This window comes from Sceloporus occidentalis, unplaced genomic scaffold, assembly GCF_023333645.1.
Source record: "Sceloporus occidentalis isolate IW3139 unplaced genomic scaffold, rSceOcc1.0.p SCAF_3, whole genome shotgun sequence".
Taxonomy (NCBI): Eukaryota; Metazoa; Chordata; class Lepidosauria; order Squamata; family Phrynosomatidae; genus Sceloporus; species Sceloporus occidentalis.
Window position 1 is genome coordinate 29,649,425 of NW_028316983.1, and position 60,948 is coordinate 29,710,372.

The window sequence follows — 60,948 nt, forward strand, 5'->3', positions numbered from 1 at the left end:
ATTATTGGTTTTTACAGACTTTGGCTAAGATCTGATTTGTTGCTGTTGTGTGCCTTCAAGTCATGTCCAACTTTTGGTGATCCTAAGGTGAACCTATCATGGCATTTTCTTGGCAAGATTTGTTCAGAGGATTGGAATTGCATTGGTGGATTATTCCATTAATGCAAAATGAAGGGCAAGGATGGGACAATTGTACTTCACTGACAGGACAATAACAAGATCAGCACAATATCATTCGAAAGTCTTTCACATGATCGCTGTCATTTGTGCTTCCTGGATGGGACAATGACAGGATAAGCTCAATGCCATCTGAAAGTCCTTCCAATGATTATGTGGGAAGGATGGGAAAAGGACAGGACAAGGACATCCCATCCCCCGTCCCATAATCTCCAATGACTCTGCAGACCAGGATTCAAATCCCAGCTCAGCCATGTAAACCCGCTGGGTGACCTTGGGCATGTTATACTGTTTCACCCTTAGAAAGAAGCAATGGCAAACCCCCTCTGAAGAAACCTGCCCCAAAAAAACCCATGATAGGTTCACCTTAGGGTCACCATAAGTTAGAAACAACTTGAAAGCACATGACGACAACGACAACAACAACAACAGTATCCTTGTGCAATACCAATGATGATGCTAATGTCATCATAACCCCTTAGTTATGCTTGCATATTTTACCAGGAGGGTTCTGCTGTTGGGTTTTGCATTTGAATGACATGCTCTGAGCTACTGTGATTGATGCTTAATGACATCACCAGGCCCTGCTCTCTATGATATCTCTCATGGGTTCCAGGCTTTGCCTTGAAATCTCAGCATCTGGGGATGCTCCTAACCTGGCAATCCTACAAAGGGAGAAAGTGGTTAGTCTTGATCTTTTAAAAATATTTTCTGGTTACTTAAATACAGTACAATGTCAATTTCCTGCATTTTAAGGTAGGGCCTGAAACTCCTTTCCCACTACCTTCATACTACATGTTTAGACTGAGCCTATGGCTATTTTCTACACAGGACAAGTAGAATAAGGTGACCATTTGCCAATGCAAAGCAATTAGTGGCTGCTATAGGCTGCTATTTCATGCCCTCCAACACTTCTTAGATCAGTGGTTCCCAACCTTTGGGTTGGGACCCCTTTGGGGGTCGAATGACTCTTTCATGGGGGTCGCCTAAGACCAATGGAAAACACCTATTTAATTAGTTATGAAGTAGCATCAAAAATAATTTCATGGGTTTGGGTCACCACAACATGAGGAACTGTATTAAAGGGTCATGGCATTAGGAAGGTTGGGAACCACTGTCTTAGATGAAAACAGGGACACATGTGGCCAAGCAACATCAGAGTGTGGTGAAGACATCAAAAGTTATTGATGAAGGAGAAGACAAAAGGTAGGAAAGGCTAAAGCAGTTTTCTCTTGCCTGAGCCAACTGGGAAGTAAAAGATTTTGCCCCTTCCCTCCTCTCTACAGTTCTGAATTAATTGAATGCAAACTACTTTTGCATTCTGAATTCATTTTGCAACAGTTAAAGTAAGATGAGAACAAACGGGGAAGAGGGAGGAGAGAGAAACTGAAACATTTTTTAAAAAGCTGAAAAAGTGGGACAAAATAGGTATATGGATGATTTTAATGCTATGCTATTTACAGATAAATTGGGATGGGGGGTTGGATTCCAGGCAGTTTGCAATTGCTCCAAAACCAGTTTGCTGGGTCTGAATGAGTTGTTTGTGACTGATGGTGATGGATATAAATCCAAAAGGTGAACCTTTTAAATTTTTTTCTTGCTCTGTTCACTTGTCAAGTCTTTATAAAGTATAGCTCACCGTACTGGGCTATACATCAGTCTCTCTGGGGCATATGGAAAAATTGTCCTCTAAATGAATGGCAGCTGGAGCTGGTTTGTATTTAATTATCTTCACTTTGTATGTCAAATTCTATGCCTTGAAAAATTATGGCAGGTTTTCTTCTCTTCCCTTTCAAAAATGGCTTCTCCATCATCAGCAGTAAATTTTTGACAATCCCAGGATGTGGATGGTTTGAATAATGCTGCCAAACTGGGGACTACTTCAAATAGTTCTGGGTGTAGAAAAAGGTTACTGAACTGAACAAACATAACAGTCAGGCAATAAAAATAATTCAAATACATTGCTCAGAGATCAGAGGCCTGGCTAAGATCCCAAGACAAGCAGAGCAAGACCCAGAACTGCCCTGGGTATCGGAGCTTGGGAAATTTATTTATTGCACTACAGCTACCAGAATCCCCAGGCCAGATTGGCCTTGTTAGTTGGGAAATTCCAGGAGCTGTCGTCCCACAAACTAAGTTTACCATGGTCTGCTAGATAGGCTTCATGCTGAGCAGGAAATGCTATAGTTTATCTAGGGTTTTCCTTGTAATGTTATCTAAGAGGATTCTTTATTCTAAGGTCATGGCCTCTATTCTGCATCGCACTGGCAGGGTCTAAAGCTTTTGCTGTTTGAAAGGATGTTATATTGAAGATGGAGCAAGTTTGTTTTCTGCAATTCTAGAGAACAGGACCAGGAGCAATGGATTCAGACTACAGGAAAAAAGATTCTACATCAACACAAAAAAGAGACAGTACGAGCTGTTCGACAGTGGAACACATTCCCTTAGCGTGTGGTGGAGTCTCCTTCTTTGGAGTTTTTCAACAGAGGCTGGATGGCCATCTGTCGGGGGTGCTTTTAATGTGTATTCCTGCATGGCAGGTGGTTGGTCTCTATTATTCAATTCTTCTAGTTATGGATTTCCCGCCCTCCCTGTGTAAACCTAGCTGTTTTCAGACAGGTGCCCCCTTCCCACAACCATTCAATGGTTAGGATGGAGAAAGGGGGCCAGAAGCAGCCAGGTGGGTTCCTGCAGCGAACTGCAACAAGAAGATGTCATCCTGTCAGACCTCTGGAGGACCTCTGGGTAGTCCAAGAGAATATCTATTCTGTCCTGCAATGTCTTCCCATAGCCTTTGAATAGCTAGGAGGCACTTCCAGGCTGAAAACGGGTAGATTGTACAAGGAGGGAGTCATGGAAGATGAAGTTCCTGAATTCCTCCATCCACCATGATTTTAAAAAAAATGCATATGCAGGTGTAATGTTCAATTATGCCTGTGAAAGTCACCAATATGAATCTAGGCCCTTGTCTTGTTCTGTATCTTAAGTTTATTTTAACTCTTAATTCTGAGTAAACACAAGCATAAAATTGGTGCTGTACAGCTGTCTTGGTGGTCTTGTAAGCGATCATTAAAAGGGGGAGAGAGGCCTGGCCTGGAAGACAAAGAGCCCTCCTCCAACCACCATCTTGAGGGGGAGAGAGGCCAGGCCTGGAAGAAAAAGAGCCCTCCTCCAACCACCATCTTGAGGGGGAGAGAGGCCTGGCCTGGAAGACAAAGAGCACTCCTCCAACCACCATCTTGAGGGGGAGAGAGGCCTGGCCTGGAAGACAAAGAGCCCTCCTCCAACCACCATCTTGAGGGGGAGAGAGGCCAGGCCTGGAAGAAAAAGAGCCCTCCTCCAACCACCATCTTGAGGGGGAGAGAGGCCTGGCCTGGAAGACAAAGAGCCCTCCTCCAACCACCATCTTGAGGGGGAGAGAGGCCAGGCCTGGAAGACAGAGCCCTCCTCCAACCACCATCTTGAGGGGGAGAGAGGCCTGGCCTGGAAGAAAAAGAGCCCTCCTCCAACCACCATCTTGAGGGGGAGAGAGGCCAGGCCTGGAAGACAAAGAGCCCTCCTCCAACCACCATCTTGAGGGGGAGAGAGGCCAGGCCTGGAAGAAAAAGAGCCCTCCTCCAACCACCATCTTGAGGGGGAGAGAGGCCTGGCCTGGAAGACAAAGAGCACTCCTCCAACCACCATCTTGAGGGGGAGAGAGGCCTGGCCTGGAAGACAAAGAGCCCTCCTCCAACCACCATCTTGAGGGGGAGAGAGGCCAGGCCTGGAAGAAAAAGAGCCCTCCTCCAACCACCATCTTGAGGGGGAGAGAGGCCTGGCCTGGAAGACAAAGAGCCCTCCTCCAACCACCATCTTGAGGGGGAGAGAGGCCAGGCCTGGAAGAAAAAGAGCCCTCCTCCAACCACCATCTTGAGGGGGAGAGAGGCCTGGCCTGGAAGACAAAGAGCCCTCCTCCAACCACCATCTTGAGGGGGAGAGAGGCCAGGCCTGGAAGACAGAGCCCTCCTCCAACCACCATCTTGAGGGGGAGAGAGGCCTGGCCTGGAAGAAAAAGAGCCCTCCTCCAACCACCATCTTGAGGGGGAGAGAGGCCTGGCCTGGAAGACAAAGAGCCCTCCTCCAACCACCATCTTGAGGGGGAGAGAGGCCAGGCCTGGAAGAAAAAGAGCCCTCCTCCAACCACCATCTTGAGGGGGAGAGAGGCCTGGCCTGGAAGACAAAGAGCCCTCCTCCAACGACCATCTTGAGGGGGAGAGAGGCCAGGCCTGGAAGACAGAGCCCTCCTCCAACCACCATCTTGAGGGGGAGAGAGGCCTGGCCTGGAAGAAAAAGAGCCCTCCTCCAACCACCATCTTGAGGGGGAGAGAGGCCTGGCCTGGAAGAAAAAGAGCCCTCCTCCAACCACCATCTTGAGGGGGAGAGAGGCCTGGCCTGGAAGACAAAGAGCCCTCCTCCAACCACCATCTTGAGGGGGAGAGAGGCCTGGCCTGGAAGAAAAAGAGCCCTCCTCCAACCACCATCTTGAGGGGGAGAGAGGCCTGGCCTGGAAGACAAAGAGCCCTCCTCCAACCACCATCTTGAGGGGGAGAGAGGCCAGGCCTGGAAGAAAAAGAGCCCTCCTCCAACCACCATCTTGAGGGGGAGAGAGGCCTGGCCTGGAAGAAAAAGAGCCCTCCTCCAACCACCATCTTGAGGGGGAGAGAGGCCTGGCCTGGAAGACAAAGAGCCCTCCTCCAACCACCATCTTGAGGGGGAGAGAGGCCAGGCCTGGAAGAAAAAGAGCCCTCCTCCAACCACCATCTTGAGGGGGAGAGAGGCCTGGCCTGGAAGAAAAAGAGCCCTCCTCCAACCACCATCTTGAGGGGGAGAGAGGCCAGGCCTGGAAGACAGAGCCCTCCTCCAACCACCATCTTGAGGGGGAGAGAGGCCTGGCCTGGAAGAAAAAGAGCCCTCCTCCAACCACCATCTTGAGGGGGAGAGAGGCCAGGCCTGGAAGACAAAGAGCCCTCCTCCAACCACCATCTTGAGGGGGAGAGAGGCCTGGCCTGGAAGACAAAGAGCCCTCCTCCAACCACCATCTTGAGGGGGAGAGAGGCCTGGCCTGGAAGAAAAAGAGCCCTCCTCCAACCACCATCTTGAGGGGGAGAGAGGCCTGGCCTGGAAGACAAAGAGCCCTCCTCCAACCACCATCTTGAGGGGGAGAGAGGCCTGGCCTGGAAGAAAAAGAGCCCTCCTCCAACCACCATCTTGAGGGGGAGAGAGGCCAGGCCTGGAAGACAAAGAGCCCTCCTCCAACCACCATCTTGAGGGGGAGAGAGGCCTGGCCTGGAAGACAAAGAGCCCTCCTCCAACCACCATCTTGAGGGGGAGAGAGGCCTGGCCTGGAAGAAAAAGAGCCCTCCTCCAACCACCATCTTGAGGGGGAGAGAGGCCTGGCCTGGAAGACAAAGAGCCCTCCTCCAACCACCATCTTGAGGGGGAGAGAGGCCAGGCCTGGAAGAAAAAGAGCCCTCCTCCAACCACCATCTTGAGGGGGAGAGAGGCCTGGCCTGGAAGACAAAGAGCCCTCCTCCAACGACCATCTTGAGGGGGAGAGAGGCCAGGCCTGGAAGACAGAGCCCTCCTCCAACCACCATCTTGAGGGGGAGAGAGGCCTGGCCTGGAAGAAAAAGAGCCCTCCTCCAACCACCATCTTGAGGGGGAGAGAGGCCTGGCCTGGAAGAAAAAGAGCCCTCCTCCAACCACCATCTTGAGGGGGAGAGAGGCCTGGCCTGGAAGAAAAAGAGCCCTCCTCCAACCACCATCTTGAGGGGGAGAGAGGCCTGGCCTGGAAGACAAAGAGCCCTCCTCCAACCACCATCTTGAGGGGGAGAGAGGCCAGGCCTGGAAGACAAAGAGCCCTCCTCCAACCACCATCTTGAGGGGGAGAGAGGCCAGGCCTGGAAGACAAAGAGCACTCCTCCAACCACCATCTTGAGGGGGAGAGAGGCCTGGCCTGGAAGACAAAGAGCCCTCCTCCAACCACCATCTTGAGGGGGAGAGAGGCCAGGCCTGGAAGACAAAGAGCCCTCCTCCAACCACCATCTTGAGGGGGAGAGAGGCCAGGCCTGGAAGACAAAGAGCCCTCCTCCAACCACCATCTTGAGGGGGAGAGAGGCCTGGCCTGGAAGACAAAGAGCCCTCCTCCAACCACCATCTTGAGGGGGAGAGAGGCCTGGCCTGGAAGACAAAGAGCCCTCCTCCAACCACCATCTTGAGGGGGAGAGAGGCCAGGCCTGGAAGACAGAGCCCTCCTCCAACCACCATCTTGAGGGGGAGAGAGGCCAGGCCTGGAAGACAAAGAGCCCTCCTCCAACCACCATCTTTAGGGGGAGAGAGGCCTTGCAATTTTTTGTATTATACTGCAATTTTACTGTACACCGCTATGATCATTGCGGAATAGCGGTCTATAAATAAAAATTATTATTATTATTATTATTATTATTATTATTATTATCATCATCATCATCATCATAATTTGGATAGTGCAAGACTCCAAAAACTCAAGACTCCATTGATACAAGATTTCCACACAGTATAATCCTATGCATGTAAGAATCACTTGAGTCCAGCAAGACTTATCCCAAAGTAAGTAAGCATTGGACACAGTTTTAGAAAGTAGAATTGCTATTTTAATGATGCAAGAAAGATCATTAGTTAATAATAATAATAATAATAATAGGATTTATTTATATACCGCCCAATCAATGGGAATCCGAGCGGTTTACAACAGAGGGGATAATAGACAGTTCCCTGACCTCAGGCCTTACAATCTAAAAAGACACAACACAAAAGGAGAAGGGAATGGTGAGGGGGGGAGGGGATCAGGTCCAGCATTCTTCTCTCCCTCTGAGGCCTGGACCAAGGCAGATGGACCGGAGGGAGGGCTCTCTATCTTCAGGCTGGCCCTGATGGAGCTGAGCCAGCCTATTTTCTCCCTCACAGGCCGAAAGATGACAGTTATGGAGGGAGGGCTAGTTGGCTAGTTGTATCAGTGAAAATGTTATGTAAGTTTAGAAATTCAGAAAACTTTTTGCCAGACAAAATGGGGAAATGGCCAGTTCTTCACCCAATGAAAGACTTTTTTATTTTGGGATACCTAAGGGCATGTCTACCCAGCAAATGCCAATTGGTTTGGAAGTAATACAATTGTTCTGGCCTGCAGTTACTCCCAGGAGCCTTGGGAATTGCAACTCTGTGTATTAGACTATGCATCTCCATCAAATGATTCTCAGTGCCCTCAAGAACAAACCTTAAAGCTCCTTGTCACAGTTACTTTGAGGAAGAACCATGGTGGTTAATGCCAGTTTTAATGTCAGTTTTGATCACGTTTTGTGTTTGAAGAGTTTCAAATCTGCTTCAGTCTGCAAGGGACCTGGGACTGGGGTGGAGGTTCATCTTCCAACAGGACAATGATGCTATCCACACAACCAAAGTAACAACGGAGTGGTTTAAAAATAAAGTCCTGAATATTTCAGGACATCTTTGTCAAATACCAAAAATTTCTGGCAAGACTTGAAAGTTGTGGTACAGCAGTCTGACTGCAAAGGAACTTAACTGGATTTCAAGAAGGCCATTGATCAGTTCACCAAAAGACCTGATTAAAAATAGGCCTTCCTTGACATGGTTTTCTGCTGGTATACACTTTTGATCACTGTTCAGCTTTTCTGATGTACAAGAACGATGTGCTAGTGGTCTATAAGCCTGACTGCTACCTAGATTCTTTGATCTATAAGAAGAGCTATTGATTAGTGTTACAGTCACAGATTTGAACTGTGAAACTTCTCCTAATCCTTCTAGTTGTGTGCAATTGAACAGGGGATCGTTGACACATTCCATACATGATTTGAATATCATCAAGTGTGCTAATCACCATGCTGGACTCTTAATAGTCCATCTTCCGCCACCACCCAAACGCATCGTTTTTCAAGGCCCACTGATTTCAGTGGTCTATCAACTTAATGAACTGTTTCTTGGTTGAGACTTTTGAATCTCTCTCTTTCTTTTTCTAGTTCATTTTTAAATAAACAAATCAATAACCAACCAAAGGGTTTTCAAGGTGCCGCAAACTCTGTTGCTAGGAAATGATAAGTATGGTGTGCTGCTTGTTGCAGGGGGCATTGAGACAGGCAGCTTGGAGGTCCTGCCACAACTGTTTTTCTCAATGCACCCTGCAACTATAAGAGGACAGCCATCATAATTTCCCTCTATCCCAATCTGCAGTGCCTTGGAAACCCTATGGTTAAGGTGCTGCTTAAGAGACAGTTTTTTAGGGTCACATTTAGTCATTAATGACCATAAACATGAATCCCCAAAGTTACAAGACTGTAAATCTTTTTGGATCTCTTTTGGTGACATAAAAAATGAGAAAGAAAACAGAACAGTTAAATTACTTTAGGTATTTTTATAGGATGTTCTCATTGGTGGAATAAAAATGTGGTTGCTATGTGACTCGCAGATGAGTACACAAGTATATTTGCAAAGATATTTGAAGAAATTATGTGTTGTTTTTTAAGCACAGCATGGTGCCAAAAAAGGACCCTCTAAGAAAAGCTAAAACATCTGTGAGTTTGTTTGAGGTGACTCAGAATACCCCATTAAAAGATCTTGATTATTTAAAGGGAGGAGGCAGGGCTGCCACCAAGTCAAGTCTTGGATCAATGTGGCACTCAAAAAACCTTTCTGTGGTCAATAAATGAGTCTGCTGGTTGCTGCTGTCATGTTTTGGAAAAGTTTGGAGTTCTCTTGGGTTTCCAGGGCAGTGTCCCAGGGCCATAAGAACCCAGCGTACCACACCAAAGGATGCTGGGCAGCTGCTGACTCAGAACATTAACAAGTCAATATGTGACTAGCAAAAGACTATCTTTCCCTCTCCTTTGGGAACCTGAGGAAAATTTCCAAGAGTATTCTCCTTCACTCTATTAACCCTGTTAACCTATCCCCCAAATGAGGACCACCTAATTGACTATTTGGGGCAACACTCAAATGCTTGCATATTTTTATTTCAGCACCACAGAACTCACACAACCCAGAATAGGACCCCACCCATGTAGGGTTGCCATTGGTCCAGACCTCCAAACCGGGACAAATGTAGGACAAAATTTTCAAATGTAGGACCTTTTTTTTGGTCCTACATTTGAAAAAGAGCCTCGCTGAGGGGAGGATTCCTTCTCCGCCTGGGCTCCGTTGGAAGCAGCCCAGGCGGAGAAGGAATCCACCCCCAGGGAGGCTTTCTTTCCCCCCTGGGCTCCGTTTTTGCCAGCAGAGATCAGGCGGGGAAAGAAGTCTGGCCTCGGCAGGCGAGGCTTCTTTCCCTCCCTCAGCTCCAGCGGAGCCAAAGAGGGGAGGGATGCCCCCCCCACCAAAGGAGAGAGGCCTACAGAGGCCTCTCTCTCTTTCCCCCGCCACCGCTGTTGCAGACTTTGCAACAAAGCCCGGGGGCGGGGGAAATCCCGGGGGCGGGGCCAACCCGGGGCGGGACCGTGCGGACCCGCCCAAAACCAGGAAAGTCCCGCCCACAGGATATGGCAAGCCTACATCCATGTGCAACCTCCCAGGAAGTCCAGTCACTTGCATAATGTCACCCTGCACTTCCCTTTATACTAGAACTGCGGGACATCCGCAAACTGAGATACATTTTACTGGAAGGTGGGTTTGCACTATAGAAATAATGTGCTTTGACACCACTTTATGTGCTGTAGCTCTGTCCTATGGAATCCTGGGGCTCATAGTTTTACAAGGTCTTTAGCCTTCTCTGCCAAAGATAGCTGGTGCCTCACCAAAGTAAAAATCCCAAGATTCCTTGTGATGGAGCCACGGCAGTTAAAGTGGTGTCAAACTACATTATTTCTACAGTATAGAAACATCCAAAGGCAAGCACTTCTTCCCCCTGTGAATAATTAGATCACAAAATTCACATCAGCAAGATGAAATGGGAATAATCACATTCATGGAGAGGAAGGCACTCTAGCAACAGCTATTAGCCATAATAGTCAAAAGAACATGCTACAAAGGAGTGTATCACAATTCCAGGGCCTGGAGAAGGGGATACAAAGGATAGAGTAAGGATGGTCAACCTAGAGCATGAGGGACCCACGTGGCCCTTGGTCTAATTTCATGTAGTAGGTGGGATAACCCAAAGGGAGAGAAGAAAGATCGAAGCCAGAGGGGGATAAACAGCAGAGGGCAGCAGAAATGAACAGAATAATGGAATGAGCAAAAATCCTATGATAGGATTGCGTTGTGTGCCTTCAAGTCATTTCCAACTTATGGCAACCCTATCACAGGGCTTTCTTGGCAAGGTTTGTTCCAAGGAGGTTTGCCATTGTGTTCACCTGAGGCTGAGAGTGCAACTTGCTTCATGGACAACTAGGGATTCGAACCCTGGTCTCCAGAGTCGTGGTACAACACCAGGGACATAGCCAAGGGGGGGGGGGGGTTCTTGGGGTCCGGACCCCCCCCTCCATTAGAAAAATGAATGGTGTGTGCCACTGCGCCCAAGCCCCATTATAATGGTGGCACTTAGTCTGGACCCCCCCCCCTCCTAAAATCCTGGCTACGTCCCTGACAACACTCCAAGCACAACGCCTCGATTGCCTCAGGGTCACCTTAAGTGAGAAATTACTTGAAGGCACATAACAAGAAATGTTCTTGTGGCCCTTATTTTTCTTTCTAACTTGACATTATGACTGTATGCATTCAGCATTTTTGGATGAACTTACAAAACCTTAAGGCCTAAAAGTGAGCTGAAATCTATCCTATTGGAGACTTGTGTTTAAGATTATTGGGGGGGGGGGGGGTGCTTTAATTTGAAAGTGTATTTGGCTCCCTCTCCTGACAAGATACTTGAAGTGCATGGACAGATCAATCACCAATCTTCATCCATTCATCCCTACTGAGAGAAAATAAGCCATTATAGTTTTAATAATTTCAGTTGCAATGGAAAGATCAGAGGAATTATTCGAGGTGTTTTTTATGTGTCCTCATAAAAACACCTTTGAGTTCAAGCATATTATGCTAAATCTTAAATTAGTTCAACCACTCAGACATATTTTTATCAGTGAGAGATGATTTGTCATGTAGAATGAGATCAGATTCCAAGATTCTTGTAATAATTTGGTTTTAATTGGAACCTTTTGATCAGTTGCCTGCGTAACAAGATGCTTCAAGCTTCTATATTTTCTGTAACCTTTCTGATTTTGATAGCAATTTTCACACTTTCTATTGTTTGAAAAGGTCAGCTACACTGCTATTAAAAATTCACGTCTACATTTTCAAGTATCTTGTAACTGTTCCGTTACTTACAAATTTCAACAAGCATAAAATTGGAAAGAGTCACCATTGTAGGCATAACATTTCTGGCGGAACTAAAGGGCAAAATTCTGTACTCTTTGAGCAAATGGCTGCTTGTACAACAGGAATTCCTTTAATGCAGACACATTCCTCCCACATCTGCTTCTGGAAATTCTCCAGCTTTCTAGAAAAGATTGTGGGCTGTAGGTGGGCTGCAAGTTGCTTCTCTTCTTTCTCTATTTTTTTAAAAAGTCTGTTCAATGGTAAGAAAAGCTGTTGTTGTTGTTGTTGTTAACTGCCCTCAAGTCGATCTCGACCCATGGAGACCCTGCGGATGAGACATCTCCAAGACTCCCTGTCCTCCACCGCTCTGCTTAGTTCCTGCAAATTCTTACCCATGACCTCCTTAATAGAGTCCATCCATCTAGCATCTGGCCTTCCTCTCTACTTCCCTCCACCTTTCCCAGCATTATTGGGTTTTTTCCAATGAGTCTTTCCTTTGTCATGATGTGTTCAAAGTACAACAGCCTCAATTTTGTCATGTTGGCTTCCAGGGAGATTTCCAGCTTGATTCGTTCGAGGACCCATTTGTTTGTCTTTTTGGCTATCCATGATATCCTCAGCACGGCTGCACCACACCTCAAATGAATTGATTTTCTTCCTATCTACTTTCTTAACTATCCAGCTCCAACATCTATACATGGTAAAACAGAATACAATGGTTTGTATGAGTCTAACTTTCATGCTCAATTGTAATATCTTCACTTTGGCATATTTTCTAGTTCTTTCATAGCTGCTCTCCCCAATCTTAGTCTTCTTCTGGTTTCTTGATTGCAATCCCTTTTCTGATCAGTGTTTGATCCTAGATGTGAGAACTCTTCTACTATTTCTGTTTCCTCATTGTCTAGGTTGAATTTGTGCAGATTCTCTACAATTTTTATTTTCTTTATGTTCTACAGTATGCCTGCCTTTGCACTTTTCCACCTTGATCTTCCTTAGCAGTTGTTCAGGTCTGTGATGTTTTCTGCTAATAGCATGGTGAGAAGAAAAGCTGCAGGTCCGTTTCTGGATACAGTTCAAAACTGTGCTTATAAAGCCTTATATAGCTAAGATCAAAACTATCTGAAAGTCATGTTTTGCCATATGTGCCTCTATGAATCTCAGAATGGAGGTTTCTCTCCATCCTGTCACCCTTCCAGGCTTGTTTGGTGACAACAGGGGAGAAAGCCTTCCTGGCAGCAGTTTCTAAGGTAGGAAACTCCCTCTCAAGAAAGGCCCAGTTGGCCTCCTCTCTGCTTCTTTTGGGTGAGGAGAGTATAGGCAAAGACCTTCTTACTTATACAGTTGTTCCTCCATATTCTCTAGGGTTAGGGGAACAAGACCCCCGTGAATTCTTGCAACAGATGGGTTGCATCTCACGCCAGTTGGAAGAAATGTTTTTGCCAACAGTCTCAAGAACTTGATCAGGAGGGCTTTAAACTGAGTTCCGTGGGGAAGGGAGACAATATTAAGGAAGGTGAAAGGGATGGTGAAAATAGTCAAACTGACATAGAGAAAACAAGAAAAAAAGTGCAAGGAACCAACAGTTGGAGGCAAAAAAACTTGCACAAGCAGCAAGTAAATGGGGCCCGTGATCTGCGATGTCTCTACACTAATGCACAGAGCATGGGAAATAAGCAAGATGAACTCGAATTCCTAGTACAACAAAGCAAATATGATATAATAGGCATCACCGAAACCTGGTGGGATGAGTCTTAAAAGCGGTTGCCCGGCTCGGCGGGCTGACCGCTTTGCCGCTAGACGCAGCGAACGACTACAAGCCCCAGAGTGCTCTGGGGCTTGCCCCAGCTCCCTATTGGTGCGCGGGGCGAAAGGGAGGCCCTTCCGCCCCGCGATGCTCTGGGAGCTGGGCTCGGTGACCGGGAGTTCCGGTCCTCCAGGGCAGATGATTGGTTCAGCTGCCCTGGAGGAGGAGTCTCCTGGTCAGGTGGTACTGAGGGCGGGGCTTAGGCCTATATAGGCCATGCTGCCAGCCCCGGCCCTCAGTCGGCGCTTGGCTCCGGATGGTTAGGAGCCAAGCAGGAAGGGAGGAGGAGCTGAGCCTTCTCCCACCCACCCACCGCTTGGGTTTGGGTTTTTTGTCACAACTTTGGGGCGGCAGCATAGGCCAGGATCTGCACGGTGTGGTACCAGGGCTACGGAGCTCTGGTTTGGGAGTCAGTCGGGACCCGGGGGCGAATAGGGCAGGCGTATGGCCATTGCAGGGGCCATAACGCGAGAGCGCCTCCCGGTGACTAGGGGCTTAGCAAATATGTGAACGCATGGCAGAGATGCGGTCATACGGTGTTCATTAGCCCCTAGGTCATCCCAATGCCTGGTGGGTGCCAGGTTGTGGTTAATCAGACAAACGTGGGGTTGTTTGATTTCGCAGATCCTGACCTCATGCTTTGTGCCAACCCTACCAATGGTTTGCTTAATAAAGTTGTGGCCTTTCCTCCAACACGGTCTCCTGTGGTTATTCGGCAGCAGCATCTGAGGCAATAATTGGAATGTGGAAATAGAGAGGTATAACCTTTTTAAGAGAAATAGGCCAAACAGGAAAGGAGGAGGAATAGCACTATATGTCAGAGATATTTACACCAGTGAAGAGATCCAGGACATCAATACTGGCAGCCAGGTGGAGAGCATCTGGATAAAAATTAAAGTGGAGGGAAACAACAAGGATATTATTGTGGGAGTCTACTACAGACCCCCAAGTCAGACTGAGGAATTGGATGATACCGTTCTAGAACAGATGACCACACACTCAGAAAGGAGAGATGTAGTAGTGATGGGCGACTTCAACTATCCTGATATTTGCTGGAAGTCAAACTCAGCAAAATCCTCAAGGTCTAGCAAATTCCTCACATGCCTGGAAGACAATTTCATGGTCCAAAAGGTGGAAGAGGCAACAAGAGGGTCAGCTATTTTAGATCTGATCCTAACCAACAAGGATGACTTGGTTAATGGGGTGCAAGTGATGGGATCATTAGGTGGAAGTGACCATGTTCTCCTGGAGTTTGTTATACAATAGAAAGGAGAAGCCAGGCATAGTCAAACACACATTCTAGACTTTAGGAGAGTGGATTTCAGTAAACTTAGAGAAGTATTGAGGGCGATTCCATGGTCAGAAGTACTAAAAGATAAAGGAATTCAGGACGGATGGGAATTTCTCAAAAGGGAGATACTGAAGGCACAATTTCAAACAGTTCCAGTGAGAAAGAAAAACGGGAGAAGTCTCAAGAAACCAGGATGGATGACTAAGGAACTTTTAACCGAGCTAAGTTTGAAACGGAACATGTATAAGAAATGGAAAAAGGGGGAAATCACGAAAAAGGAATTCAAAGAAATAGCAGGCATGTGTAGGGGTATAGTCAGAAAAGCTAAAGCACAGAATGAACTTGCTAGAGAGGTTAAAGACAACAAAAAGGGCTTTTTTGGATATGTCCGCAGCAAAAGGAAGAAGAAGGGAAATGGTAGGGCCACTGCGTGGAGAAGATGGCAAAATGCTAACAGGAGATAGAGAAAAGGCAGAATTACTCAACACCTTCTTTGCCTCAGTCTTCTCAGAAAAAGCAAAGGGTGCTCAACCTGAGGATAATGGAGCAGAGGACAGAATAGGGGAATTTCAGCACAGAATAAGTAAAGAGATAGTAGAGGAACACCTTGTTAATCTAAATGAATTTAAGTCTCCGGGACCAGATGAACTCCATCCAAGGGTATTAAAAGAACTGGCAAAAGTAATATCGGAGCCATTGGCAATCATATTTGAAAACTCCTGGAGAACAGGAGAGATCCCAGCAGACTGGCGAAGGGCAAACGTCCCCATCTTCAAAAAGGGGGAAAAAAGAGGATCCCAACAATTATCGTCCAGTTAGTCTGACATCAGTTCTAGGAAAGATTCTGGAGCAGATCATTAAACAGAGAGTCTGTGAACATCTAGAAGGCAATGCCATAATCACAAAAAGTCAACATGGGTTTCAGAGAAACAAGTCATGCCAGACAAATCTAATCTCTTTCTTTGATAAAATTACCAGCTTGGTAGATGAAGGGAATGCTGTGGATATAGTATATCTTGATTTCAGTAAGGCCTTTGACAAGGTTTCCCATGACATTCTTGCAAACAAGCTTGTAAAATGTGGGCTAGACAAGGTAACTGTTACATGGATTTGTAATTGGTTGACCGACCGAAAGCAAAGGGTGCTCAACAATGGCTCCTTTTCATCCTGGAGAGAAGTGACCAGTGGGGTCCCACAGGGCTCTGTCCTGGGCCCAGTGCTATTCAACATCTTTATCAATGACCTGGATGACAGAATTGGGAGCATACTTATCAAATTTGCAGATGACACCAAATTAGGGGGAATAGCTAATACCCCAGAGGACAGGATCAAGATTCAAAATGACCTGAATAGACTAGAAAGCTGGGCCAAAGCTAACAAAATGAAATTCAACACGGAGAAATGTAAGGTATTGCACTTAGGGCGGAAAAATAAAATGCACAGATATAGGATGGGTGATACCTGGCTGAATGAAACTACGTGTGAAAGGGATCTAGGAGTCCAAGTGGACCACAAGTTGAACATGAGTGAACAGTGTGATGCGGCAGCTAAAAAGGCCAATGCTATTTTAGGCTGCATCAATAGAAGTATAGTGTCTAGATCAAGAGAAGTAATAGTGCCACTGTATTCTGCTTTAGTCAGGCTCCACCTAGAATATTGTGTCCAGTTCTGGGCGCCACAATTCAGAAAGGACATTGAGAAACTGGAGCGTGTCCAAAGGAGGGTGACAAAAATGGTGAAGGGTCTGGAAACCATGCCCTATGAGGAACGACTTAGGGAGCTGGGGATGTTTAGCCTGGAGAAGAGAAGGTTAAGAGGTGATATGATAGCCCTGTTTAAATATTTGAAAGGATGTCATATTGAGGAGGGAGCAAGCTTGTTTTCTGCTGCTCCAGAGAACAGGACCCGGAACAATGGATGCAAGCTACAGGAAAAGAGATTCCACCTCAACATTAGGAGGAACTTCCTGACAGTAAGGGCTGTTCGGCAGTGGAATGCACTTCCTCGGAAGGTGATAGAGTCTCCTTCCTTGGAGGTCTTTAAACAGAGGCTGGATGGCCATCTGTCAGGGATGCTTTGATTTGGATTTCCTGCATGGCAGGGGGTTGGACTGGATGGCCCTTGCGGTCTCTTCCAACTCTATGATTCTATGAATATGGAAAAACCGCAAATAACAAAAACACTGTTTTTACCTGAGAGGACACCTCTCTAGGAATCTCTAGGTCCTCCAGTGCAACTCTGTGGTCAATGTCCAACATACACTGACCATAGAATGGCACTGGAGTAGCTACAAATGGTCTTTCAGTGCAACTTTTAGTTAAAATTGACCACAGAGGTGCACTGGAGGACCTAGACAGTCCTAGAGAGAACATATTAATGAAATCTGTAAATAATCAAATCCGCAAATATGGAAGGATGACTGTAGTAGCTTTTAGCCTTTAGCTGGTTGCGGGTAAAAAGATGTGCAGTGAGTGTGCTCTTTTTTTTAGACACAGGATATTACTGCACTACATTCTTCTAGTGCTGCTATTCTATATTTACTGCTCTGGCTGCCTTCTGTTGCATTCTGGAGTTTGTAGTTGGCTGAGAGTTCAAAACGCCCTTCCCTCAACTGCAAATCCCAGAATGCCACAGGAGGCAGCCAGAGCACGAAAACTGGAATATCAGCGCTATAAGACTATAGTGGTAATGTCTGCAATAGGTGTTTAATGGCTATGTCCTTGTACTGGTTGAGTGTTGGACTACAGACTCTGCAGACCAGGATTCGAATCCTGGGTCAGCCATATAAACACACCATGTAAACCTTAGGCAAGTCACACTCTCTCAGCCTCAGAGGATACAATTATATATATATATATATATATATATATATACATACTGTAATATAACTTCCATTCTATATATTACATTACAAACAGATTTCAACAACAGGAGAAAGGACTTGTGCAGAGCCTTTGCTTTTTTGGTGAAGAGAAGCATCTTTCCACCTTTCCTTCCATCGGGGAGCCGGAATTATCGCTTCAGAACTACAGAGACTGCATCCCTTTGACGTCGCTGCCTCCTGTTGCATTGTGGGATTTGTAGTCCAGTGAGGCCTGCGTGCTCTTTGGCTGAGAATTCTAAACGCCCCTCCCCTCGACTGCAAATCCCACAATGCAACAGGAATTAAAGTAAGAATGAGTGTCTTCCGTTTGGGGGGATTCTTGCGCATGCTCAGTTAGATCCGTCGGGTGAAGCGGGCGCTTAGCAACGCGAGGCAGTGCTTCCGGGTCGCGGGGTCATGACGGTTTTTTTAAATCTTTCCTCCTCCTCCTTCCTCTGGAAACGTTTCCTTCGAGTGTAGCGGCGGCGGCGGCGGCGGCGGCGGAGGGACTGCGGTGAGTAGAGGAAGAGGCTGCGTCCACACTGGAGAAGTCGCCCGGTTTGGCCCCGCTTCTGGGAACTGTAGTTTTGTGAGTCATTTAGCCTCCTCTGTCAGAGAGCTCTGGTGCCACAACGAACTACATTTCCCAGAATCCCATAGCATTGGACCATGGCAGTTAAAGTGATGTCAGACTGGATTCCTTCTTTCTTTTTTATTAGTTATCTTTATTAATTAAAAACAACAACAAACAAAACCAGAACAAAAACATCTAATCATAACACAGTCCTGAGTCAGATCATGGCATGCATCATCTCCTCATAGCATACACCCCTCTCACTTATTCTTGTACCTAAAATCCTCCAACCAATACATCTCATTCTTAATTCTTAACTCACACCAATTTCACAGCCGCACATGGCGAAGACAGAGGATGCAGTGCTTGTATGGTTCTAGCTTTTGTGCTCAGTTGCCTATAGAGTGCTAAAAACAGCTGCTGGACAGCAACAGCAGTGGAAGAGACACTAGCAGGAGATCAGCTATTCCTGAAGACTTCTGCCTTGAGAACTCTTACGATGGGACATAAATGATATCTATGTGTCTGCATGGGATACATATGAAGAGCTGTAGCTCTGAAAGGAAAAAGGAAGGTGCCTGCCGTAGTCGGGTGGAACTTTGTTTACCCAAAGGAAATTGTTAGTGACTTCAGGTGAACAGCCTACTGTCATATCCAGAACTATAATTATGTTGTACAAAGCATAAAACATTGCTCTGAGTCAGCTAAGGAATCTTTCAAACTGATTGTTAAGGCCAGATTGAATCAGTATTAGTGGGGATCAGTCAGTCTGTGTGCACTGCTCTTCTCAAATCTGCCCAACTGTCTAGTGACTCTCTTGTTTAACAGAGTGAAGTGATCCATAGAAATAGATAGGTTTTATCCACATTCTCTGGGTTTAGGGGCACTGGACCCCCGTGAATGTGGAAACACTGCAAATAACAAAAGCACTAAGAGAACACCTCTCTGGGAATCTCTAGGTCCTCCAGTGCAACTCTGTGGTCAACATCTGCCAGATATTGACCATAGAACTGCACTGGAGGAGCTCCAAATGCCCAGTGGAGTGTTCTCTCTAGGAAGCTCTAGGTCCTTCAGGGTGATGCTTGGTTAAAGTTGACCACAGAGTTGCATTGGAGGACCTAGGTATTCCTCAAGAGAACATATTAAGTCAAAGCCACAAACATGGAGGGATGAGTGTATTTATACCCCACTGTTCAGCCACAAAGGCTCTTATGAGCAGTTTACAGATTGCTAGTTTCACAGTTCCCTGCCCTCAGGCTTACAATCTAAAAAGACATGGGACAAAAAGAGAAGGGAATAGTAATTAGGGAAGGAGATCAGGTCCAGCAGATACTGCCAATTCTCCTCTCCCTCCAAGGCCAAGACAGTGGCAGCCGGAATGGAGGGAGGGCCCTTCATCTGCCTCTGGGACTAGGCATGGTGAAGCTGTGCCTGTCTCTTATTCTCTTTTGAGAAAGGGCTCAGTCCATTTTCCCTTGTTCCCAGTTGGTCAAGCTATTTCTGGTAAGTGAGAGGTGATGGAAATTAAAAGGAGAAGGAATGAGACTGAGAGTGAATATAGCAAGCAGAAAAACAGCAAGAAGCAAGGTGACTTCTGCATACACTGCTGTTGATAGAGATAAAGCTAGCTTCCCAACAGGGATGGCCAGTTGAAGGTAAAAAAACAAGTGAAATCTCCTCAGTTTTATTCCTTATAATGGGAGGAGACACTGACAAATTGAAGGGATTTCTCAAGTCAGGAGCTGGCAAAGAATATTTTGTGTACATCTTGCATAGGTAGATGATAGCTAGTTAGAGCTTATCACTTCCCAATACAAGAAGGAAAGGTGAGAACGGAGTAGACATTTTCCTTCTGCAATTTGTCAACAGAAAGATTTATAGACAGTTTAGTGAAAAAAGTGATAGATGTTGTCTATCTAGTGGTTGTTGTGAATGCTTTTGTCAGCTATGATGTGTCTGGGAAGTTAACATATGGCCCCATACAGACAGGCCAAAATAAAGCTGCATTGGGTCACTTTGGAGGTATGCTGTTTAAATGATGCATATGTCCTAAGAGTCCAGAAGCCTCGTCAAAGCCACGCTCTAGTCCTAAGGACTGGAGCTTAGTTTTGGCGCAGCTTCTAGCATCCTAAGGTGTGTGTCATTTAAACAGCATACCTTCAAAGTGATCTGAAGCAGCTTTATTTTGGCAGTCTGTATGGGGTCATATATTATATATTTAGTCTAGCACAACAATATTGTCTGTTTCAGATCTCTAAAGTCATAGCTGTAAAATTGGATGGGTGTTTCCAGCCCCCATGCTGTCTTACCTACTACAGTTTTTCGCAGAATTTTCTTTTTTGTCTTTCTTGACAGATTTTTCCATTAACCAATGTCAGGAGATGGTGATGGCATCGTTAGAAGTCCCTCTGGGGAATCGTTATCAGGAATTGAAATCCTGCCAGATCAACCAAAATACGTGTGCACGCTGTCTGCCGAGCTTGTTGCCAAGGCACGGGAAGAGCTGCAGGAAAAACCTGAATGGCGGCTTCGTGATGTTCAGGCCCTCAGAGACATGGTGTGCAAAGACTATCCTAACTTGGGAACCTGTCTAGATGATGCTTTCTTGCTCAGGTTCCTTAGAGCCAGAAAGTTTGATTACGATCGGGCACTTCAGCTTCTTGTGAACTACCACTGCTGTAGAAGGAGTTGGCCTGAGGTCTTTACAAACTTGAAACCATCTGCTATAAAGCCAGTCTTAGAATCTGGTTTTGTCACTGTGCTTTCTCACTTAGATGATGAAGGGCGCCATGTCGTTTGCATTCGTCCAGGTATGATTAACTGTTTAACATGGATTTGGTTCTCCTTTTCTGTCTTGCAAGTGTCTCCTTTTACCCTTTACAGTTATAAATTTTTCATATTATGCTTATGCACTCTTTTGTCTCAATCTATTACAAATTCTGTGTTCTGTAGTGTGATCTCTAACCAAATTAGGCTGGATGTTTCACTAGAGAATATCATCAGCAAAAATTAGTCAATAAAATCTTCCTTCCACATACCTACCTACTCACCCACCCACTTAAGATTTAATCTTTCCCCCTCTCACTTCTTTTCCTGCCTTGTAGAATTAACCAGCATGTATTAATATTTTTAAGAAATTGTGTTTTTATCTATTTATATTTCATATGTTAAATAATTATTTAATCGGTTGTATATTGTCTTGAGCTCCTTGATGTGCTGAGACAAGATAAGTGCAACAAATAGGTGTAATCCTTAGCTTTCATCTCCTCAAAGATGTGCCCTCTGTTTGGCTTCAGAAGACCAAGCATATGGAATATGAAAACATTCAGTATATTGACAATTTATTCTTTTTAAAGCAGTAGGCTTTTTCCATGGACAAGAACTAATGTTAACAAGGGCAGACATGATTAAAGGATGGCTAGTGTTTATAAGGCAGATAGAACATTCAGTCTGGGAATGTACTGTAGGTTTTCTGTTCAGCTTTGTAATTTACCATCTCTGTCTTATAACCATAGACAGATGGACACCAAGTAACTACCCGATTACTGAAAACATTCGTGCCATATACTTAACATTAGAAAAGCTCATACAGTCTGAGGAGACCCAGGTGAATGGAATTGTAATCCTTGCAGACTACAAAGGAGTCAGCTTATCTAAGGCGTCTCATTTTGGTCCCTTTATAGCCAAAAAAGTGATTGGAATTCTTCAGGTAAGATCTGAATTGCTAGAGGGGGAAATACGTGTGTAGTATTAACAATTGCATCTTCCTACTTGTTGTCTCAGTGGTCCAGATGCTGGGTTCTTTCTCTGGAAGACAGTTTCTCTGAAGGAAGATTCCTCCAAAAATTAGAATATGTTTGCAAGGAAAAGGTTAATATAATATTTGTGCTTCATACTACATTTAACAAGTGCCACCTCCTATCAGTCTTAAATATAACCAAAATTAAGTCTGATTGAATTCAACAAGGCTTCATTACAAAGAACTAGGGTAGTGTTGCAGCCCCATTATGAGGGAAAACAGATTCTTGTTGCCTGAAGAAAAGTTGAGTAAAGGAAATGGTGGCGTTATGTGAGAGAAACGCTGCATGAACTGTAGATAAGTATAGGTATGCTGAAGATTTATTGGAACAGGACTCAGGGATAGAGATAGAAAGGGTATACTTGATATTTCAGTGAAAGGTATTTGATAGTTGTAATGATGAAAGAGCTGGTAATGTTATCTTTAGCATTTGAAATTACTGGGCATCACAAGGGAAAAATAGGCAAGTACTCCCCTCCCTCCTTTCACTAAGCTGTTACAGTGGACTCTTTGTTTCAGTAGGCTGGCACTCCTCAGATTTGACTGCCTGGGGATTACCACACCCATATTATTCAGTGATGGTGCATACACACTGATGCTTCCATGCTCACATCACTGCCATTGAATAATATGGGGCACAGCTGCCCATGTTTTTTTTACTTCCATGGAGGCCCTCAGAACTGAACCCCAGCAGACGGGAAGAGTCTACTGTATTTTATTCTGAATGGTGTAAATGTTGATTATAATCTCCCTAGGAATGAAGCCCAGCTACGTCAATATGCAGTCAGCTGTCTAATATTATACAGTAATTTGAGCTGAACAGTGTTGAATACATCTATTTTGTATAAAAAATACTTTTCATGCAGTTTAAAACATTTCTCCCTCATTTACAATGTAAAGCAAAGTGCTCTAGAAGTATGCAGGGCTTCAACCAAGTAATCATCTTAGAGCATGTCATCAATAGTAAAATACATCACATGTGTGTGAGCCTATTCTTTTTCTCATTTAAAAAACCTTGTAAGTTTCTAGATTTCAGTATCACATAGAAAGTGGAAAAGATCTACATGGGAAGTCTGTGATCGGAGAAAAATCTAAAGTACAGTATGTAAAGGGTAAATTCTGGGATTTACTTCCAGTTTTTAAGCAAGAAAATTACAGTACATACCTACACATTAATGAACATTCTGAGGAATATTTAGTGGCTTCGGAAATAGGCTAATACTAATATAGGCCAGAATTCAGGTAGGGACATCCACATGTGTGCATGGCCCTTACATGTGTGGATATTATTTTTGGGGGCACTGCAAGGCTTGGTATGCCTGTCCTCTTCATGCAGTGTCCCAAGCCCCCTTCCTGACTTACTTTAATGCCTCCAGCAGGCATTTCATGCTTCAACGTGAACAGGCAGGATTGCAGAAGCGTCTGGCAATCCCTCCCCTACCCCAAGCCAGATGCACAATGACTACAGAACTGTGGAGACCTGGAGGACACCCATAGATCTCAGTGCTGATATTGTGGTGTGTCTGGTTTAGTGGGGCCAGCCAGACCTCTGATCCTGCCTGCTCATTTTGTAACACTGAATGCCTGTAGGAGGTGGCTTCAGGGCTTAAAGTTAGGTGTGGGGTGGAATATATGGATCAGCTTGGTCTAAGGTCCACGTGCAGATCTTTACAGTGCACTGAGAGGATGTCTGTTTAACAAAAGAAAATAATAGCCCCCAATTAAAATGACAGCAGCATGCTGATACTGGCTTTGATACTGCAAACAAAAGATCCAGTAAATGTACTGCCAAAGATGCTTTATAGTGGCTCCAGCTGAAGTTCTATAGCTATAGTTCATTTGCTGATGGACATGGGCAGGTTATTGTCCTTTAAAAAAAACCTGATGACTTTCATAGAGTCCTAGCCCATTGTGAACTACCTTCTGCTAGGCAGAGGTTACAGCTGAAATGTGATTTTTCACCTACGGTGACTTCATGAATTTCATAAGGTTTTCTTAGTCAAGGACCGCTCTGAAATAGAGCCTAAAAGACCTGGTATTCATCTTGTACCCACCCAAATACTAACCAGGGCTGGCCCTGCCTAACTTCTAAGATCAGATGGAGTCTGGTGCCTTTAGGATATTTAGACTATGGGTGAGACACAGAAGACTGAATCAGGAGGGTGGGCAACTGCAGGGTGTGCAATTAGCTGTGAATTAACTGTAAATTAAAATGTAAGGGATGTTTTTCCCTTGGAGCATCTTTCGAAATCTAAGTAAACATATTTATTTTATGGAAACATTTCAGTAGGTTGACTTTATAATTTGAGAAAACATTAAAAACACAAAGAAATCAATAAAACTTTGATTTATTTTTTAAAGGAAGAAATTACATTAAAATAATAAATTCCCTTGTGTAGGTTTCTGGAGGTACTGTTTTGGTTCCCCTCAAAGCAAGTTTGATTTTTGTGGGGGAATCAAAGGGGGAATACTACCCCGCAGAAGTCTGGGGGAGAACAACAATTACCCTCAAAGCTTGCCAACTTCATCTTAAAAAGCATCACCCATCTGACCTGGAAGCTTATAGAATTGGCCAAGAACATATACACAATGCCAGCACAGGAGCCAGTGTGGCATGGGGTTGGAATATCAGACTATGGCTCTGGAGGCCATGTGTTCAATTCCTCACTCAGCCATGAAGCCCACTGGGTGACCTTGGACAAATCACATGCTGTCAGCCTCGGGAAGGCAATGGCAAACCTCCTTTGAACAAAACATGCCAAGAAAACCCCATGATAGGTAATCATATGTCCAAAATGACACAACACACACATACACACACACACACACACACACACAATGTTAGATAACACTTTGTGTATTTGATGAAGTGAATACTAGTACATGAATGCCAATATGTATGTTAACTCTTGAAGAGACCACATGCCTTTTTTTGTTTGTTTCCAGGAGGCTGCCTCATATTGAGTCAGATTATTGATCAAGTTAGGCTCCTGCCACAATTAATACAGTTTGACACTGCTTTAACTGTAATGGCTACATCCTATAGAATCCTGGGATTTGTAGTTTCTTGTGGCACCAGAACTTTCTGACAGAGAAGGCTAAATATCTCACAAAACTCTAAATCCCAGAATTTGATTGCTTTGAGACATGGCATTTAAAGTGGTGTGGAACTGCATTATTTCTGCAGTGTAGATGTAGTCTTATTGTCAATGATGGCTGGCAACAATGGCTGCCTACAGTTGCAGGCATGATTCTTTCCGCACCTAATTGAAACTTTCTGTATGCAAGGCATGTGTTCTGCCACTGAGTGATGGCTTCTCCCTGCTTTCTGCAGCAGAACAATATAGCTGCCCATCTGGTAACAAAGGAGAAACAGCTCATCTTTAAAATATTCCTTCAGATTACATATTTTTTAAAAAGTTGACCTTAATTATAATTAAAGCATATGAAGTGCCATATAATCAGTATCTTGTCTTAAAATATTAACAATACTATTTTACTCTTAGGTGCTCCCAGTGGTCTCCCTGCCAGTTTATGATCTGTTATGTTCATCTTATATCATAAATGTGTGTACTTTTAATTTTAAACCTTTGTCTTCTCTCTGTTAAAAGAAAGGCTTTTTGGGACAACATGACTTGTGCTAAAATTTTGAGGTACTTTTTAAGAATACACATTTTTATTTTTATTTTTATTAATAGCAAACTGCTTTTGGCCCATCATGAACTCCTATGACAGTAGCAGTGGTGAGACTTCTTATGGGCTTGTTTTGAGATGATAATTTATAAAGTGTCCTGTTTTTATGGAAGTTACTGGCATTCTCTTTTCTTTTTTTAGGATGGTTTTCCTATTCGAATAAAAGCTGTCAATATCATAAATGAACCTCGCATATTCAAAGGCATTTTTGCCATCATCAAACCTTTCCTGAAGGAGAAAATAGCAAACCGGGTAAGTGATCTTCATGTTATCTGGAACAATACCAGTGACATGCTAGGGGATACAGCAAGGTAGGGAGAGCTCTTGTCTGTAAATCTGTGTTGTGGGCAGTGTTTTTTTCATACAGTTCCCTTGCTGTTTTTAGCTATTAGTTCTTAGCATTATGATATTGAAGAAGCAAAGAGAGTAACCTTAGCCTGTGAGCTGTGTATTTCCCACTCCTGTTGTGAATTCATTCCCTGCCATGTTTCACTATCCCAGTCCATTGATGGAGTGCACAAAAATATATAGAGGTGCTTGCCTAAATGTTTGGATCCACTCCCACATCACACCTCCAGCTAAAATTAACCACCAGGGACTGCCAAATGCCGTAAGAACTTACTAGATGATATACATGAATTTCAGAACTCCTGGCTTCTTTGCACCTGTTCTCACCTCCAGGTGTTTCTTTTCCGAAAATGGCGTGCCATAGTTTTGCTGGGGTGGCTAGCTGTGCATCCTCTGCCTTTATGGCCTGTATCCCCCAACCCTTTTTTGTCTTTCTGTCCTCATTCTGGCCCCTTGTGCTGGCAAATCTGGACATTTTGAAAGTCCTGTTTCTACCCTTTCCTTAAAGTCTCTGGATTTGTTGAGACCTGAACCAGCTCTCACCCAATAGAAATAATCCATCTGTTTATCCATACATATCACAGCTGTGTTCAGGGACAGGATATGTAACTACTTTAAGGTTTATATGGGCTGTTTAAAAAAAGCATAGGAACAACAACAGAGGAACAACAACATTGTTGTTTAATGACTGTTGTAATGCTCCAATGGGCTTGCCCTCTGAGCGCACCATCTAGGATCTCAACATGTAGATTTCATTTCAGAGTTGAAATGTCTCTTCTTTTTTCTCAGTTTTTTCTTCATGGGTCGAATTTGAGTTCGCTCCATCGTAACCTTTCACCAAGGATCCTTCCAGAAGAATATGGCGGCATGGCAGGGAAGCTGGATATCTCTACCTGGAATGAGCTACTGTTTGCCTCAGAAGATGATTTCCTGTATGACGTGTCTCACCTGGCTCTCCCCAATGATTATTCACCTCATGACCCATTAATGGGTGGGGAGATTGATGAGAAGCAATGTGATGACTCTTTGCGAAGCTTGAAAACCCAGCTTTATTCCTGCTATTAACATAGTAGTAAAAGCTTCCAGAAGGTCACTCTGTTGTCTGCAAAGGGATTATGAATTCTGCCTTGTTCCTTAAGCTGTAGCCAGATGTAGACTTCTGAAACACTTTACATTGGAACCAAAGCATATTTTTAAAAAAGAGAAGCCATGGAGGAAGGGTGGCATTCTGTGGCAATCAGGCAAAAGGGTACATTAGGAGGCAATGTCAGTGTTTTTGTGGTTTGTTGGCCCTTTGCAGATGAGCCTCTCTCTGAGTGAATTGCCCCAACGACTGGCTAATTAGGTAATATTGGTATCATCAAGGTTCTAAGCACAATTACTTGAAAGTAACACTAAAATCAATGGAATATGTTTTCAAATAACAATGTTAGGATTAAAGAGCTAGATACTCTCAAGGTTAAAGGGATAGAAATGGCAGTAATATTATAGGGCTGTGCCACTGTCTGAGATGTTTTGATCTACCATCCGCATCAGCAGCAGACAAGCCAATGGCAAGGGATTAAAGGCACATCAGACGAAAAAAAGCTGGGGGATTACAATTGCTCTCCCCTGTCATTATGTCATGTTGCCCCTCTCTGTATAGAAGGGCACAAATGTAGTAGAAAAGGATAGTTGGTTATTTTAGGTCAGATAAATTTCTAACCCGGGATGCACATTTTGCACAGCCACCCTTTCTTATTGGTTGTAATAAGTATTTCCTGGTTATTACCATCCCTAACATTCCCTCTGCACACAAACATAGTAGGTTTTTGTTTCCCTTAGGGAATATCACTAGTGAGGTGGAATGCTTTTCATTGAATCCTTGAGTTGGCAGATGCCATGGTTATTGTTATAGTTCAGTGAAAGCACATGGTGTTTCAGCACATTCGAAAGCATCAGTCTGTAAACCTGTTTGATACCCATACTTGAACTTATTAAATAGATAGGACCAATTAAAAGGAAAAGATAATTTTGCATAATTGTTCAGCTGCCAGTTTGTAGCCCACTTAGTTAAATTACATCTTGGCGGCAGGATAAAGAATTTTGTTGTAGAGAGTTCCAGATATCTATCTAAGTAAGGGGAGGGATGGTTGTTTAGATATCTTTATTTTTTAAGATGTTTTTTTTAAATAGTCTCTGTGTGAACCAAATGTAGACAGGGTGTTTTACAAGCACAATATGCAATTTGTAAATTGCAATGTTTTCCATACACTGTGCAGTAATTTGTCAATCTTGTTTCAATGCATCTTTCATCCAGGGCACTTTTTAGTCTTGTCTCTAAAGTTCTTTGCATCAGTGTTTCAGATTTTCCTTTATTGCTGGTTTATCTTTAAAATATGTTCTGTCTTCACAGCAGAATATTCAACTTCATACTCTCAAATTATCAGCAAAATTTTTGACCCCTGTCTTCACATACCTCCAGTGCTACAGGATGAAACCTCAGTGGGGACTAGAACCCTGCATACGTTGTATGCTATTCCATGCCAATATGGTAGTGGGTCAGCACTTAACACGATGTGATTTTATAGCACTTTTTAAATAGTTGGAGCTATTTGCGGAGGTTTAACTTAGTGCCAACTAAGACCAGAAACTGGTGCTTACTGTAAATATGAACTATGGTCTTCAAAAAATGTACCATTGTAGTATCGGTGCCAAATTTGTAATTTTGTTTTTTATTCACACAACCACCTGCGTCTGTATTGCCAAAACCTGAAGCAATTTTGAGGACTGCCATATTGAAGTACATTTCCATTCTGAGTAGGTATGGTGTGGAGATAGTAACTATCCAAATGGCCACGAAACCTCTTTGTAATTCCTACTGCAGGTCTCTATTGTATTGGTAGAATAGGAACAATAGGTGTCCATCCTTCATAGAACTATATGGACATACTTAGGAAAAAGTGTTTCACGTTTTGTCAGTTAAGAGAGACATATGGTTCTTGCCATCTGTACATATAGAAAAAGGTTTCTTAGGTATGCATAATATAGAAATAGAAAATATGTCAGATGGTGGTCAGGCCATAGTTTTGAAGAATTCTCAGCCACCATAGTGGCCCAATGAGGGATAAGGGTTACAGTCCAAGACTGGAATAGTGAGGTAAGGTATGCTAGTGTAATCCTTGGTAATGCCATTATATATACTTTGTGGGTATTGCACATGAAGATATCTAGTACTTTCTTGGCCAACACCCCTTGCTCCAACTGTGCAGTGAGGGGCTCCTTGTATAGCTCCACACCCACTCTGCATGTGGACTGCAGGTATGTGCTGGGGCATGGTTCACTTGGCTTTATCTTCCCTGGGAATACTAAATATATGCAGGAGCATCCCCACAGCTGCTTAGTAGTTGAGATGATGGAACTGTACTCAGGAGCCCCCATCCATTGTTGCACAGCTAGGGAGGAAGCGTGGATAAAGAAATATCCTCCACTCACCCTCAGCAAAAGTACTTTGCCAATGTGTTTATCTAGGATTAACACAGCTGGGGAGCACCACATTGTTTTCTATCTAGGTATTATTTTCAGTTGATGAGATGTTTTAGAACACAGATCACATAATCTGGAAGCAGACTGATGGCAGTTGTAGTCAATAATCTGAAGGGCTATAAGTTGCCTAACCTGCCATATATCCTTTTTTTAGTGAAGCAGTACCAATGTAGGAAAGGCTTCATGGCTGTAGTTGAAGTGTTGTCTTTAAAAGAGCTGTCCTGAATCACATTTTTGTGAATTAATTTACTATTCTATGAGGTTACACCAGTCAGAAACTCCAAAAATCAGGCTGAGCTCTAGCCTGTCTCAGTGATAAGCTTTCCCTATTCCTTCCTAAATTCTGTAGATGTTTAAAACACACTTCATTTTTTCTATTAAGCTATTTTTCTTGGGAATGAGAAAGCTCCAAATATTACTGAATGGCAAATGTTTCTGATGGGTTTCATTCCTGCTTTGTTACCAGTTATAAGATTTTACACTTCTTGCACCTTCCCCGAACATGGGTGGAATAATAGTTTGTATGCAGTAGGCTCTTTTCAGCAATAAATACCCTCCTAATTCGTCTGACATAAGTCAGAAATCTTTACTCACTTTAGTAGTATCTGCTTAACATGTTGCTCTTGAGAATATTCAGGAGCTTAGACATGTTAGGATGAGGTTACAAAACAAATGCTTAGGTGTTTTAAGTTAAGGCACATACTTGTTTTAGAAGTGTACAGGAAAACTGAACATATCGTATGCATCCTCTGAATCCTTGCTTTAAGGGTTTTTTTTTGGTAATATTTAAGTCTTAAAAAAAAATTCAAACAGAGCATGGTTGTTGAAGGATTACCAGGCCTTAAGCAAGAGACATTGGTAATTAACCATAATTGTCAAATTGCCTTTTTAGTGCATCTACATAGGAAATATAAACATGACTACTATATAAATAAAATACTTGAATTTGTACTATGGGCTGGACAAGCATCTGAAAGCCTAAAGTTTTTCCAGAAGTGGTCATGGTCTTTGTTTCTACCGTTCAGTCAACATGTTGCTCAGTAATTGTTCCATATGAATTTATCTTGCCTTTTGTAGTATGTAGAATTCAGATGTTTGGTTGAGCCATACACCCTTTGAAAATTTATTTTTCTATTGCACTTTATAAAATGGTTAGTCTTAAGTGTAACTTTATGCATGTCTGGATTAAAAAAATGTACTTTAAAAGCCTCTAGTGATTTGAAAGGAACATTTGATACTCCTGCATTTCATAAAGTTTATGTTCAAAAGATGTAATCCTGTATTGTATGGGCAATGGTTGACCTGCAGAGTTGGGTTTGGCCCTTCCCACCCCCTGCCAATTGGCAGTTTCAGAGGGCTGGCATATGTTTGTAGTTGCTGGAGATCCAGGACAGCATATCAGTTGTCATCTGTCAGCTGCAAATTTGCAGCCAAATAATTCCTGGGCACCTCCTATCCTCCTACAACCACTAAATGGAAGGGAATACACATCAGGCCTGGAAGCTGCCTTCCCATGGGAGGAAATAACATTGTGGGATGAGTTATCAAATACCCCTTTCCTCAATACCTGAAAACACACCCTCACATGATCCTAATGTGACTCTGGTGAAAATATTTCATTAAGTGTGATTTAAGACATCACATTACGGAGAGGACCGGTAAGTTGACATAATAATGCAGGAAAGGGTAGCTGACAACTACCAAAATTAGTTTATATTTTTAAATAAGCAATCATGTAGTTCCAGCTCAGCCCATATTTAAAAGAGTGTGCTAAAAGAAGGACCATAATTCAGCATAGAGGTGCATACCGGTTAACATATTCACCTGCAAGAGCTTGACAAAACATAAGTAGTACTCAGGGGTAGAAGGCAAGGACAGAGTTGAATATCAGGTGTAGAGCTGTTTAAAGAAAAACTATACTGAACACTTACCTTTAATCAAACATGTTTATAGTGCAAATAATTAAATGTCAAAATGAACAAGCTGTTGCACTGGCTTTTACAGACATTGGTCATATTAGAAAACAGCACTTCAGTAAACTCTACATTTCAGTAATTTGTTCTTTAAAGTATACTGAATACAATGAAATTAACTGGCAAATAGGACAATTTCCTACAGTGATCTAAAATTCCTAATTCTAACTTACAACATTGAACACACTGTTCTCTGTTGAGAAAAGCAAATTCCACCCATTAAAAAGAACACAATTGGACACACTTCCTGAAGCGGAATGTACACTTGCAGTATGTCTTTCACTTCCATATATTGAAGCATTAGAACTTTAAAATATATTACTTTTAGCTCAGTTAAGCTTTCTTCCAATAATATCTGTGTGATGTTTACACTATAGGCATTTACAAAACTCCAAACAGCAAAGCTGTAATAGATTAATAACAAAGGCTAGCTTTGAATTAAACATATCAAGATGTACACATTTTAGATCTTGCATCAAGCATGATAAAAGTTAGCAGCTTTCTATTCATCTGTATGTTGCAGAGGAGACACAGCTGGAGCCTTAGCTCCAAGAAGCAATACAGAACATTTGGCTTTCAGCAGAGCGTAACATCACGTTTCCATGCTTTCAGAGAAGTTGTCATTTAATTGAAGTCCCGATTGGTTAGGACAAGAGGTACTACTAAGGTCCAGAGGTAAAGGAGGAGGCAGACCCAGCTTGAAGAGATCTTCACCCAGACAGCTGGCCACTTACTTGTCAGAGTTTTCGTTTCAGCATCAGGACTGCATAATGAATAAAAGTAGTCAGTGCATGAAGGTATAGCTGGATACCTCATTAAAAACTTGCCAGTTTTGTTTTTGAACAGTCCATGAAAAAGTAAAATGAAGTCAAGCTGTTTTGATTTTGGGGTCATTATTTACAAGGCACTAGGGCTCTACATAGAAAAAAAAATCTCCTTGGAAACTTTGGTGGCATCCTGTTACTTATGATATCATTACTTGGACTTCTATCCTTGTAATTGTTTCCTATTTATATTTACAATCATGGTACCACTGTAACAACTGTAATTGTCCCCAACTCACCTTAAAATTGGCATGGTGTTTTGCAGCACTGGTGAGAACAAGGCACTAAAGGATGATGCATCCAGTTGTCTCACCAGTGAATGCAAGTACACCAATGACTTGTGATGGAAGCCCACAAAGGTCCCTTCTGGTCAGCAAAACACTACTCAGTAGTGACAGGAGGGCTGCATGTGTCATCCTTCACTGTCCCACACAGCAGCTTCAGAATTCCATCTCTCAGTGCAGCTGGTTAGATTTTAAGGTGGGATTCAAGGGTCAGACTGAGAAATGGAGCATAGCCACAAGAGAATGGTGACATTTCTGCTGCAGGATCTCAGCCTATGTCTTTAATTTGGAAAGGCCTAGGACTTTACTGCTAATCTGAAGCAAAGGCTTGCTTTGTCTTTTGAAAGTCAAAAGTCTCCCCTATAATCTATAATGGGAAAGGGGGAGAAACAAAACTAATACTATTTTTTAACTGAACTGGATGAAACTGATAGGCACAAAAACTCCCTCTGACAAGATGATACCTGCCACATTTGAGATACATAATTGCTGGAGGTTTATGCTGCACTTGGCAACTTTTTTTTTAAAAAAAACAGATCAATTCACTTACAAAGGAGAAAAAAAGGCTGGAGACAGCCTCCCTTCAGGCTGCCCTGCAGGAATCACCAAATCACGCAAAACAGCCTTCAATCAATTCAGTTCTACCTTGTGCATTTTTGTCTCTGCCTAGTTCAGTCCAATAATGACTTGTTTAAAAAAGAAAACTACTCATGAGTATTCCTCAGAGTGGTACCACTCATGAATTGTTTCTTTAAATAAAAAAGTCAGCAGTAGAACTGGGCAGAGATAAGAATGGCTATGCTCATAATGAGCACATGGAGTGACGCCCGTGGCCAGGGGTTCGTGGCACTCCTTCAGGCTATGACACCCAACACACCACTCAAAAATGGTGTGTTAGATGAAAAAGTGGAGTTCATGTAAAATCATTTTCTGTTGATCACAGAATGAAACCACCTTACAGAAGGCATTTTAACAGCTGTAGAGAAATCCTGAAGTGTATCTAACAATTATTTTTAAAAACCTTTCTGAAACAGATCACGTTTTGCACTGAGGTTACTTTGCCTCAGAGATTCCAGTGTCATTCGGGTATCTCCAAAGTGGGAATATTTTGCCCTTGATATGTGGCTTGGTTGTGGCAATTACATAGTCTTACACATCTGAGGAAATAGACTTTAGTCTACAAAAGCTCATGCTGCCAACTTCTGTCTTTCAGTTAGTCACAAAGGTGCTACAAGATCTCCACATACTGATTCTACAGAGTAACACAGCTATATTTTTAAATAGTCTTATACAGTACAGTATATATAAAACCTCAAAGGAACCCCTCTGTCTGCAGCTCATCAAGCTTAACAGAAAACACCCAAACTAAAGTCATATACTAACACAAATCCTTTACTTTTCGACAGCAGGAGTGGGAATCATGCAGCCCACAGATACTGATTGCAACACCCCTCAGTCCTAGTCAACTGACAGTTCTAGAAGTTGCAGTCCAACAACTTCTGGAGAACTGCATGATTCGACCACAGCTCTATAGCATTACTTTGAAAATCCATAATATATTTAACTAAATAAAATTTGGCAAATTATTGCAATGTCATAGATCTATTATTCACTGAAGGGGAGGGGACCAAATTCCCTAAATTTGTTCTAAAGTTCTAAAAAAAAAGCCAGGCTAGTGAGCTACAGAATGGACTAGAAGCAAGGATCAAGGCAAGAAAGACACTCCTCATTTGAGCCATGGGGAAAAGGAAAAATGCCATGGAGAGTATGAATACAGAACTAATAGGCTTAAGGGACTTCTGTAACTCTGAACTTGTTATCAAAAGTGGTTTGCAGGGAAAGAGATTCAACTTGTAAGTCACCTCACTCCAAGGATTAAATGGAAACTTTTCAGGAGTTGTGCTAAAACATATCGTCGTTTTTAATGGTATTTTAAGGTGGGAGGGAGATAGGGAATTGGATTTTATATGTTTTGCTATGTTTTTACTTGTGGCTTGTTGTGTTCTATTTTTATTGTTCTTATATTTGTTGTTGCCCGCCTCAATCCAATACAGGAAGAGGCAGGATACAAATTATTATTATTATCATCATCATCATCATCATCATCATGGCATTGTCAAATAATCAAGAAGTATATTGCGCCTGCTGAAGTATTGACTATGCCACTAGCTTTCATTCAAAAGTTGCTCTGGTTATGTGTGAGACTCTCCTTTTTCACTCCAACTACACAGATCATCAACATGAACCACTAGATATATAAGGATTGTCATGACAATCTGATAATTATCTCAACCACACTAAATTTCCTAGCTGAGACAAAAATTATAATTCTGATATATAAATAGAAGCAATTCCAATTCAACTTGGGAACTCAGCATACCAGTCAAAATGGGAAAAATACTGCCCTTCCTTAGCACATATGTGAAGCAGTTTGCATATTTAGAAAAAAAAAACAGCAATATTAATAATCTTCAGTAATACAAAAGGGCCAGAGACAACTTCCTTTGTTTCTCTAGATAGGGCTGAGAAGGATGCCTGTCTAGACCCCTACAGAGCCATTAGTTGTCAGTTTAAACTGGGGAAGACAATTGTGGCCCTCTGGATGCTGTGCTGAAAATTCCATCGTCCCCCATCACTGGCTATGCCGGAACTGATGGGAGCTGCAATCCAAAAACATGGAGGGCCACAGTTGCTCATAGTTATATAGGCCTCATAAAGCATTTTCTTAAGTTCCTTAATTTTTTCAATAGGGTAAACTTAAAAAGAACTTAGTATGACACACACTTCCACCATAAGTTAATGATGCCACAGAACACCACACTGGTGACAAGACAAGAATCTCCACTTGAAATCCCCACTGCAGCATTCTTACCTATACCAATTGGTAAGAGTCATCATGATATAAAGGGAGGCAAGAAACAGCATGAGGTGGAAGAAGCTATAGCTGTACTGGACGCCATCCTTCTCATTGTCCAAGACCCGCTGAGGTTCGCCATCTTCTACATCACCACCTGGAGTGTCATCCAGAATGACACTGTCACTTGCAGACAGGGTCAGCTTGTTTACTTGGCTATTGTTAGAAGATCGGATGCTGCAAAACAGTCAAAAGAGATTTCACAATGTCAGCTTAATGAACAGCAAGGTTGTAATTAACCATACAGTTGTTTATCTTGATTAAGATTCAAGAACACACTAACCCTCCATTTTTATGCTAAACTAGTCTTGGTCATGTAAGCTGCTAGTCTTGGTCATGTAAGCTGCTTGGCAGGAGAGCACGCTGATCCAAGGTTGTTTCTACAGCCCTCACTTCCTCCAGACTCCCTGAACCACTCTTTTCTGGGCCAAGGAGAGTGCTCTTTGCACTTGTTGGAAAACGCCAGAGCAGAGTTTTTGCTTTTTGAATAGGCTGCAGGTCTTGTGGCCACTTTCTCAGGTGTTCTCTGCATTTGGGGTGGGATGGGGACACTTCCAGCAGTCCATGTGGGTCCGGTTGAATCCCAGGGACAGAAAATTGGGCCTTAGTCCTGGCACAATTGCTTACTCTGACTTCAACCTTCAATCTATTTAATACACATAAATTTATGATACCATTTTCCAAGCCACAATAAAAGGGTTAGTTCCTTGCAGTTTAGTAAATATGAATCTTGGGTCTTACCTGGAATACAGGAGACAAAGTACAAAGATAATGAGCCCAACAATGCTCTGTGCATCCCACCACTGTGGGCTTTTTAGTGGTGAAGATGTCGGAATGACAGGTATAGCAGTGGCATTCACTGGAAGGGAAGTAGGTGCAGCTATTTGGCTGATGATGTTCAGAAGACTTGGATTACAGTGGCGATCTGGAAAATAAATTCCAGAAAACATATATAACAAAACTATCGCTCACTAAGTGTCAAGAGAGCTTGTTATCTAGAAATATTTTAAGGATCACTATGTTTGCTATAGCAAAGGCCCTCTAATAATGCCACTGTTGGAACAGAATCTATAGGCGAGGTGTCCAGTGACTCCGTCAATGAAGTTATTCTGGATCAGCTCCAATCAGTGAGTACCGAGGACGTGGACAAGCTGCTTGGCAAGGTGAGGAAAACAACCTGCCCTCTCGACCCTTGCCCATCATGGCTGGCCATCCAGGTGGGGGATGCATTGAGGAGATTCCTCACGGATATCATCAATGCATCCTTTAGGGAAGGGCATGTTCCATCTTGTCTGAAGGAAGCGGCTGTTAAGCCGCTTCTGAAAAAACCTTCCCTGGACCCCCTGGATATGAACAACTACAGGCCTGTTTCTTTGCTGCCATTTTTGGGCAAGGTAATCGAGAGGGTGGTTGCTCTTCAGCTCCAAGCTGTCTTGGATGAAACCGATTATCTAGACCCATTTCAAACTGGCTTCAGGACAGGCTTTGGGGTTGAGACTGCCATGGTTGCCTTGACTGACGATCTGCATCTGAGCATCGACAGGGGTAGTGTGACCCAGTTGGTGCTCTTAGACCTCTCAGCGGCTTTCGATACGATAGATCACAGCATCCTCCTGGACCGCTTGGGGGGATTAGGTATCGGAGGCACTGCATTGCAGTGGTTCCGGTCCTACCTCTCAGGCAGGTCCCAGAGGGTGCTGTTTGGGGACAGTAGCTCCAGAAAGAGGGAGCTCCTTTGTGGAGTCCCTCAGGGAGCTATTTTGTCCCCTATGTTGTTTAACATCTATATGAAGCCGCTGGGTGAGATCATACGGAGTTATGGTGCTGGGTGCTATCAGTACGCTGATGACACCCAAATCTATTTCTCCATGTCTCGTTCGTCGGCCTCGAATTCTAATGGCATCTCTTCTCTCAATGAATGTCTTCGGGCGGTAATGGGCTGGATGAGGAAAAACAGATTGAAGCTGAATCCGAACAAGACGGAGGTGCTCACGGTAGCGGCCCCGAAACCAAGAATTGGGTTGCAACCACCAGTCCTGGACGGGGTCACACTCTCCTCTAGTGACTGCGTTCGCAGTCTGGGGGTGCTCCTTGACTCGTCGCTCCTGATGATAGATCAGGTTAATGCGACGGTCAGGAGCGCCTGTTATCAGCTTCGGCTGATACGCCAGCTGCGCCCTTTTCTGGAAGTAAGGGATCTCGAGACAGTTGTGCACGCGCTGGTAACCTCACGCCTTGACTTCTGTAATGCGCTCTACATGGGGCTACCCTTGTGCCTGGTTCGGAAACTACAGCTGGTTCAAAACATGGCAGCCAGGCTTGTGTCAGGAACATCCAGAAGGGACCATATCACTCCGGTTTTGAGGTCCCTCCACTGGCTGCCTATTGGTTTCCGGGCCCAGTACAAGGTGTTGGTTATTACCTTTAAAGCCCTAAATGGCTTGGGTCCAAGCTATCTCAGAGACCGCCTCTTCCCATACAATCCTCCCCGCGCTCTCCGGTCCTCTGGGAGGAACTTGTTGCAGCCTCAAAAATCGAGGCTTGCGGCGACCTCCCGGAGGGCTTTCTCTGTTGTCGCCCCTAGGCTCTGGAACGGCCTGCCGGATGAGATCCGTCAATTAACATCTTTGGACAGCTTCAAAAAGGCTGTCAAGACGGATCTCTTCAGGCAGGCCTTCCCAGACTGAAATATCCCGGCCTCAGGATCTTAGGATTTCCCCCTCCTCAGTAATGTCTCCAAAGCCCCCTTTTCTTTAGAACTGAAGTTGCAGTGGTTTATTGGTTGGTATTATTTTGTTTAATTTATTGTTATTTTAATTAGTTATTGTGGTTTTAAATTAGATATGTTGTTTAATTACTTTTTAAGGGGGGAGGGAAATAAACTGTTTTTATGCTGTATGTTATTTTAATGCTGTAAACCGCCCGGATTGGTTCGCCACAGGGCGGTATATAAATAAAAATTTATTATTATTATTATAATAACACGGAAGAAAAACTCTTTTTGAGCTAGGGACCAAATTCTCATTTGAGAAGGGCCGCAGAAGGATATACTGTAGTGCTAAGGGGGGAAATAAAGTAAATCAGGCCAAAGCAAGGTGGGTGGGGCAAGACTGCAATTCTTACCACTCTGAAATTTTCCCCACCAAGCATACAAAGCATTACAATTTGTGTTAGAGAACCAGCATAGCGTGGTTGTTTGAGCACTGGACAATAACTCTGGAGACCACGGTTCCAATCACCACTCAGCCATGGAAACCTACCGGGTGATCTTGGGAAAGTCATATTCTCTCAGCCTCAGAGGAGGGCAATGGCAAACCACAGGCCAAAAAGAAAAAAAAGCCTGTGATAGGATCACCTTAATGTCAAGATAAACAAGAAATGACTCAAATATAGCCTACTCAGGGAAAAGGCTAAGTGCAACAGCTTGCTGATCTGCAAAGCACAGACCAGTTTTATGCAGTGTTTTTAAGCCAGAATATTTTTTAAAATATAGTCTCACACAGTGATGAATATAGAAAAAAGTAAAAGAAGCTCACATCAAGATGAGAAACCCTGTGGGCACAGGCAAAGTTTCCCCATCTCTGCTCTACAAATATGTCCTTCCAAGCTAACTAGTTCAAGTTCATTCTCCAGCAGTAACTTAGAAGGAGTTTGTAATTTTCTATAGAAGTACACACTAGCCTCATACTTTGCTATGAATTGTAAATCTCTGTGAAGCATACCTTGTGCTAGTCCTCCAAACATTCTAAAAGCTCATTTTTAATTCTTCAGCAGTTATCTCCATTGCAACTACCATTTTGAATATATATCAGCTTTCACATCTGGGAAACTTACCAGGCTCATTGGACATGGCTGACCAAGTGAGGTACATGGTGTAGAGAGTAATTGCAGAAGACTGGAGAAGGCCAGAATGAGGCTGATGTTCCTGTTGAGACAATCAATTTTAGGTAGCAGAATAAGTGGCTTAATCTGAACTACATAAATTCCTTGATGGTTTAACATCTATAAACCATCTGATTTGAAATATTTCAGTTGCACTATTACTTTAGTGCTGAGTTTAAAAGGTGCAATTTCAAAACCCCGATCAAAGGCACAAATACAGCTTAGGGAATTTATGCAAAGTAGTAGTATTTTCATCCATGCTGTAACCAAAAATATTAAATACTATATATTTTAATACTAACAGAAAATGGATAATTTAAGATCCCAAGATCTGCTTCCCTTTCACTTAATAATTCTCAGTCTAGCCACATTGACAAGAACAGCTATCTATCCACTGGTTTCTTTTGTTCCCTGCCCTTCCTCCACAAATGATTTCAACACCCGCTGTTATGCTACATCTGAACACTAACAACTTTAGTAGACATATTCTGTTAAAAACTGTACTGAATTTCAGCTATTCATATTTCAATGGTAGTGAAATAGTGTATTACATGAGTACTAAATCCTTCAGAAATGTCTTACTGAAAAAAGTAGTTTACAGCCTATTTCACCATAACAGGCCATAGACTGTGTAATCCATTCATGTATTTGGAGGATAAGTATCACATCTTTCTAAACAAATTAGTCATCCAATGATTCCCAACCTTTGGTCCTCTATTTGTTCTGGATGTCAGCTCTTAGAAACCACAGCCAGTTTGGCCAACAGTGGGAAATTAAGTGAGCTGAAGTCCAAATCATCTGGAAGACCAAAAGCTGGGAACCACTGTGTCATCTACAAGCCTGAGTGAGTCAGTTCTCTCCTTATGTCCCATACAAGAACCCCATGAAGAAATCTTCATACCTGGACTTTGGGAAGGATCGATGTGATAGACACAGCAATGCACAAAATCATATTAAAGCTGATGAAAAACTTGTTCTCAATACAACCCTCAGGCTTTGTGTAGAAGATATAGAAGAGCACAATGGCAATGAATGACAGGACATAGTTCAAGCAAGTGCACGACAGAAGAGCTGAAGAAAAAGCACATCAGAGTCATCCAGCATTTCACTTTAGTACAAATCTGCCTGATGCATTGTTGTTGCCCAAAAGACTGAATGTGGTTCATTGCAAGGCCCATACTGAAGTCCAATCTTCCCTTGCTAAGGGCAAGGCAACGGCCAATGTGACTGCCAAGAAGGCTACACGCCTGCTGTTGAGCCTGCCCATTAGCCATCATGGCGTGGGGCAGGCTCGCCTTTCCTTTCCCCTTTCTTTTCTTTTCTTTGTATCCTGGCTTTTTCCACTCATGGGATATAAGTGTACATAACTGCCTTTCTAACTTTTCCATATTAAAGCCAGAATTCAAATGAAAAGACATCTTTCATTCTGATTATCACAACATGTTGCATAACACCTAGAATAATTAATCCTGCAACTGTGGTGTTTCAGCAATGCTACCTGCAGCTGCTGTGCAGTCCTATTTCTATTACTATATATAAACTGATTGTCACCATTGCTGGTGGGAATGGGATCCTGTTCAGTAATTAAAATTTCATGACTGCAGTGTAGTGCAGTGATCGGAGTACTGGACTACAACTCTGGGAGATCAGGGTTCAAGTCCCTCCTTGGTCATGGAAACCCACTGGGGTACTATGGGCAAGTCATGCTTTCTCAGACTCAGGGGAAGATAATGGCAAATCCATTGTGAACAAATACTGCCATGATAGGTGTGCCTTAAAATTGCTTAAAATCAAAACAACTTGAAGGCACACGGCAACAGCAATGCCTGGCTTATGACCTTGTAATTATCCCAGTTCACATTTACAGTGGTTGCACTGTTGTTTTTAACCAAAAGTGCCCCTAAAAACATACTCTGAGATCTAACAGGCCCCCCCCCTATCCCGGCCGTTTCCAATGGGGTAGAGAACAGGGCAGGTAGTCATGACATATCCAGCCCTCTCCGCATTGCAGGGCACAATGCGACAGAGCTGTGACAGAATCAAGAAAGGACTATGTACCAGTCTCTACAGCCATCTGTCTCAGTATACAACGGACCCTTGTTATACGCTGGGGTTTGGTTCCAAGATCCCCCGTAGATAACAAAATCCATGTATGCTCAAATCCCATTAAATATAATGACATAGAAAAATTGTGTCCCTTATAAAAATGGAAAATCAAGGTTTGATATTTGAAATTTATACTTTTTTTGAAGATTTTCAAACCGTGCATGCTTGAATCCGTGTATAAAAAATCCGTGTATAAGAAGGGCCGACTGTACTATGACTGGAAGAGGGCTAAACATGTAATTACTCACCACCCCACAGTCCAGTGTCTTAGAAATGGTTGTGTTGGAGGACGGGACTGTGAATCTTCAAAGGCTGAATTTTGGACAGCAGCACTGGAAGACTATGTCTTCTGATGCAAGATTTCAGTAAGAGTTTTATGCTGAACAGCACATAATTTGCTTTCTGCCTCTTACCCATTTTTGCTACTCACCAGATAAATGCCACTTACCTGCATACCAGCATCTGGAGTTTCCCTCTTCCATTCGTTCAACCCAAGATTCATTCCAGGAATGAGCAAAATCAACAAGCAGCACCAGCTGGATGAGAATGAACAAGAATGCGCCAATAGTGCCACATACAAATAATACTGGAAAGAATGAGAAAGATTTATTTATTTCATTAAAATTAAAAGTTAAAATTAAAGTTAAAATAGAAGCCTTTAAAATTTGACACCTCTGGCTGAATATATTTAAAACCAATAGGAAAGTCACTGAGTCCTAATCTGCAAACTAAATGTGTATGGATGTGCATTTGCCTGTACAATTTTTCTCTTGTCATTTCCTCCATCCCCCATTTAAACATACACACATATATACATTCATAAATAAATCAATTTGTGTGTATTCCAAATGAGTAGGTATGTTGGGCTTTAGTCAACAAGAGATTATACTTGACCCTATAATATATAACATACACACACACATTATATGCTGTAATAGTTAAAAACAAAGATTTCAAACAGTCTATACAGAACATATAGAATTGTATTTCATTTCCTTTTAGCAGAAAAGCCACACCAGAATACAGCATGCCCATTTGCCAAAAGAAAAGAAAAGGGCAACTTTGCAGCAGATGCTAAACTTCCTATTTTTGAATATGTCGCCGCAAATTTGTTACTTATTATGTAATTATCACATTCTTCATCAAACAACCCAAATTGACATATAGTAGCTTTATCCCATCCTCTTTACTCTCATAATTCTGTGAGCTAGGTTAGGCTAACAAATGGTGACTAGCTCCAGGGAACCCACTACGTTTCACAGCCAAATTTTGTTTTGTTTTTTTAAAGGAAAGAAAAGGAAAGGAAAGAAAAGGAGAGGGGAAGGGAGGCTTCTCAGGTCCAAGACCAGGGATTGGTATCATGTGGTCCTCTTGATGTTGTTGCACTGCGAATCCCCAAAGCCCCAACCAGCAGTTAACTGAGGAACTGCCAAGAGATGCATCTGGAGGGCTGCATAATTCCCATCTGCCATCCTACACTAACACTCCAGCTGCATCACATTGGCCATAAGCTTAATGATTGTCAACATGCAGCAAATAGTATTTAAACAGTTTTTTTTTTTGGGGGGGGGGAGTGATCATCTGTAGTATATAGGCATGTGATGAGGCCTTTTTGTTCCTATGCCACCACAACTTCACCCCAATCTCATTAAACTTGCAATTCAACAACAGCATGGTTTAATTGATCTTGCCACACAGATGCAATCATGGCGTGAGCTGCTCATACTGTGACTACTCTAGGAAGAGTTTATAAGCCAACATCATATGTGCATGATTATCTGACTACACCTTTAGTAGAGATTTAATGTCAACATCTTTCTCCAGGGCAAGAGAATGACATCAACTAGATGTCTTCTAAAAAAAACCCTGAAAAGGAAACTCAAACATTCACACACAAGTGAACATAATTACAATAAAAAGATTTTATTTCCCTACCCATGTGTCCTTACCTGTTGTGAAAGGCCCTTCTGGAATGTAAAATGCTCCAACCATGATGCCAACAATTGCAGCTATCTTGAAGAACCAAAATCTGTTTCAAAAACAAAACAAAAGACTAATAAGTATTTATTTGCATGCTATAATTACCCTAAACCTAACAAAGCTAAGTACTAAGACTGTCAAACAGTTATAAATGAAAAATGGTATGTATGCATGTAGTCTTCCTTAGCTTGTGGTCTTACTCTCACTTATCTCAAAATTATCACATAACTGAGTGATTATGCATATATTGGCAGGCCATGATTTACAGTGCTACCTTCCCTTACGTGGGGCATCCGTTCCGCACCCCCCCCCCCCCCCGCATAAGGGGAAAATCATGTATGCTTGTGCCCCATTGAAAATAATGGGGCGCATGCTTGCAGTGAGCATGCCATTCATTAGATTCTCCCACGGCTTCAGCATATGCTGAAAGCCACGGAAGTGAAGTCCATGTAGGGCGTGGCTCACTGTAATTTTAGAACTGAATACATTTGTCCCTCCACATTTTTTGGGGTTAGGGGAACAGGACCCGCATAAATGTGGAAAAACTGCCAATAACAAAAACACTATGTTTTTATCTGAGAGAAACCTCTCTAGGAATCTCTAGGTCCTCCAGTGCAACTTCGTGGTCAACATCTGACAGACATTGATTATAGAATTGCGTTAGAGGAGCTACAAACGCCTAGTGGAGTGTTTTCTCTAGGACTCTTTAGGCTTGAATGGGGCGTGTGTGGAGTGCCTGCTATAGGGGGGCGCTTCACTGAGAATAATGGAGAATAATCCATGAATAATCAAGAATGCAGATCTCAAGTCTGCGAGAAAGGAGGGGAAACTATATTTTTACCCTTTAAAATCTTATCTAGTTCCTTCACAGCTGCGCTTCCAAGCCATAGTCTTCTTCTGGTTTCTTGGCAGCAGTCTCCACACTGATTAATGATTGAGCCAAGGTATATAAAATCTCAAACTTTTTCAGTGTTTTCATAGTCTGCTTTAAAGTTATGTAAAACCTCTCTGGTCATTACCTTTTTTTTTAAGTTCAACTGTAAAGCAGCCATTGTAATTTCTGCCTTGACTTTCTTCAAATAGTAACTGCAGCCAAAGTTGATATTCACAAGCAAGTGGGTTTTTAAAGGTTTTGTTTGTAGCATAATATTTAGTTCTCGTTAAATAAAGTATGTTTTTCTTTTTTAAAAGACAGACTTGAAAAGCAATTTGCATCCAACTTCAAAAGGAAATGCCATTCATTACTTTAAGGGTCAGAGCAAGCTATTCATTTTCCACACAATTTCTAAGCAATGGGATGGAAATGAATGAAATTATTCCATAGTTAATGCAAAAATGAATCCTGAACATAGCTAAAGCTGAAATTAGTGGTTATTCTTTTATTTCACCTCATGGGGGCATATTTATACAGCAATTAAAGGTCTGAAAAATGAAGATATATCTATATCCAATGTAAGACACATCATTAAAAATGAAAGCAGTTTCCTTCCCCATTTTTGTGATTTTTTTTAAAACACCTGGCTTATATATCCTAGATAGAATAAGGAAGAAATCATTTCTAGCATACCCATTATGCACTGCAGCCCTTGGATCTTTACTCGATTTCACTTGTATCATAAGAAGGGCAAAGAGACAGAAGAACACAGCCATGGCAAAACTGATTCGATAGACTGCTTTATATCCAACCAAAGCTTCACAGTCAACAATGCCATCACAAAAGCCAGGCACCTGAAAGAGGAAATAAATCCAAAAAGGCTTAATGATAGACATATGGATTACACAACATCCACATCTTTTCCCTGCATCATTTACAAGGTTAGAGCATCAGGGGACAGTGCACTTCTTTTATCCTAGTTCTATCAAAGTCAACAGTATTGTAAGTGACCATGTAACTTTAACAGATTCCAAAAATAATTACTAGACAACCAAATTCAGAAAGTAATAAAAGGATCAAAGACAAGATTACCCCATATTGTTGATCCCCATATCTGAGCCAGACCTTGGAAAGTTAGGTTTGAAAATTAATTCAATAATTTTAATGGTTAGAAACTGGGAAATTAATTCAGTGGTATAATCAGTGAAATCCTTTAATTCAGTAAATTATCATTAACTTGTTGATCTCAACATTAATGTGGAGCAAGACAATGGCATTTATCAACTATGCCGTGACCTCAGGGAAGCACATTTTGTTACTAGTGCCTTCAAAAGGTCTCCTAATTGTCTTCTACTAACCTAGAACTTTCCCACAGGACTACAAAGGCCCTGGTAGGGTTGTTGCCTGGGAATGGCAGAAGTCCATCTTGTCTGGGACCGTTTAAGATGGGGAAGGTGGCCCAAAAGCATAAGATTTCATCTAACATGCTGTTCAGTTTGTCACTCATCTGCATCTCTCTTTTCGCCCCCAGCATCATGTACTCTTCAAATGCCCTTTTCTTAAAGGTTAATAAGGAATTATTTCTTTCAGCTAGAGGGCACTGATCTACCACACAAATACAGCAATAAGTGAATACCATATATACTTGACTATAAGTTGAGAAATGTATGCCCCAAGATATGGGGCAATAAGTTAATACTGCCTAAAAGAGTGTCCAGCGTTCCTTCATAGCCAGGGATCTTTAAACAGCTCCCCGTTTGAGTCCCCGCGCACGCTCTCTTATCTAATCCCTCAACCTTCCTTCCTAGCCAGAGCTAACAAATAGCTGCTGAGACAAGGGGGAGAGAGAGAGAGTTTGCCTCCCTGTTTGAGTCTCTGCGCCACTCTCCTGTCTCTTTCTGTGTCTCGGCCTCGATTAAGAAAAAGAGCCCTCCCTCCAGTCCATCTGCCTTGGTCCAAGCCTCAGAGAAGAATGCTGGATCTGATCCCCTCCCCTCCCCACCATTCCCTTCTCCTTTTGTGTCATGTCTTTTTAGATTGTAAGCCTGAGGGCAGGGAACCGTCTATTATCCTCTCTGTTGTAAGCCACCTGGATTCCCAGTGATTGGGTGGCATATACTGTATGTACTCATGTATAAGTCTAGAAATTTTAGTCAAAAAAGTGCCCCCCAAAACCTAGGTCGACTTATCCATGGGTCAATGTAAATACTATACTTTAACTCTTATTAAAAAGGGAACCATTCCCTGGTGAAAGGCAAGGGTGCAATCTGTCCTAGAACCACTGACCTCCCTCTGTTCTCTCTTCCATCCAGCATTTAGTGTGAGCCAAAACCGTTATGCCTGCCAGAATTTTGTGGGTTCTTTGGCATTGTTTTCCTTTGCTTCATCATTTAGATCCTTTGTTGCATGTCCTTAAATTTCACCCTCGACTTATCCAAGGGTCATATCAAAATCGATAATTTTGGCCCCCAAACCTGCCCTCGACTTATACATGAGGTCGACTTATAGTTGATTATATACGGTAAATAAATCTTATTATTATTATTATTATTATTATTATTATTATTATTATTATTCCTCAGCCTTCCTTCATAGCCAGAGCTAACAAACAGCTGGTGATTCAAGGGAGAGAGAGTGTGTATGGAGAGGCTTGTACCTCGGTGGTAAAGGGAAGAGAGGGGGGGTTGTACCCCATTTTGCAAGCCATGGGCCTTGGAAATCCTGGTGGTAAAGGGAAGAGAGAGAGGTTTGTACCCAGTTTTGCAAGCCATGGGCCTTGGAAATTCTGGTGGTAAAGGGAAGAGAGAAATACCGTATTTTCCGGCGTATAAGGTGACTTTTTAAGTCTGCCTTATGCGCCGGAATTAAACCCCAGAGACAGGTGAATGGCATAGCCACCTCCCTGTCTCTGGGGTCCTTGCTGGGTCCTCTCCTAGCCAGCAGGCACTCACGCCAGCTGGAGGGGGCCTCTCTAGAGGCCTAAGAGAGGATCCTCGGCGGCTGGGCTTTCGTCGCCATTTTTTCCCCAAAAAGCAGCGGGGAAGCGGCTCCAGAGCTGGCCGGGCCGAGTAAAAGGGCTGGCCCCTTACTCCTCCATGCCGCCGCCGGGGATCCTCCGATCCTCCAGCGGCTTCCACAGAGTACTTCTGAAGCCGCTGGAGGATCGGAGGATCCCCAGTAGCGGCAGCGTGGAGGGGTAAGGGGCCAGCCCTTTTACTCGGCGGTGGCAGCGGTGCGGAGGAGTAAGGGACCGGCCCTTTTACTTGGCCCGGCCTGCTCTGGAGCCACTTCCCCGTCGCCTTTTGAAAAAACATGGCGGCGAGAGCCCAACCACCACGGATCCTTTCAGGCCTCTAGAAAGGACCCCTCCAGCCGGAAGCAGTAACAAAGTACATCAAACATTAGTGTGTATCTGAATACAAGAATTAGTATTTGGATTAGCAACTACAGGCTTCAGGACCAAACCACCCTTCCAGTCCAGCAACCCACATGTAGGAGAGGTACACTGAAAGGACTGGTAGCCCACTATGACAATTCTATGAGGTGTTTTACAGATAAACTCACTCATATCAATTCCAAGATAGATGCTGCCATTAACACTTTACTAGCAGGTATACCTTAGGCAACTGTTTGTCTAGTTAATCTGGATGTGTTTCAATTTGTGCAGTCTGTGGAAGTAGATAGGATTTTCAGAAAGATAAGGCTAGCTACATACATACTGGATCCATACCCATCCTGGCTAATAAAAGGAGGCACTTACTGGTCAAGTAAGTGACGGGAATGGGAAAGGTTAGATCTATTTTGGTTTAGTTTTATGCTTTATTTTGAGACTTGGTGGAGGCTCTATGCTGGAAAATGGGCAGGGGAGTACATCCCTCATGGTTCTGCTGGATGTCTCAACAGTTTAATATCATAGGCCAGCATATCCTACTGGATTAACTTGTCTTTCAGGCCTATGATCCGTGGTCATGGTGATAAAGCAGTTCAATCCTTCCTAAAAGAAGAATGAGATGATAGTAGCAATGTCTGTTCTTTCCCTAAGGTATTTGCCTGTAGGGTCCTTCAGGTTTCTATCTTGTCCCCTATGTGATTCAATATATCTAAAAAACTGTTAAGGGAGGTTATTTGGATCTGGCTATTCAGTATCAGTAACACAGAAATGACATTCACTTTTTTTCTCCTTTCAATCTCACTTCAAGACAGGTACAGAAATCTTGAATTATCTCCTGAATACAGTACAGTGCACTTGCATCATACGCGGACACACTATATGCAGTTTTCAGCATATGCTGAAAGCTGCGCAGGAGTGCACAGGGCACAAGTGGCGGCGCATCCCATTTAGATTAATGGGGCACGCCCCCATGGCGCGCACTCGCCACCGCGCCGCCACATGCATGAGCCCCATGACTTTCAATGGGGCTCAAGCATACACACTTTTTTTAACGTGGGTGGGGGTTTCCAGATGGATCCCCGCGTAAAAAAAGGTGCACTGTAATAAGACTGGATGTGGGCTACCAAATCCAAAACAACAGAAAAGATGCATTTAGTCCAGCAGTTCTCAACCTGTGGGTCGCGACCCCTTTGGAGTTGAATGACCCTTTCACAGGGGTCGCCTAAGACCATCGTAAAACACATATTTCAGATGGTAGCAACGATAATAATGTTATGGCAGGGTCGCGGCATTAGGAAGATTGAGAACCACTGGTTTAGTCTGTTCAGATGAGCTGGAACTGGGCTTAATTCTATGTTTAGTGGAGTGACACTTCTCTCAAAGAGCTCAGTTTAGGGATTTTTCTGGACCAAACACAGATCTTGGATATCCAGGGCTTGGCAGTAGCTGTGATTTTTCATGCCTTGGCTCAGTTATTAATCAGAATGGTGACTGAAGTTAAGAAATGAGAAGATGACTAGGACTTGGAAGAGCAGCTATGAAGGAACTCGACAAGATCTTGAAGTGTAAAGATATATCATTGAATGCTAAATTCAGGATTATCTGTACCAGCATATTTCTGATTTCTCTGTATGATTAAGAAAGCTGGACAATGAAGAAAGCTGACAGGAAGAAAATTAATTCATGTGAAATGTGGTACTGAGGGAGAGTTCTGTAGATACTAAAACACTGAGATTTCACACAGAAAAAAATGAGCCCAATAAAACAATTTTCCACTTCCCTGACACTAGTTTTAAGGAAAACAGAAATATCATAAAAGTCTTTTTTTATGTAATATATTAAGCTGGTAAATCAGTGCCCCGCTGCAAACAGAACTATAAAACCTCTCAGTACCTTTTTCAGCTGTTTCTCCATTCCTGGTGCCAGCATGATACAAGCAACAAGAGTACTGAGGAGAAGGAGGAAGGCATAAATAAGTCGAGTCACAGTAGAATTCCTGCTGTTAGGACAACAGCGGCACAGCAAACATGATGCACCACTACACAAGCAGGGGATCTGTAAAACAGAGGTGTTAAGTGATTAGATTGTATCTGAAGTGTTAACCTATACATTAAAAAAAAAAACATGTACCATCATTGCATCCTCAAAAGAAGTTTAGTTTTTTAAAAAACAAAACAAAAATAAGATTTACATGCATGAAACAAGCGAAAATGGGAACATAAAAATATCATAACCACAAACTGTTTAATGGCTGACAGATTTTCAAAACAGATTGGCAAACAAATAGCACAATGAATCATTCTTGAACTTTAACATGAAGAAATGGTGGAAAGATGTTCCATTTTACATGATAAAAACTGCCTTAGAAACTGTAGCATGGTCAAATGAAAAACAGTTTTATTACTTCAGAAAATGCTGCACCAAGGAGGGGCAATTTCAGCCCCACCGCTGTTTTTTTAGTCTACCAATCCATCAGCCTTAGCCAGCATAGCTAATGGTAAAATATACTGGGATTCCACATGACCTCAACTGGGCTGTAAATAAGAGGGGCTCCTGGAACCCTCTTATTCCAACGTAATGACACAACAAAACAATGAAGCCCAGAAACATCTAAAGGGCCACATTAGCTCTCTTAGCTCTCTGAAGTTTAAGAAGTACTGTATATACTCGACTGTAAGTCGACCTCATGCATATGTCAAGGGCAGGTTTTGGAGTCAAAATTATAGATTTTGATAGGACCCATGCATAAGTTGAAGGTAAAACTTAGGGGCATGTAATGAAGGAAATAAAAGTAAATGAAGGATGAAGCGAAGGAAAACAATGCTAAAGAATTTACAAAATCCCAACAGGCATAACTGTTTGTGGTCACACTAAAGACTAGATGGAGTCAGTGCTTCCAGGGCAGATTAAATTCTTGTCTTTCACCAGGGGATGAGTGTGTGTGTGATTTAAAGTACAGTACTTACATTGATCCGTGGATGAATCAACTCAATTTTTGTTGGGAGGGGTGTCAATTTTGTAATTGATATTTCTAGACATGCCTTTTATGACCCATTACAGTAGTGACCCTTCCCTTACACGGGGGATCTGTTCCAGATCCACCCACCCCGCAGAAGGGAAATTCCGCGTAAACTCAAGCCCCATGAAAACCAATGGGGCTCATGCTCATGGAGGCGTGGTGGCAGGTGTGTGCGCCATTACTTTCTGGCGTGCAGCACCATTTCTTCCGGCGTGGCTTCCAGCATAAGGCGTACTGTATAACGCAGGCGCAATGTATTTGAATATGTTCAAATACCTACTTCACTATAGCCAACATCAATTTATGGAGCATGAAGGGCAAGGTTTCCTCACCCCCAGAGTTCAATGATATTAGGGTGATTCCCTCTCTTCCAAACCTCTGTCCACTAATAACAATAATAATAATTTGTTTTATTTATATACCGCTATTCCAAAGATCATAGCGGTGAACAGCAAGTAAGCTAATTAGCAAGTAAGCTAATTTGCCCCCAACAGTCAGTTTCCAGTTCAATGAGGCAGAAAAGCCTAAACTTCGAGTCTGAAGTTTTTTCATCAACCAGTGATTTAGAGATAAGAGCATGTCACAACAGGACTTCCCCTGGGTGACCCACAAAAAGCGTACAAGAAAACCCAAAGTGGTTCAGCCACCAGCCAGCATCAGAAAACCAAGGAGCTGGGGGGGGGGGGGGGGGTTGAGATCTGTCAGTTTCCCTGGATGGTGGAAGAGCAGAAGAAAGGGATTTGCACCAGGGAGGAAATACCTTGTAACACCAAAATGCTAATTTGACTGGGTACAGATATGGCAAAAAAGCCTATTCGCCATAGGAAGGTGAACATAAATGAACCAGACAGATACACAATTGACAGTCATGTCAACAGGATGATGTTTTGATCTTTAACTTTAACTAAACTTACTTCTAGCAGCCCATAAAATGTTTTGGCAATTTTAGGAGAGTGTTTGGGAACCATCATATTGGGCTCTACTGTACAGCTGTTGTGTTTTGCTTTTTGAATGAGTTGTTCATGTGCTTCAGGTCTTCATTCATGTGTACACACAAAAATATATAAACATGCATTTACATAACAGTATATATACTCCATGGATCCATGCTGGAATACCAGGAAATAAAATACTTTGACACACAAACACTAGGCAGTGACTACAATGGGCCTGCCATATTGGCAGGCTAGTGATCTATGGATTGGAACATCCATGGCTCAAATGCCACTATATTATTCTATGGTGGCATACACACGTCGCTGCCCACTGAATGACGTGGGGCATGATCATCCACATTTTGCCCTATCTGTGGGGGACAAACACCCCTGTGGATGGGAAGGATCCACTGTAACTTCAAACAACTATAAAGGTGCAATCGACTTTTTTTAAAGGATCACTCATTTTAAACCCATCTGAGTGGATTATAAAAGCAAATGTAAATGTGAACATGGACATGAAAATTGCTTTCCAAACTGATGCCATAGTTTCATTTGATTATGAAAGATCTGTCCCTAACCACACAAATATCTTTCTTTACTATAAAAGAAGTCAGGCTAAGGAAAAGCCATACTAATGGATGGATTCTGAAAAATATGGCACAAGCAATCTGCAAACATTCAAGCAGCTATATTAAGAGGCCCATGACATGATAAGTGTTCTCCTGAAATGCTGAAGAGCAGAAATATGAATGTACTCTTTGTTCCAATAGCTATGCCACTTCTACTTTATTTAAAGAGACTGCCTTTTTCCATTGCCTTCTAATCTGAACTAAACTTGCTTGTCCTAAATGCCTCAGAGTCATAGACGATAAATACATGTGGCGTATTTCAGAACATGCCATTGCTCTACAACACTTGTAATCATCCCAGCTCTCTACAGTCTGGGGTCCCCCACCCCGCCCCATGTGGTTGTAATAGCCTATGAAATATATTCAGAGCAACATAATGGTTATTGCTCTAACTGTTAGAACAGGAGGGTTAAGACAAATGGGCTGCCATTTAGGATTTAGTTTGTTTACATTAAGTAGTCAAAGATAAACTTGGACGAAATAGCTACAATGCTAAGGAGGATGTCAGTGACTCGGCAACCACTTCATGGCTGAAGGAAAACATCATTCCTAGAGATAAAACCACAAGCCCTAAGAAACATGAAGGAAAGAGAACAGTCACAATTCTAGATTCTTCTCCCAATAACAGTGGGCAAGACATTAAAAGCCAAAATAAAGTTTAGGATTGTGAGCAGAAACATACACAGTAAATAGGAACATATGAATGAACTAAGAACTGTGGAAGTTTGCCTAATAAGTCTTTGCTGATAAGGATATAGCAGAACGGGCCCTTGGTATCTGCTAAGGTTTGGTTCCAGGAGTCCCCATGGATAACAAAATCCATGGATGGTCAAGTCCCATTAAATACAATGGTGTAATAAAATGGTGTCCCTTATATAAAATGGCAGAATCAAGGTTTGTTTTCTCTCTCTCTCTCTCTCTATACACACACACACAATTTTCCCTTGTTATCTGCTGGGGTTTGGTTCCAGGATGCTCCATGGATAACAAAATCTGTGGATGCTCAAGTCCCATTAAATATAATGGCAGAGCAAAATGGTGTCCTGTATATAAAATGGAAGATCAAGGTTTGCTATCTGGAATTCATACTTTTTCTGAATATTTTCAAACCGTAGATGCTTGAATCTGTGGATAAAAAATCTGTGGATAAGGAGGGCTGACTGTATAATGTGTGTGTATTCAAATCATGGATAAAGAAGCTGTGCAAACGGAGGGCCAATTGTATACAGTGAGAGTAAAAACTACAATATCTAAATCCTATTTCTGGTTTCATGTTAATCTGTTATTGCTTCAAATAAACTGGCTCCTACCCTGATACAGTACATCATGTTATGTATTGTTTGACAGTAATGGGGGGAGTCAAATGAAAAATGGGAGCCAGTGTAGTGGTTTGAGCACCGGACGATGCCTCTGGAAACCAAGGTTCAAATTCAGGCTCAGCCATGTAAATCCACTGGGTGACCTTGGGCAAGTCACAATCTCTCAGCCTCAGAGAATGGCAATGGCAAACCTCTGAATTAATGTGCCAAGAAAACCCCATGATACAGTCGCCTTAGAGTCGCCATAAGTCAGAAACAACTTGAAGGCACACAACAGCAACAAAAAATGAAATATAATGCCAAGGAGAATATTATTAATCATGAATTATGCCAGAGAAACAACAAAATCCAGAGCATGTGTGCCTTCATGCGGTTTCACTTTCGCTTTGGATATATGTAATGTCTGAGCTACATTTTGGGGCTCAGGAAAACGGGATAATGACATGATAGAAGAGAGGATAGAGCTGTTCCAATCCAAGGAGGTGGAAGTCGTATGTATGCCGTGAATTCTGTTCTTATCATTGAATGACTAGAAAAGGAAGGGATTAGAAAGACTGAATGTAGGTTAGATATTGGGGGCAATGTTTGAATGTTTATCGAACTGGGAGTCAAAAGGACAAGCGACATCACAGACGCTGTGCATGGACTGATGTGCTTGAGATTCGTATATAGAAGACTCAAAGAGCCACAGTGAAGAGCCATGCGTGCCATAGAGGTTTGACCCTGGAGATCAGGGTTCGAATCCTAGCCCTCCCATGGAAATCACACTCTCTCAGCCTCGGAGGAAGACAAAGGCAACCCTCCTCTGAGCCAATCCTGCCGAGCAAATCCCTGGAGAGGGCTGCCTTAGGGGCGCCAAAGGTTTGGAAAAACCTGAAGGCACGTGACCACGCGCGCGTGACGTCACACGAAGAGGAACACTCGGTTCCTTTTTGTAACTGTTTTAGTGGCCTTTCTAGCTGTGGGTGGCACACAAACAACAACAACAACAACGACAACAAGGTGGATGTGGGCGACCCAGATCCCTCCAAGGGCCCCTGAGGCTCCTCTGAGGGAGAGAAGGGAGAAGCCTCCTCCTTCCCCGCCTCCGCCACTCACCCAGCTGGCCAGGGAGCAGACGCCCAGCACGGCCCCCATGATGGCAACAGACCACCGCTCCTCCGGCCCGAGTCTCCTTCCCCCGCGCCGCCGCTTCCGCCTGGCCTCCTTGTTGTTCTGGCTGTTGGCGCGATGGCATCGCCCCTGATTGGCCGGCCATTGGGAAGGGGCGTGGTCTACCTACCCGACCAATGGAGGTGGACGCCTGAGGTGGCGGAGGGCGGGGAATGAGGGATGTGACGTAAAATCCCCTTGGAGGCTCTGATTGGGTAAAGGCTTTTGAAGGACGGTTGCTATTGTCTGAGCGTGACCAATCGGAGAGCCTCATCTCTTCGAAGAGGCGGGACGTCCAGGGAAGGGTTCCGCCCTTATTTGGTGGAAGCCTCTGTGTGTCAACTGTTGCCATGGCAACAGCCTGCTTGGGCCTACAGGGAGGAAGGACACTAGTGATCCTCACTCTGATTGGCACTTTCACCTTGTTGTTATGTGCATTCAGTTCTCTTCTCATAAGGCTTTCTTGGCACGTTTGGTTCAGAGGAGGTCTGCCATGGCCTCCCCCTGAGGGCTGAGAGAGTGTGACTTGCCCAAGGCCACACACAAGGCTGAGCAGGGACTCGAACCCTGGCCTCCAGAGTCACAGCCCAATGCTCAAACCAGTACATGCTGGCTTTCTTCTGAACCACCCACTAAAGAGTGGTTTGAGCCAATGTGGTGGTTTGGGCATTGGGCTATGACTCTGGAGGCCAGGGTTTGAATCCCTGCTCAGCCATGTGTTTGGCCTTGGGCAAGTCACACTCCCTCAGCCTTCAGGGCAAGGCCATGGCAGACCTCCTCTAAATAATCACAGGAGATTCACACACTCTCAGAAAACCCTGTGATAGGTCCACCTTATGGTTGCCATAAGTCAGAAAGGAAAGCACACAAATCCTGCCCCTTATTTTACCTGGCAGCCTATCACTTAATAATAATGATAAAATTTATTTATATCCCACCTCTTCAAGCACATTGAAGCAGCTAAGAATAATAAAGCAACATTAAAATACAGTAAAACGTCATAACCCAACCCTCCCATCCACAATAAAAATAAATTGTAATTATAAACTTAAGCAGGGGCAATTGATGGGGGGCCACTGAGAGGCTAGTCTGGGAAAGCATGCCTTAATGGCACTTAATGACACATAGATCTGTGAGGGTTTGATAACCCCCCCCCCTTCTCTCTCACAGCTCTTCCTTTGGCTGAGTTCACCCCCCTCTCCTCCTTTCTCTCCTCTCCCCATTTTCCTTCTCTCAGCCTCAGCACATAATAAGAATAATGATAAGCAAGCTTTGATATCAATGCTTGGTAGTGTATAAAAGTTAATATGTTCATCTAAAAATATATGCATAGTTTGGAAGGAGGCCTTCACAGGGGAGGATGGGATGCAAAAGGGAGTCAGAGATGCCCAAGGTCCTTGACTCCCCGGGAGAACAAAGAAGCCTCATAGTAGACTGATAAGGAAAGTCTGGTTATAGAAACGAAAGTTATCTTCTGTTTGTTGGAATGTCAAAATGCTATAAAAGCTTTGCTCCCTGTTTTGGTCGGGGGCACAGCTTGGTGAATGATTCCCCTGTGTTCTTTTGCATGCAAATAAAGGCCATCTTGGATCATGGACCTAGTTTGTTTGTTTCTCCTGTTTTGGTACCTTAACAGATCCAAAACACACTACAGAAATAACCCAGTTTGAGACCGCTTTAAATGCTCTGGCTCTGTCCTAGGGAATCCTGGGAATTGTAGTTTGTTGTGGCACCAGGGATATCTCTGACAGATTTTATTATTATTATTATTATTATTATTATTATTTATATAGCACTGAGAAGACTAAATGTCTCACAAAATGACAGTTCCCAGTATTCCCTAGCACTGAGCCAGGGCAGTTAAAGTGGTCTCAAACTGGGTTACTTCTGCCATGTGTTTTGGACCATGTCCGTAAGTGGCATTATCCATGCCTCTGAAGAGTAGACCAAATCTACAAAAGCTTATGTTACAACTTCCTTTGTATAGTTAAGTCCCACCTGCACTGCGGAATTAATGCTACAGCTCTGAAGACCAGGGTTTGAATCCCTGATCTTTGAATCCATGGAAGCCCACTGAGTCAGTGGTACTCACATTTTTCCCTTTAAGAAGCCCCAACTTTACATCTACATGCAGTGCCCCCCTCCCAACTTAGTATACGAATAAAAATATTTTATTTAGTGCACATATTTTCATTTGCACATTCGTGTATATTCATAGCTTAACATTTTATAAGGAAACAACATCTTTCAAATTAGATCAGTTTTGTTTAAGACAATTCAATAACTCAATGCATGTGTAAATTTTACATATAAAAGGGTTTGGAAACAGGAGGAGGAGGAGGAGGATCAGGCCCTCCAAATCTTGAGCATCTCTTGCCCCTCCCATGGGCCCCAATCCACCATTTGAGAAACACTGCACCATATGACCCAAAAAAACTGAATCGACTTATCCACGGTTAATGTAAGTTCTGTACTTTAACTCTTATTTAAAAAAAGAACCATCAAAAGGCAAAAGTGTCTTAGTCCAACACTCAAACACTAAAGTATTCTGGCTCCCCTTTACCTTAGACTATAAACACAATTTTTTCTGCTTTGATCATACTTCACCAAACTGTTGATGACTATAGAATTGCCATGGTTCTGTATCACTTCTTCGCCCCTCCACTTCAGCCAGTGCTTTCTTTTACAAGTGAAATTTATTTATATTCAAGGGTGGTGAGAGAGGTCAAAGTGAACTGAAAAATGAATCTGTAAACAAGATCAAAAGCTCTTGCTTCAAACTGAGCAGAGTGCATAATTCAAGAAACTGCAAACTGCAAGAGATCCTGATAGTCTTGTGAAAATATATTAATATTCCTGTTGATGGAGATAAGAGCTGTTACCCTTAAAATAACCAATCTGGATTTGTAATTCCCAGAAAAGATGTGAATCACTATTGTATACTGGAGCCTTATCTGAGGAAGTAGACTCAAGTCTATGAAAGCTTGTGCTACCAGCTTCTTTCTTTCCGTTAGTCTCAAAGGTGCTACACGCCTACAAGATCCTTTTGTAAACTGATTTTCCAGATTAACACAGTTATCTCTTTGAATAAAGCGTTATAGTTATACTCAGTACCAACCTCCCTCTTCTTCATGACTTCGGTAGGATATCTATCAAGTAAAGGCAAGGACAGCCCATTCGGTAGGGTTTCTATCAAGTAAAACGAAAGGACAGCATAAACAACTGGTCTGAATTCTCCATATTTGCTTCCAGCTATCAGCCTTCCTACTTAAAATATATAGTTGCCTTGCATTTTATAGTGAATCCAGCCATCAGTTCAGTACAAAATGTTCTTAAATATTTGTCTATACTTTGAATGCATTGTCTTCTAAATACCTAGTTATGATTCTTCTCTTTCAGTTGTGTTTATTGGGACTATTGGAGAGAAAGAATGGACAGAATGCTTCTGGGACCTACTTGTTTGCTAAAAATCATGAGTTCTCCCTTCCGCAATCATGTACTGAAGAGAGGCTCATACAGTGGAACCAGTGGGAGTACATGTTGGAGCCTGGGGAGTTGTTTTCAGAGTATAAGAAGCTCAGAATAATAATAATTCCTGCTTTCCCCTGATGCGTAATTGGCTTCAGCATCCTATTCAGAAAGCCAAACAGAGAGAGAGAGAGAGAGAGAGAGAGAGAGAGAGAGAGAGTGTACTTTTTGTGATTGCCTTTGTTAACTTACTGGGAGTCAGAAACTTTTGCCATCTACTATGAATCATAAAATTATAAATAGATATGGAATTTCAGCAATGTAAACAGCAACTTACTTGCCTCCTTACAGCGTAGTCTTATGTTTAATTTGAAGTTAGTCTCCAACTAAAGTGCACATGATTTCATTTGCTCTTTCATTCCTAGATTGTGGCTTGTCCCCACTTTGTTATCTCCTTCATAGATTTGACAATATAAGTCTCTTGGGCAGGAAATTGTCAGGTTTTTTTTGTTTGTTTCTTTGTTTTTTAAAAAAGATTGTGTGACATGTCTAGTTATGGCAGTGGATATAAATAAATAGTTAATATAGCCATAGTGAGATAAGTTGGGTTTACTGTCTACTCAAATTAAGATTGCTCCATTTGATGACATCCCATTGCTATGCCCACTCTTATCTGAGACAACTATTTTTTATGACTGCATTACATAAACACAATGATTTCCCTAAGACATCATATCACAATTTCATTAGCTTGCATTGTTGTGCTGCAATTTGAGATTTAGTTAGAAATAATAGTAGAAGTCTGTATACGTCAACAGCATGAATATTAAAATCAGAATGACACAGACAAGATTAACATGGACCCTGCACAAGGATGACATTGAAATGCAGGAAAGGCGCCATGAAACAGTTTACAAGGACCCAGAAAATCATAGTGTTGGAAGGGACACCAAGGGCCATATCATCTAACCCCCTGCCAGTCCAGGAATCCACCATTTAAGTGGGCATCTAACCTCAAACAATCTACCACTTTCTGAGGATGGCTGTTCCACTGCATAAAAATTCTTGACATCAGAAAGCTATTTCTTATATTTAGTCATACTCTCCTTTTTTGTAATTTGAATATAGTGCTTACATGGAGGATCAATTCTGGACTAGCCCCCCCCCGGTCAGGCCGCATTGCTGCGTCATTTATTTTTGTCGCCTCCCCACCATATATGTGCACCATAGCACAAACAGATGCCTGTGACCTCCAAGAACCTCCCATGTCCACTCAAATGCCATCCTACTGCCTTTGATCGGTCACACAGTTGCACGTGCGATGCTCTGCCTGATAGGGCATCAGTGCATTGGTGTGCAAGTGACAGATTAGCAAAGTACAATCATGGAGGCGACTCTAACATGCCCCCTTCACCCCTGTTCATGTCATCCATTTCCCCCTGCCTTTGGATTATCTGGTTTGTGTATGTTGTAATTAAATCTATTGGAGTTGTCACACTTTCATTGTTTTCCTTTGCTGCAGCCCCGCACTCGCATTTATATGCAGGAGAAAAAATGTGCACTATCCAGGCTAAGCTGGAACATCCCAGCTTATTTTTGCTCTGGTTTTTAGCCCCAGAACACAGCTTTGTTTCAGTATCCACCCGCCTTGGAGGGGTGTGTCATATAAGTGAATGGAAGCCACTTTATTTTGCCAGTCGGTTTCACCCCTAGGTCTACATCAGCCTTTTTTGCTGCTCCACATTGTGGACTCATGTTAAGCTTGTGACCTACCAAGAGGCCTAGGTGGTCCTCACATATACTGATGTCAAGCCAGATGTCTCCTGTCATACATAACTTGGATATTTCTGCAAGAGCAGAAGAACTAGGCTGGATCAGTCCAAAAAGACTATCCAGTCTAGTATTGGTCTCAGTAGTGCTCAATATGTTGCTTTTGGGAAGCCTACATGGAGGATATCAATGTGACAGCATGATCATCCTCACTTTCCCAAGCAAGTGATATATAGACGCATGATGTCTCTGGTCAGCTCAGTCATGAAATCCACTGGGTGACTTTGGACTAGTCACATGCTCTCAGCCTCAGGGGAAGACAATGGCAAACCTCCTCTGAACTAATCTTGCCAAGAAAACCCCATGATAGGTTTGTTTCAGGGCTGCCATAAGTCAAAAATGACTTGAAGGCACACAACAACAACAAACTAGTAACACTGCTACCCTGAGCCTACTTGAGTTTTCCTTTTAAAACCATACAAGTTGATTAATAGTACAGTGCTACTATATTTAATGGTAGTGAATTCCAAAGTTTAACTTTGCATTGTATGATGAGCTGCTTCCTTTTTGTCTGTCTGAATCTCCCGCTATCCATCTTCATTGGATGACCCTGGATTCTACTATTATGGAAGAAAAGATAACTAAAGTTTTTTAAGGACTACAATTTCCTAAAACATGATTTTATGTTGCCTGATGATAATGATGGAATTGTTCTTACACATTTTCACCCATTCCTTCATTGTGGTTTAACTATGCTGTTAATTTTTTATTCTCCAAATAAAATGCCTGAGGCATACAACAATACAGCTGAGGTAAAAGAATATCATTAGATCAAAAGGAAATTTAGCACAGAGCAACATTTTCAATGGCATTAATAGAATTAAGGTGCCAAAATATATTTATTTTGTGGTTTCTGTGATGCTGTGGGTTTGTATATAAAAATGTTGCTCATTTTATTGCCTAAGTAAATGGTGTCTGGAAGGGGGAAGAAAATGGGATGTTAAAGTGGATGCAAAT

The 60,948-nt window shown here is 42.8% G+C and overlaps 2 protein-coding genes and 1 non-coding gene across 3 annotated transcripts; 2 read left to right on the forward strand and 1 right to left on the reverse strand.

The window, feature by feature from the left end:
- Positions 1-20,403: 20,403 nt before the first annotated feature.
- TTPAL (alpha tocopherol transfer protein like) lies at positions 20,404-30,608 on the forward strand. Its single transcript, XM_089513925.1, has 4 exons — positions 20,404-20,853; positions 21,559-21,752; positions 25,677-25,787; positions 26,673-30,608. Exons 1-4 carry the CDS (start codon positions 20,415-20,417, stop codon positions 26,946-26,948), a joined length of 1,020 nt encoding a protein of 339 aa, XP_089370051.1. The 5' UTR covers positions 20,404-20,414; the 3' UTR covers positions 26,949-30,608.
- Positions 30,609-31,340: 732 nt separating this feature from the next.
- SERINC3 (serine incorporator 3) lies at positions 31,341-54,737 on the reverse strand. Its single transcript, XM_089513926.1, has 10 exons — positions 54,640-54,737; positions 49,530-49,691; positions 44,939-45,099; positions 43,341-43,420; positions 41,840-41,977; positions 40,187-40,356; positions 39,238-39,328; positions 36,145-36,328; positions 35,362-35,580; positions 31,341-32,144 (listed from the first exon to the last, which is right to left on the reverse strand). Exons 1-10 carry the CDS (start codon positions 54,676-54,678, stop codon positions 32,006-32,008), a joined length of 1,383 nt encoding a protein of 460 aa, XP_089370052.1. The 5' UTR covers positions 54,679-54,737; the 3' UTR covers positions 31,341-32,005.
- Positions 54,738-58,967: 4,230 nt separating this feature from the next.
- LOC149315704 (U6 spliceosomal RNA) lies at positions 58,968-59,070 on the forward strand. The gene has a single exon (XR_016280810.1). It is a non-coding gene; the product is annotated as a U6 spliceosomal RNA (small nuclear RNA).
- Positions 59,071-60,948: the final 1,878 nt, after the last annotated feature.

Bases quoted from the DNA above. Each gene is read 5' to 3' on its own strand.
- TTPAL (XM_089513925.1), top strand. From the start codon at position 20,415: ATGTCAGGAGATGGTGATGGCATCGTTAGAAGTCCCTCTGGGGAATCG. The intron at 20,854-21,558 runs GTATGATTAACT...TTATAACCATAG, and splicing joins TGTCGTTTGCATTCGTCCAG to ACAGATGGACACCAAGTAAC. The intron at 25,788-26,672 runs GTAAGTGATCTT...CTTTTTTCTCAG, and splicing joins AGGAGAAAATAGCAAACCGG to TTTTTTCTTCATGGGTCGAA.
- SERINC3 (XM_089513926.1), bottom strand. From the start codon at position 54,678: ATGGGGGCCGTGCTGGGCGTCTGCTCCCTGGCCAGCTGG. The intron at 40,357-41,839 runs GTAAGTGGCATT...CTTTTTCTTCAG, and splicing joins CTCCAGATGCTGGTATGCAG to CTCTTCTGTCGTGCACTTGC. The intron at 36,329-39,237 runs GTAAGTTTCCCA...TTTATTTTCCAG, and splicing joins AGCCATGTCCAATGAGCCTG to ATCGCCACTGTAATCCAAGT.